General features: G+C 35.2%; 1 long non-coding RNA gene across 1 annotated transcript; it reads left to right on the top strand.

The window, feature by feature from the left end:
• The first annotated feature begins 26,133 nt into the window (after nt 1-26,133).
• LOC107973981 (uncharacterized) lies at nt 26,134-63,742 on the top strand. Its single transcript, XR_001716530.2, has 5 exons — nt 26,134-26,258; nt 26,579-26,695; nt 28,732-28,958; nt 62,725-62,812; nt 63,612-63,742. It is a non-coding gene; the product is annotated as an uncharacterized LOC107973981 (long non-coding RNA).
• The last annotated feature ends 8,347 nt before the right edge of the window (nt 63,743-72,089 follow it).

The raw sequence follows: 72,089 nt of genomic DNA, 5'->3' as shown, positions 1-72,089 counted from the left end.
AAGAAAACAATACAAAAGATTTTTAAAAATGTGTTTCGAAAAGAAAATAATATTTACAAACCTATAGCCAGACTAATTAAGAAAAAATGGGAGAAGATCCATATAAATAAAATCTCCTAGCAAAGAAAAGCCTCAGACACATGGCTTCATTGCTGAATTCTACCAAACATTTAAAGAAGAATTAAAACCAGTCCTACTCACACTGTTCAAAAAAAAATGGAGGAGGAGGGTATACTTCCAAACTCATTTTACAAGGCCAGCATTACCCTGATACCAAAAACACACAGACACATCAAAAAAAAAAAAAGAAAAAGAAGAAAAAAGAAAAAGAAAGAAAAAGAAAACCACAGGCCGATATCTCTGATCAGTGTTGATGTAAAAATACTAGCAAACCGGCCGGCACGATGGCTCACGCCTGTAATCCCAGCAGTTTGGGAGGCCAAGGCGGGTGGATCACGAGGTCAGGAGATCGAGACCATCCTGGCTAACATAGTGAAACCCCATCTCTACTAAAAATACAAAAAATTAGCCGGGCATGGTGGTGGGCAACTGTAGTCCCAGCTACTTCGGAGGCTGAGGCAGGAGAATGGCATGAACCCGGGAGGCGGAGCTTGCAGTGAGCCAAGATCGCACCACTGCACTCCAGCCTGGGCAACACAGCGAGACCCCATCTTAAAAAAAAAAACTAACAAACCAAATTCAGCAACACATTTAAAAGATCAGTTGTCAGGAACAAGTTTAATTTAACCCAGGGATTCAAGGAATGTACAACATATACAAATAAAGTAATGTGATACATTATAACAACCGAATGGATAAAAAACATATCATTTCAATTGATGTTGAAAAAGCATTTAATAAAATTCTACATTCCTTTATGATAGAACCCTCAATAAACTGGCTATAGAAGGAATGTACCTCAACATAATAAAAGCCATGTATGCCATACTCATAGCTAGTATCATACTGACTGAGAAAAAACTGAAAGACTTTCCTCAAGATCAGGATCACAAGAATGCCCACTTTCTCCACTGTTATTCAGAATAGTACTGGAAATTCTAGTTAGAGTATTCAGACAAGAGAAAGAAGTAAAGAGCATCCAAATTGGAAAGAAAGAAGTCAAAGTATCCTTGTTTGCAAAAGGGATAATTTTATATTTGGAAAAACCTTAAGACCCCACAAACAAAACTATTAGAATTGATAAATTCAGTAAAGTTGCAGGATTCAAAATCAACATACAAAAATCAGTAGCATTTCTACATGCCAATAGCGAACAAATCTGAAAAAGAAATCCAGAAAGTAATCTCCTTTACAATAGCTACAATAAAATAAAATACCTGGGAATTTACCTAACCAAAGAAGAGTGAATGATCTCTACAATGAAAACTGTATAACATTGATGCAAGAAATTGAAGAAAACATAACAAAATGAAAAGATATTCCATGTTCATGAATTGGAAGAATCAATATTGTTAAAATGTTCATACTATCCTAAACAATCTACAAGTTGAAAGAAATGCCTATTAAATACCAACAACATTCTTCACAGAAATAGAAAAAAAATAGTCCTAACGTGAATATAGAACCACAAAAGACCCAGAATATCCAAAACTACCCTAAGCAAAAAGAAGGATCACATTACCTACCTTCAAATTATACTACAGAGCTATAGTAACCAAAACACCATGGTACTGGCATAGAGACAAATAAACCAATGGAATAGAATAGAGAATCCAAAAACAAATTCACACACCTACAGTAAACTCATTTTTGACAAAGGTATCAAGAATACACATTGGGGAAAGAATGGTATCTTCAATAAATGGTGCTGGGATAACTGGCTATCCACATGCTGATGAATGAAACAAGACCCCTGTCTGTCACCATATGCAGTAGTCAAATAAAAATGGATTGAAGACTTAAATCTAGGGCTGAAAACTATGAAACTGCTACAAGAAAACTTGGGGTAAGTCTCCAGGACATTGGACTGGGCAAAGATTTCTTTAATAATACCACACAAGCACAAGCAACTAAAGCAAAACCGGACAAATAGAATAACATCAAGTTAAAAAGCTTCTGCAAAGCAAAGGACACAATCAAGAAAGTGAAGAAACAACCCACAGAATGGGAGAAAATATTTGAAAATTACCCATCTGACAAGGGACAAAAAACCAGAATATATAAGGAGCTCAAACAACTCTATGGGAAAAATATCTAATAATCTGATTTAAAACTGGACAGAACATCTTAACCGGTATTTCTCAGAAGAAGAGATACAAATGGCAAACAGGCATATGAAAAGGTGCTTAACATAATTGACCAGCAGCGAAATGCAAATCAAAACTGCAATAATATATCATCACATTCCAGTTAAAATGGCATTTATACAAAATTCAAGCAATAACAAATGTTGGAGAGGATGTAGAGAAAAGGAAATTCTTGTATACTGTTGGTGGGAATGTAAATTAGTACAACCACTATGAAGAATAGTTTAGAGGTTCCTCACAAGACTAAAAATAGACCTACCACATGATCCAGTAATTCCACTACTAGGCATATAACCCCCCAAAAAGGAAATCGGTATATCAAAGAGATGTCTGCACTCCCAATGCTTGTTGCAGCAGTGTTCAAATAGCCAGGATTTGGAAGCGACCTAACTGTCCATCAACAGATAAATAGATAAAGAAACTATAGTGCTTATACACAATGGAGTACTATTCAGTGATAAAAAATTATGAAATCCTGTCTTTTTCAATGACATGGACAAAATTAGAGGTTTTATTTTAAGTGAAATAAGCCAGGCAGAGCAGGACAAACATCACATGATCACATGTTCTCACTCATTTGTGGGATCAGAAAATCAAAACAGTTGAACTCACAGAGACAGAGAATAGGGTGGTTATCAAAGACTGAGAATGGTGGTGCAGGCAGCAGCAGGGAAGTGGAGACTGCTAATGTGTACGAAAACATACTTAGAAAGAATGAAGAAGATCTATTATTTTATAGCACAACATGGTGACTATAGTCAAAACCAATTTGATTATTCATTTTAAAATCACTAAAATATTTTAATTGGGTTGTTTGTAGCATGAAGGATAAACGTTTGATGTGATAGATATCCCATTGGCCCTGATGCAATTATTATGCATTTTATGCCTGTATCAAAATATACTGGGGGGGCACGGTGGCTCATGCCTGTAATCACAGCACTTTGGGAGGCTGAAGTGGGCAGATCACCTGAAGTTGGGAGTCTAGACCAGCCTGACCAACATGGAGAAACCCATCTCTACTAAAAATCAGGAAACAACAGGTGCTGGAGAGGATGTGGAGAAATAGGAACACTTTTACACTGTTGGTAGGACTACAAACTAGTTCAACCATTGTGGAAGACAGTGTGGTGATTCCCCAAGGATCTAGAACTAGAAACACCATTTGACCCATTATTGGCTATATACCCAAAGGATTATAAATCATGCTGCTGTAAAGACACATGCACACGTATGTTTATAGCGGCACTATTCACAATAGCAAAGACTTGGAACCAACCCAAATGTCCATCAATGATAGACTGGATTAAGACAATGTGGAACATATGCACCACGGAATACTATGCAGTCATAAAAAAGATGAGTTCATGTCCTTTGTAGGGACATGGATGAAGCTGGAAACCATCATTCTCAGCAAACTATCACAAGGACAAAAAACCGAACACCGCATGTTCTCACTCATAAGTGGGAATTGAATAATGAGAACACTTGGACACAGGAAGGGAACATCACACACTGGGGCCTGTCATGGGGTGGGGAGGAGTGGGGAGGGATAGCATTAGGAGAAATACCAAATGTAAATGACAAGTTAATCAGTGCAGCACACCAACATGACACATGTATACATATGTAACAAACCTGCACGTTGTGCACATGTACCCTAGAACTTAAAGTATAATAATAAAAAAAATACAAAATTAGCTGGGCGTGGTGGCACATGTCTGTAATCCCAGCCACTCAGGAGGCTGAGGCAAGAGAATCGCTTGAACCCAGGAGGCGAAGGTTGTAGAGAGCTGAGATCACGCCATTGCACTCCAGATATATAGATAGATAGATAGATAGATGATATCTATATATATATGGATATATAGATAGATAGATATAGATGCATATCTATATATATCTATAGATATATATAGATACATATCTATATATAGATACGTACAGATACGAGGGGAGCTATATTCTACAAAGCCACAGGTGCAGAGCTGCCCAAGGCTGTAGGAGCCCACCTCTTGCATTGGCATGACTTGGATGTGAGACATGGAGTCAAAAGAGATCATTTTGGAACTTCCAGATTTAATGACTGCCCTGTTGAATTTTGGAATTTCATGGGGCCTGTAGCCCCTTTCTTTTGGCCAATTTCTCCCATTTGGAATGCGTATATTTACCCAATGGCTGTACCCCCTTTGTATCTGGGAAGTAATTAACTTGCTTTTGATTTTACAAGCTCAGAGGCAGAAGAGATTTGCCTTGCCTCAGACGAGACTTTAGACTTGGACTTTTGAGTTAATGCTGAAATGAGTTAAGACTTATGGGACTGTTGTTGGGAAGGCATGATTAATTTTGAAATGTGAGGACATGAGATTTAGGAGGGGCCAGGGATGGAATGATGTGGTTTGTCTGCATCCCTACCCAAATTTCAACTTGAATTGTGATAGCCCCACATGTCAAGGGTGGGGCCAGGTGGAGATAATTGAATCACAAAGCAGTTTCCCCCATACTGTTCTCGTGGTAGTGAATAAGTCTCAGGAGACCTGATGGTTTTATAAATGGGAGTCCCCCTGCATGAGCTCTCTTTTGCCTACTGCCATGTAAAATGTAACTTGCTCCTTATTCCCTTAGACCATGATTGTGAGGCCTCCTTAGCCGTGTAGAACTGAGTCAATTAAACCTCTTTACTTTTTAATTACCCAGTCTTGAGTACGTCTTTATTAGCAGCATGAGAATAGACTAATACAGTCTTTCTTGAAGTCTACTTTGTTAGTGTTAATAAAACAAAAAGTCTTGGTATATTGTTTTTACCCTGTTGTTTCTTACAGTCTGTATCTTTATACTTACTGTGGGTTTCCTGTGAATAAAACATAGTTGGGTCTTGTGTTTTTGTGTTTTTACGTGGATTGAAAAATTCTGCCTTTTTTAAATGTGTTTATTTTATTGATACTTGATGTAATTATTGATATAGTTGAGCTTAAGTCTACCATCATGGTAATTGTTTCCAAATTATTCAATTATTTTCTTGTTGTTTTTTATTTTTCATTGCTTGTAACCTTTGGATTTAAATCATTGTTTTTACTATTCCTTCCTTTCTCTTCCCTTGACTTTTTAGCAATAACTTGTTTTGTTATTTTTGGTGGTTATTTTAGAAATTACAGTATGAAACTTTAAATTACCATAGTTTCTCTTAAAATAATATTACACTAGTTTTTATACAATGTAGTAAAATAACAGCAGTCCAATCTAATGGATAACTTCCCACCTGTTTTATTTATTTATTTTTAGTTCTCTGGTTATAATTTTTCTTTTGTTTAACTTCTATGTATATTATAAGCTCCACAACATTTGTTATTAATTTTCTTTTAAAGAATGTCTTTTTAAAAATTATATACCCATACACACAAATACACACATTGAATTTTATGTTTATCCAAATTTATACCTATTCTGGTGTTCTTCATTCCTTCCTACAGGTACATAATTCCATCAGATTTCATATATATAATTTTCTCTCATTTTCAGAACATCCGATATTATTTTTTACAGTACATATATTCTGAGTTTACATTCTTTCAGTCTCTCTGTAACTTGAATTTGCCTTAAGTCATAAGAATATTTTTGCTAATATAGAATTCTGATTTGACACTTTTTTCTTCTTTTAACTCTTTAAAGATATTGCTTCACTATCTTATCTCTTTATTTTCTTTTCTTGTTATTCTTATCATTATTCCAATATTTACAGTGTATCTATTATCTCTGACTGATAATAAGATACGTGTCTGTAATTTAGTTTTCAGTAGTTCATGTGATGTGTATACATGTGGTTTTATTTATGTGTCAATTAATTGAATTGTTCTGAATAACCATGGAGAATTAAATTTATAATTTATTATTATTCCTTTAAAATACAAGAAGCCAAAGCAAGTATCTATCGAATCCTACAAATCAGTCTAGGAAGACTTCCAAAGATGTTAAATATCTGTATTCATCTTTGTCATGCTGCTAATAAGGTCATACCAAAGACTGGGTAATTTATAAAGAAAAACAGGCTTTATGGACTCACAGTTCCACATGGCTGGGGAAGCCTCACAATCATGGTGGAAGGTGAAAGGGGAAAAAGGCATGTCTTACACAGTGGTGGGCAAGAAAGAGAGCATGTGCATAAAAACTCCCCTTTATAAAACCATCAAATCTCATGAGGCTTATTCACTATCATGAAACTAGCCACAAGAAAGACCCATCCCCCTGATTCAGTTACCTCCCACCGGGTCCCTCACATGACATGTGGGAATTATGGGAGCTACAATTCGAGATTTGGGTGGGAACACAACCAAATCATATTAGTGTCCATTTCTGTGCTGCCTTAACCACAGGATATACGTGCTCCTTTGCCTTCAGAAAAAGCAAATATATGTGAATGCTGAGGTGGGATTTTGGTAGCACACTGAGGGCCTTGCCACATGATCTTCAGCTAAAATCTAACCTAGCCCCCCCCCACAAAAAAAACATAGAGTGAGAAAAATAATTGTCTTTGCTGCATATTTAAACACCTGATCTATATCTGTATTTTTTCTTTTATCTTATACAATGAAGATAAATACCTTGCTGTCTTAGATAGTTTATTTCATCTGCAAAATTAGAGTAAAAAATTTGTTACATCTGTGAAAAATCTGTCCAGTGAATTGATAGAATAATGGCATATGTTAAAAGTTATCATTAGTAACTTTTAAATAGGAATTCTATGGTTCCCATGACATCCAGACTTCAGATATAGAATTTATTACTTCATTTTATAGCCAATGCCATATTCTGCTTCTGAATACATTTTAATATACAAATTCAAAATCAATGTAATTTCAATACATTTTAACGTGAATTTTAATATATTATATTCAAAATCACAATGTGTGTGTTATTAAACATGATTGCATGACTTTACTAAAAAATTTACTCTCTCTTACTCAAAATCTACACGACTTCATTGATAGCATTGACCTTTCTTCTTCCCAAATTTCAACATTAAAAAGTGTTTTGGAAAAAAATCAATTGGTACTCAAGTTTCAAGGGTGCAGTGGAAATAATTTCATATATCTTCAGAAGCACTTTGTATTTTCATTTTTTCTTCCCTTAAGTAAGGCAGTTGTAAGAGTACCAAATAGTTAATTTTGTGATTTTTAAATTTCTTTTGGGTCCCTATGTTCAATTGAATTAGTATTTTATAATACAGAGAACTCAATAAGTAAATTAAGATAAAAGAATACAAATGCACACTAAGGAAATTAAAATTCCAGAGCAGAACCAATTTTATATAGGTATGTGATGGTTAATACTGTGTGTCAACTTGACTGGATTGAAGAATGCAAATTATTGTTCCTAGGTGTGTCTGTGAGGGTGTTGCCAAAGGAGATTCACATTAGAGTCAGTGGGCTGGGAGAGGCAGACTTAATCTTAACCTGGGTGGGCATAATCTAATTAGCTGCCAGTGTGGCCAGAATATAAAGCAGGTAGAAAAATATGAAAAGGCTAGACTGGCTTAGCCTCCCAGGCTACATCTTTCTCCTGTGCTGGATGCTTCCTGTCTTAGAATATTGGACTCCAAATTCTTAAGCTTTGAGACTCGGACTTGCTTCCTTACTCCTCAGCTTGCAGACAGCCTATCATGGGACCTTGTGATCCTGTGAGTTAATACTACTTAATAAACTTCTCTCTCTCTCTCTCTATATATATATATGTAATATAGATATATCTATATATGTGTGTGTATAAATATAATATGTATATAATATATATAATATATTGTTCTATGTATATTACATATTATATATTATATATAATACATATAATATGCATTACATATAATATATATAATATATACACACATATAATATATTATATATTATATATTATATATTATATATAATAATATATATATTTAATATATAATATATAATATATATATTATATAACATATATTATATTAAATATATATTATATATTAAACATATAATATATATATAATATATATTATATATTAAATATATATAATATTATATACAATATATATTATATTATATATAATATAATTTGTATAATATATATTATATTATATATAATATAATTTGTATAATATATATTATATTATATATAATATAATTTATATAATATATTATATTACATATAATATAATTTATATAATATATATTATATATTAAATATATGTAATATAATATATATTATATATTAAATATATGTAATATAATATATATATAATATAATATATATAAAATATATTATATATTAAATATATATAATATAATATATATTATATATTAAATAAATATAATATATATTATATATTATATATATATAATATTATATATAAAATATATCATATATTAAATATATATATTATATATTATATATATAATATAATATATAATATATATTATATTAAAAATATATAATATATATATTATATTAAAAATATATAATTTATATTATATATTATATTTCTCTCTCTCCTATTAATTCTGTCCCTCTAAAGAACTCTGACTAATACGAGGTATTTGGTAAATTTTAGAAAAATAATTTCTATTTAGAAATTTTAGAAAAATAATTTCAAGTTAGGAATAAAGAATTCATTATTTAATAAACGTTATTGAAACACATAGTTAACCACTGAGAAAATAATAATTAAGTTAGAGCATTATAACAAACTGTATACCAAAATTAATTCCAGTTGGATTAAAAATTTGACTATAAATAAAAAACATAAAACCATAACCTACTAAATAAAATAACAGCTAACTACTTCGAATTGAGGAAAACTTTTCAAAGAAAAATATCAAAGGCAGTTTCCACAGAGAAAATATTTAATAAACTTGAAAACAAAAAAAAGGTGTGTCATAAAGAAACACCATAAAGTTAAAAGACAAACATAATGTAATTCTTACGTATTTGTACTATATGTGATATAAAAAATTCCCTACTATATAAAAAATAAAGAAATATTTAGTAGTATACATACAATGAGATTTAGCTTTGTCTTTTTTTGTACGATTTAAGATAGAAAATAGAGAAATAAATGCAAAGAGTGCAATAAGTAATAAGTATAATAAGATACCATAAGTGGAATTAACACAACAAGCCAACAACTCTCCATATATGTTATTGTTTCAATTAAAAAATTATTAAGCACTGTTTTTGTCAAAAATAAAATCTTCGACTCTCATGGAACTTGTAATGGGTTAGAAAGACAATATTCCGGTAACTCATTGTCATATGGCCAAGTGCTCCAAAAGGTAGTGGTGTAAAACAACAACCATTTTATTGTCCTTACAGATTCTGTAGGTGAGAATTTGGATTAGGCAGAGAGGATGGCTTATCTCAGGTGCCCAATGTCTGGGGACTTATCTGAGAAAACTCTAGAGCTGTAGTCTGGAATCATCTGGACTAAAGGATTCTTCGGGTCAGCTGGAACGACCCAAAGGCTGAGCTCAGCTGGGACTGGCCAGCAGAGCCCATGTGTTTGGCCTCGCCATGTGGCCTGGGCTTCTCACAGCACTGAAGCTGGATTATGAGATAAAGTGTTCCTACAGTGAACCTTCAAAGAGAACCAACAAAACTTGCCAGTCTTTTTATAACCTAGCCTCAGAAGCCACACAGCATTGCTTGCACCTTACTGTGTTAGTTGAAGCAGTCATGAGCTGCCTAGATTCAAAAGGAGGAAACTAGACTGTGCTTCTTGATGGAGAGTGGCCTGTATAGAAGAGCGTGTGAAACAGAAAATATTGTTAGGACCATCTTTGGAAAATATAACCAGCCACTGAAAATAAGAAAATTAAAACTAATAGGATGTAATTTTAGACAGTAATAAAGAGTGAGTCTGCTGAGGTGCCTTTTAGAGAACAGGTTTAGAGAAGTTTTCTCAGAAGAAGCCATGTCTAGGCAGAGACGTGGATGATTAAAAAGAACGAATCAGAGGTAGCAACAAGCCAAGATCATGCCACTGCACTCCAGCCTGGCAACAGAGTGAGACTCTCTCTCAAAAAAAATAAAATAAAATCATGCAAAGATCTGAGAATACTACGTCCCAGCAGAGGCAATGCTTAATGCAATGGCCCTGAAATGAGGGGGGGAAAATTAGCATGTTTGAAAAAAATAAAAAGATCAGTGTGTCTAAAATAAAATGAGACTAAAACAGAGAAAGAAAGGAGATAATGAAAGAAGTAGCAGGGCCCAAACACAAATCAAAACAAAAAGTAAGTAATGCTAATACATATGGAATTTAATCTAATTGTAATTGGAAGGCATTGGTGAGTTTTAAGTAGAGTGAGTAAGGCAATTTATTCTTTCACAAAGGTCACTCTTGGGGTCTTATAGAGGAGTAATAGTGAAAGCAGGGGGTCTACTGAAATCTAATACAATAAGCCCAGGGGCGGAGGTTAATGACATGGCCTATGGGGATAATGAAGGAGATGGTGAGGAGAGGATGGATTGGAAGTGGCATTGGAAAGAAAAAGGGGAATCAAGGATCATAGCATATGGGACAGAATTTCTGAGTAAATTGTGGTGCTATGAATTGTGATGGGGAAGCCTGAGGTAGAGGAAACTTTTAGTGGAGAGGAAGTAAAAGTTTTATTTTGAACATATTAACTTTGGGATAACCCATTAAATGTCTAACATGTTTTATAGGCCAGTAGATGTACTGGAAACAGTGTCAGGAGAAAATAGAAATATGGCATTCTTCTACATCTAGTATATGTGACTCAAAAATACATTAAAATCATGTAATGATTCACATAAAAACAATTATAAAATTCAAGAAATAATAACTTAGAAACATGTTCCTATTTAAATGTTTGTAATGCTACACATTATACGTTCACAAGGTTCATTTTTACTACTAAATCCTGTTCTCTCCCGAACAAATAAGAAAATACAGGAGAAAAAGAATGTAGGCCAAAAAGTGCCTGTATTATTAAGCAACAAACTCAGTCCCTTACAACATTTAAATTATTAACGTTATCAAAGTCAATGTCCAGAGACTACATTCTGCCTGCAACCTCGTTTCATTATTCGGCTAAACTCTAAAGAAATACTTCCATAACAAAATGAACAACCTAGATTATCTTTCTACCAGGCCCCAAATCCTACCCTCCTATGATTTCCAGAGTGTTTAAGAGGAGTTTGTTTGAGGTTGAGAGATCTGTGTGCTTGCTAGAGTGTATCTTCCTAGTGAGCTAAATGGCATTTAGAACCTGTTTCTTTCCTTCCTGAGGCTTGTGAGCTGAAAGATTTTCTCAGATACACTCCTCTAATAAAAGAATGAAGATGTTACATGGTATGTTTTATTCTAGAAAATATTTTTTTTTGCAAAAAAAAATTCAGAGAACATTCTACTCTATGATAAAAGTAGTGAAAAACACCAGGAAACATAATAACAACTTCTGGTTAAAAAGAAAAATAATTAATAAAAGATTAATAAAGTAAGATTCAATCATTCTTAAAAATACAGTATTCGGAACTTTTAATTACACAGATGCATACTTTGATATCATTATGGATGATTGCTACAAAAATACTTTATGATTAAAATTGCAACTTAGCATAGTGGTTAGGAGCAGAGCAGTTTCTGTAGTCAGACATCATGAGTTTGAATCCTAGCTGTGCTTACTGCCAGCAATTATCTGTGCCTCTGTTTCCATATATGTAAAATTATTGTCACATTAATAATTAATAGAAATAGATATTAATAGAACCTTCCTCTGAGGGTTGTTTGGGGGTACTGAATATTTACATATTTTAATAGGAGTAAAGCACTTAGAACAGGAAATGGCACATAGTATGCACTATGCCAGCTAAGCCTATATATTAGCTATTATTATTTCTTCTCATTCTTACCCCTTAATCTGCATGCTATTTAAGAGAATATTACATGTTATATGATCACATTGACCACATAGATCCTCTAGCTTTCAAAAACCACATAGATACTTCAGTTTAGGAATTCTAAATGAAAAGCATAGAATACTGAGTTAAAATACCCATCCTACATTTAGTGGTGACAATGACATTATGCAGAATATTACAGGGGATGGGTGGAAAACGATGTTAATTTTTTCTTAGAAATATAAGAATTGCTACTTTGCTACCTATTTGTCTGTTACAAATGTGTCAAGTAAATAATATCTGAGGACCGCTTTGAGTGCCTAATAAAGTGTATATATCTACTCTACACCAAGCACTAGGCTGAGAGTTATATTGGTAATACATCCTTCAATTCTCATAACAACTCTAAATGAGATGTATTATTTGACCCATTTTACAAATAAAGAAACTGTTCAAGAAGATAAATGTATGCCCTAAGTCCCACAGATGGCAAAAAATGACACTGACATTTGACTCCAAGATCCGTGCCTACATATGGCAATAATTATTCCAAAATATAAAGAAAAGAAAGTCATAGTATATCTTACTCTATTAAAGTGTCTAGAATTATATAAGAGCAGTTTCTCATTTGGTTTGCAAATAGCGGTTATTCTACACGAGATGGTGAATTTTGGCCTCATTCGTTAAAAGAGAATATTTTAATTGAGTAAAAGATAGGAAAGTATATTTCAGTACAAATAGCCTTGAACTGGAGGACAAGTGACTTTAATATCTATGGGAGTTTGGACGGGCACAGTGGCTCATGCCTGTAATCCCAGCACTTTGGGAGGCCGAGGCAGGTGGATCACTTGAGGTCAGGAGTTCAAGACCAGCCTGGCCAACATGGTAAAACCCCATTTCTACTAAAAATACAAAAATTAGCTGGGCGTGGTGGCGTGTGTCTGTAATCCTAGCTGCTCAGGAGGTTGAGGCAGAAGAATTGCTTGGACCCAGGAGGAGAAAGTTGCAGTGAGCCGAGACTGCGCCACTGCACTCCAATCTGGACAACAGAGCAAGACTCTGTCTCAAAATATATATATATATATATATGGGAGTTTGAGGTGTTAAAATAAAAACTTTAGACAATTTAAATTTAGCATAATTCACCTGAGCAAAGAATGATTTATGAATTGAGCAACACTCAGAACCAGGAGAGGTTCAGCGAGCTCCACTCAGCAATGCGGGCAGGCAGTATTTGTAGACAGAAAAAGGAAGTGACACAGAGAAACAGTGTGATTGGTTACAGCTCAGCATTTCCCTTATTTGGACATGGTGTGATGAAGTTTTTGCCTTACATTGACAGGTCTGATCAGTTGGCAGCCTGTGATTGGTTAAAACTTGGCTGCTATAATTGGCTGAGACTTATCTATTTGTTACAAGTATATACTCTTAGTTAGGTTGCAATTTGTTTATACTACGTTTGGTTGCAGTTCACTAGGTAAAGAGGGAGCTTTAGGCCAAGTTTAATTTAATTTAACAGAGGATAATTACTTAAATATTAATAGATCTCAGTTTCCTCAGTTATAAAGGAGGATGTATATACACTATTATATAGACAATGACACTCAGAAAAGATGGGTGAATGGATTTGTTTTGTACAATAGTCTCGGAATTCTGTAAAGTGTGTCTTTAGAAAAGGGTGTACATTTTTTAACATTGCATTAGATAATTTCTACAGGGTTAATTATCTGTAAGGATTAGGAAACTTCTCTGTCAGGTAAAATGTTTAACTTTTTCTGTTAATCTTCTCACATAATATTTCCTGAAACCATGCTGTGTATTTATTATTATTCCAGTATTATTGAAAGGAAACTCAAGTCCAAAAAGATACACAAAATATCCAAGATACAGAGCCAATAAACAATAGAGCTAGGTTTCAGACCCAGATCTGTTGGAATCCACATTATTTTCACCACACTTATTGTGCACTTCTATATGGCTACTAAAAAGCATCAAGGTTGAGTTAGTTGAGTTAATTCTCTTGATAAAAGAGGCACCTTTTTAGAGGATGAACTCGCCCCAAATAAGTGATTATTGTCTTATGAATGTATACATTGTTAGCTACTTGAAAAATGTATTATACTGACTGTTCATAGCTCTTGCGTTTGAAATGTTACTGTCCTAGTCATTTCCAAAGCATTTACTAAACATAATCCTATTTTCTGATTGTTTATCTGGCACTTCCCAGGGATACTCACTGAAATGCAAGCTGCTTCATCTGGAAGATAATACTTCATGGTCTATCAAATGAATGCAAGTGGTAACAGACTCGAACTCAGCCTCTGCTATGGCAATACTACACTTAAGCTAACATAAATAATGCAATCCTTCATGTAGCCACTCACTTTGATGATAGCTAAATCCTATCTTCTCAAAGAGATGGCTATGTGATTAAATGATTACACAGATCTTCTAGTTTGCACAGTTTTATCCTCTTCATGTATGAGTTTTTATATCTTCAGTAGTGATTATTGTATTCTTTTTACCTGAAAATTTCACTGTTCTCTCACACAGAGACAATGAAAATGCAGAATATCTTGAGAAGTGTAAGAGCAAAAACAGAAACAAAAAATAGTTCTATTTATAAATTCGAAACAAAAGTTCTTGCTACCTACAGAATTTTCTGCATTTGACTTAATGTCATTAATACAAATTCTTAAGGCCTTACATCAGCTGTTGAACTTACTAAGTCCTAGACTTTTCTAAAAAGCTTGTTACTTGCCACATTTGGGAATTGTGTCTGTATCTAATCTTATCTGACTATCAAAATGTGAAACCACATTTAGCCTTTGAATAGCAAGTTCACTAATGTTGATAGCTAAAATCACAGTGAGGAAAACCTAAAATCTGCCCTCTGACTTGATACAAGAGCATCACACCCTTTAACCTAATAAGGGATAAGGTACATGAATACTCTTGAGAGTTCCATGACGTTATCCCTCCAAAATGACCAAAGGTGACCTTTAGGTTCATCTGGATTGTAAGGGCATTAGTCTTCTCTTCACAATATATTCTGTATAGAGTGACTTCTCTTCAAAGTCTTCTTCTTACAAGAAAAGACTTTCCAAATCTCCTCTCCCCTAGGAATATATTTCTCTCTTCTTCCCCAAATCAAGACATGAAAAATACTTTTAAAGTGTTCCCCAAGTTCTAAAAATAAAAAAGAATGTTTTTATTTGCTTTCAAATAGAGAAACTGTAAAATGTTTAGAAATTGTATTACATGTGCTTATTTTCAATTTCTTTTTTTTTAATTCTAGAATTCTTTTCTATTTTTTTGAATGAAAAGTACTCTCAAAGGAAAAAAGTAAATAAGATGTTATATAACATAGGGCACATGGCAGGAAAAATCACTGTTACTAAGATGCCTTCTTTAGAGGAGTATTAGGGTTTTTTGCTGTTGGCTGCTGCTGCTCTTGTTTTAATTCTAGCAGCAACTAATTTGTACAGATTTAAACTACAAACTCCCTTCCACTGCGTGTACAGTTGCTGATATCTTTACTCAAGTCTCACAGTTTCAGCTGCTGATTTATTTTATTTTATTTAGCCTGGTTCCTTGGCATTTCCCATAGGCTTGCATAAAATAGGGTCGGCCAAGGATTTGAAGAGAGTATATACAATGATCCCTCAATATCCATGTGGTTTGGTTCCAGGACCCCTGAGGATATAAAAATCCACATACGGGTAGCGTGTGATGGCTCACACCTGTAATCCCAGCACTTTGGGAGGTCGAGGTGGGTGGATCACCTGAGGTCGGGAGTTCGAGGCCAGCCTGAGCAACATGGAGAAACGCCGTCTCTACTAAAAAATAGAAAATTAACTGGGTGTGGTGGCACATGCCTGTAATCCCAGGTACTCAGGAGGCTGAGGCAGAAGAATTGCTTGAACCCAGGAGGCAGAGGGTGCAGTGAGCTGAGATCGTGCCATTGCACTACAGCCTGGGCAACAAGAGGGAAACCCTGTCTAAAAATTAAAAAAAAAAAATCCATATATATTCAAGTCCCTTACATACAATTATGTAGTATTTGCATTTAACCTATGCACATCCTTTACATACTTTAAATGATCACCAGATCATCTCTTTCACTATAGCATATACAACGTTAATGCTGCGTTAACAGTTGTTAATATTATTTTTGATTGTTGCACAGTTAATTTTTTCAAATAATATTGAAATGTGACATCTGTGGATTTGAAACCCATGAAAATAAAGAGCTGATTTTACTCATATTTAGTGTCTCACCATCTCTGAGGCTTTCTTGATTACTGGAAATCCACTCTCAATTTATTGTTTCTTTGTCAACTTTTTGTGTTGTCTTCCTGTATCTTAAACCTGTAAGATTTCAACTTCCTGCTGACCAAGTTGTAGATGAGTTGGAGAATGTGGTCAATTAAAAACGAAAAAAAAACCTAGTCTCTACTAAAAATACAAAAAATTAGCCGGGAGTGGTGGCGGGCGACTGTAGTCCCAGCTACTTAGGAGGCTGAGGCAGGAGAATGGCGTGAACCTGGGAGGCGGAGCTTGCAGTGAGCGGAGATCGCGCCATTGCACTCTAGCCTGGGCTACAGAGAGAGACTCCGTCTCAAAAAAAAAAAAAAAAAAAAAAAAAAAGAAGAAGAAGATACGCAGTGGATCAAATTCACACATTTCAACTTACATCTTTTCTGGGTTCTCCTTGTTTTCGTTTGTTTTTGTTTTTCTAGTTGAAATATTTCAAGAATAACTCTGCTTTGGTTTCTGTCTTCTTTCTAATATTTTTCCAGGTCTTTTCACAGTTGTTTTGTAATAATATGTATTTTTCAAGATTTCGTCTCTTACCTGTAGGAGAACTGACTCACCTCTTCATTCTACCATTTTTCCATTACAGAAGATTTTTAAATTTGGCTTTCTTATATGAGAGAAATCATCTGCTCTTTTGTTAGAACACACAGTTAATTTTGAGTTTCTGTCACTCACAGATGGAAGGATTAAATGAATTGATACCTTTACCTTGCTTAGGACAGTGTTTGGCTTATAATAAGTTATCAGTATATGTTACCTATCTTCTTCATTATTTGTTTTAGAGTTTTCCAAAGACATAGAATTGTTGGTATAAGATATATAGAGATCTATAAGAGGAGATTTATTATGAGAATTGGCTCAAATGATTATGGTGGCCAAAAAGTCCTATAATGTGCCCTGTCTGCAAGCTGGAAAATCAGGAAAGCCAGAGGTGTAATTCAGTTTGAGTTTGAAGGCCTGCGAAGCAGAGGAGCTGATGATGTAAATTCCAGTCTGAGGCCACAGTCTGCCAAAGGTGGGGACCTGGCTGGTGTAAGTCCCTGACACCTAACCAGTAGCTCCTGTATTTGAGGGAAGGGGAAGATAGATGCCTCAACTAAATAAGTGAAAGAGAATTCACCCTTCATCTCACTCTCTTCCTATTCAGCCCCAGAAGGACAGGTTGAATGATGCATGCCCACACTGGTGACAGTGAGTCAGTGAGTCATCTTTATTCAGTCTGTGAATTCGAATGCTAGTTTATTCTGGTAAAACCCTCTCAGACACACTTCGAAATAATGTTGTAGCAGGTATCTGGGCATCCCTTAGCCCAGCCAAGCTGATTTATAAAATTTACCATTGCATTATTATTATTGCAGTTTTATCCAAGCCCGTGAACCACTCCTGCTCTACAGTTAAGAATGCTCTTGTTACTTATCCACAAGTTCAAGGAACTTCCTACATGCTAGGAATGGAACTGTAAAGATAAGAAGATACTGAGTTTGACTGTGTCTCTGCTCACCATACAAACTCTTTATATTTCATATTCCAGATCAAATGCTAACTTCTAGGGGAAACCTTTCCATAATTTCTTAGCCAACTTTTTTTCCCTTTTAACATACTTCTGTTTTACCAGTTATCTTACTATATTATAATTTTTTGTTTATATTTTATTATTACTATTTTGAGATGGAGTCTCACTCTGTTGCCCAGGCTGGAGTGCAGTGGCGCAAATCTCAGCTCACTGCAACCTCCACTTCCCAGGTTCCAAGCAATTCTCCCGCCTCTGTCTCCCGAGTAGCTGGGATTACAGGCACGAGCCAGGAAGCCCAGCTAATCTTTTTGTATTTTTAGTAGAGACGGGATTTCACCATATTGGCCATGCTAGTCTCGAACTCCTGAGCTTGTGATCTGCCCGCCTCAGTCTCCCAAAGTGCTGGGATTACAGGCATGAGCCACTGCACCCAGTTTTTTTTTTAAATACAGGTTATAATGTAATTTCAGGCAAGCAGTTTCTCTGTCTTCTGTGTACGTACACCTGAGTATTCAAGGTTTCCTTTTTATACTCTATGTAAATTTTCCCTGCTATGGGGATCATAATTAGTTTTATTATTTTTTATTCATTTATAATATTTTTTCAAATGCCTAAAATACTTTCTTAGTTCTTCAGAAATTTCAAATCTACTCAATTTTTATGGGTTAGTGAATTGAACAGCTGGCTCATATCACTCATTACGCTCTGAGAAGGTGACATCGTTTCTATGTTCTGGGAATATTTTATATTTTTAAAATCTATGATAACATTATTTATCCTTCAACTTGATAAATACTGCTTTTTACTCTCTTACAGCCAAACATCCACATAAAGATAATATTTTTTTCAATCAAAAGCACTCAAATTTCCACGATGATCACTGGAGGCTCTTTTTTAAACATGACTATAACTTGTGATTTTGGCTCTATCATAAGAATTTTATGCTTCTTGCTCCAAGCAATGCTTTTTGGGGGTGAAATTAGATTTTTTTCAATTCTTCTCTTTCATATGCCACACTATATTTCAGACAATCTCTGACTCACACTCAGCAAATACTCTCCAGTTATAAATCCCAGGACTGTGTTTCTCAAGTTATCATTGATTACATATTATTATTACTTTTTAATCTGCAATCCAATGCATTCCAATACTTTTGTAAAATGCTCTAAAATTAATTGCTATAAAAATATCATGCACTTGCATGGTGCAACAATGTCAAACTGCTATGAAAGTTTTTAAAAGCGTACTCTAAATGTCAGCACATAATTGGTCTGAGAAACACACACTGGGTAGCAATGGTCCTGCCTATGCCTACAGAAACTAGTCAAAAGGAATGGGAATAAAATCTTTATTTCAGTGAGGGCCTCATAACCTTTGTTTCTGACATTGTTTTCATCTGGCATCCTACAATATGGTCCCACTGTAACCAAAATTATCATCATTGAATTTGTTGCTATCCATTTGACAGAGTTGATGTTAAATCAATTCTAATTCATCTGATAATTAGACCGACCTTTGAGGCTCATGTTGATCATAGGAGTGTTTAAAGAGTATGTGGAATATATTCATAGTTTTTGAAAATCAATATGTGGAGTATTCTGGTTTGAATCTCATATTTATCAAGTATGGAGTGGTATTGTGCAGAAATATTTTCTCATCAAAATATGAGAAACATTTCATTAAGCTGTATTTGCATTAATTTAGTAGTTAATGGCATCTCATATCACAAGAGCTGGATGAGCTGAGACTCCAGAGGTCTTTTTTACCCCCGTTAGCAATGACATCTTCATTTCCTTGCTATAAAAATTCACTACAGGAAAGCATGTTCTCATTAAAATAACTATATCTTCCCATTGGTTTCCAAGTTGGGATTCTAAGGCCTACACAAATAATCATTTTGGAATATTTTCCATAGTCCCTGATACTGTATATTGTTAAATGAAATGAAATGATCTTCTCTGTAATGTGCAACCTCAAAACAAGATAGATAGGTATTTCTTACCATGGCTGTCTCAAATAAACCAGTGACAAACACCTTTATTGTTAAAATTCAGAGTCCAGCCAAGAAATAGACATGAATTTTCAGTTCTGACCACTTTACCTGGGCGAAACCCAGAGTAATTTTTTTCCTTCCAAGTACTATTTAGCTAGAGATTGCTTTTGTCATATTTGAATGAATTATAACCACTAATTTGATCTTTTAAAGGTTTATCAAAGTAAAATTCACTACTGCTTCTCTAAGCCCCAAATTATAAAATATTTTTTCAGATCTTTCAGATGCAAACCAAAAAGGAATATTGTTTGTTCTTTGAGATTTTACTTTTTAACTTGTGATGTGAAAATCTTGAATATTATCAGAATTTGTAAGTGGGTGTTTAAATTGAAGATCAGGGATGAGGGAGTTGTCTTTGTCTGCCTAGTATTCTTTTTTTTTTTTTTTTTTTTTTTTTTTTTTTTTTTTTTTTTTTTTGAGATGGAGTCTCTCTCTTTCCCCCAGGCCGGACTGCAGTGGCGCTATCTTGGCTCATTGCAAGCTCCGCCTCCCAGGTAGATTCACGCCTTTCTCCTGCCTCAGCCTCCCGAGTAGCTGGGACTACAGGCGCCTGCCACCACCCACGCCCGACTAATTTTTTGTATTTTTAGTGGAGATGGGGTTTCACCGTGTTAGCCAGGATGGTCTTGATCTCCTGACCTCGTGATCCACCCGCCTCCGCCTCCCAAAGTGCTGAGATTACAGGCGTGAGCCACCGCCCCCAGCCTGTTTGCCTAGTATTCTTGATTTGGCTTTAGCACAGTTTATCTGCATATGATCAGATGCTTTCATATATTCCTTCAACTATGAACAATTTTAATAAAATTTTCTTGAGTGCTTCATTCTTTAAACAAATATCTACTGAGCACCTAATATATAATAGAAACTGGAACAGTAAAACAAGACAAAATGTAACAACACCAGCACCACCACCACCAACAACGAAAAGACAGGTAATACTCCCAATTTCCATCCCTGGCTTGTAGGGATTGCATTCCAGGAGTGGTAAACAGACAACCAACAAATCAGTGTATTTAAGGAGAAAAATAATACAAGAAAAGAGATTGGGCATTCTGGGTGTGAGGGAGTATGTGAGCCATAAAGATTTGCAACTTTTAAGATGCCTTTGACCTTTCCCTTTGATGAATGTCCTACCTCTAGATCGTCCCTTCATCTCTGTCTTGGATCAAGCTTCACATTTCGGAGTGTGAAATCTGGCTTCCTGAGCAACTACAAATGGGGGTGGAGGGCACAATCACAAAATGCTGGGAGAGTGAGCAACTCTTAAGGTCTACCTTGACCAATGGGAGATGGAAGAGAGCTGCAAATATAAATCCCTCTTCATTTTCATTCTTGTGCACAAATCTGATAAACAGTTTCTCTTCAGAGGCTTCCAGATAAGCCTTCCATGCCAAGTGAACATGTATTCTCAGCAACCTGCTTTGTCTCTTCAATGCTTATTGTGAAGACTAACATACTATAAAGCCAATAAAACCTCTCTGCTTCTCCTATGCATTATCTACCTCATTGTTTCTCTTCTTAACTTTCAAACAAATCTTCCCAAAATCTATACTCATATATGCTGAATTCACTTTTTCTTCTCTTCTCTCTTGAACCTACTCTAATCATAGCTTTATTCCCACAATTCCTTGGAGACCACCGTTGTCAAAATTACCAGCACAGAAGGAATATTGATGATGCAGAAGAGAGGAGAAGAGATTGTTGGAATTCATAGAGTCTCCTTTTCTGAGGGTTTCTGAAAATAAGATAAATTCTCAACATCATATATTAGCTTGGGAGTGAGTCTCTGTGAAGACAAATGGTGGTCATATGTGAACTCTCCTATTCTTTGTATAAAATATACCATGACACAAATGAAGAAGAATTATTTTAGTAATCATTTAGTTCACACACCATTTGTAGACTCAACTTCAAGGGTCATTCAAGTCTCAGATTCCATTAGTCATACATGTAAAAGGAAGGAATTTCTGATGCATTAAATCAAAAGGGCAAGAAAATGTCATTTTCTGGATTCTAAGTCTAATAAAATGTGTAAAAGAAAAAGCATCAGAGTAAACCAGTAATAATAGTAATAGTAGTAATAATAGCTTGCACATAAGTGTGTATATACATATGTATATAAGTTATCCTCATAATGAAACCTTTTGAGAATTATCATGAATTTGCACATGACAGTGAAGCATACAGATATTACATAGCCAGTAAGAGACATTATTTATAAATTAATTGAGATGCTTTATCTCTAAAGTTTTCATTTAGATTTAGCAGTTTTAAAGTCCACAAAAATATTTTATAATATTATGCACTAACAACTACTAAGTGGAATGGAGCACTGCCATTTCTTCCTAATTGAGAACGGTGCAATAGAATAAATTTAATCAATCTCCAAAGAAATGTGCATGATAAAATCTAGTTCTTCCGCTCACATTTAAATTTTCTAATATTTTTATTACAACTTTTATAACTCAGTCTAACTATAGACTAATTGTTTTAATTACTGTAACTTCAAGTTATATGAATTACTTGGCTATAATTAAGCAATATGACATGACAAGCAGTGCCTTTCAGGATGATTGTAGGATATTATGGTTTCATAATAAACTCCAATGATGTTCTATCTTAATTATACACATTAATAGATTCTGTACACATTTAATTATCTGCTACATTTATATTCCCATAACTTTAAGCGGTTCTGCTTTAGTATAACCAGTGTTCAAACAAATTCACTAATGGGGCATGATAGCCAAGTTATCACTGTACTTTAGGAAGAAAACCACCCATTGATATATGCAATATTTTATAGTTATACGGGTACAAAATTAAGTGATTAAATCTTATAGCTACATCAAAACATATATTTGTGTAAATTTAAAAGATAATTTCTGTTCTACTTCAGAAATATGGCAGATACTGATGTAGAATTATGAATAAAATAATCATATATAAATAATGAAATGTGCTTTTTTGGAGAATTACCTATTTATATGAATAGTAAAACCTGGATTTAAAGCATGTATTAAATAGTAGAGATTTACCCTAAAATTTTTCACTATAGTAAATTTTCTAAATTTTTTGACTCTCTTTTTCATTGGCATAAATTCTCCCTAGAGATAAATTTCCTCCAAAACATCTCTAGAAACTTATATCAAGCTATCAGATCTCTCTGTTTGGAGAAGTGTTAAAAGATATCCTTGGTCTCACTAAATTTTTACAAGGTTTTTTTTTCCCTCTCCTTTTCTAAATATTTATCAGTACCATCAAATTTACTTGGTAATAATTTGAAAATATTCAACCTTGTTTTCTTTCCAATTTTTACTGCAATGTCATTAATTCAAAAAAGAATTTAAATGTTTGCAATAGTGTTCTTAATAGTGGTCCCTTTCTCATAACTTTAACATTTATGTTACCCTAAAAACTTTGTTATAACTCAAGTTTGTGCTCTCTTCTTTCTCATTCCCCTTTCCTTTCTTCCACAAATACTAACAATATATATGTATATGTTTATTCATATAAACTATATATATACACGTGTGTGTGTGTGTGTGTGTGTGTAGGTTAGTTAGAATTCTATTACAGGAAAAGCTTTCCTACTCCTATTTATCTATTTATATAAGTGTGGATTTTCAGTTTTTTTCCACAGAGCTCATACTAATTTTTAGGGCCACCAGAAGTATATGTGTTTGTGGTTCCCCACGAACTTGTCAACAAAAAGTGTTGTCATTCCATTAATTATTCATCAATTTTTATATGTGATATGTGATAGATCAGTGTTATAATTTGCATTTCTCTAATTATGAGGAAGGTTTAATTTTTAATTCTTAAAAACCTTTTTGTATGTTTTATAAAATGTGTTTTATGTCTATTTCTAGTCTTTCTATTATTTTCTAAAGTATGTCTACTCAGACAGTAGTATACAATATTTTACTCATAAAATTTATAGTATATTTTGTCTGAAAGGATTATATCCCTTCATGAGTTTTTTTCCCATTGTTTTCTTTTCTCACATGTTTGCTTTTATTTATATAAACTTATATCCACAGAAAATACATTGTTGCTATAGTTATTTGGATAGTGCAACATTTATAAATTAAGCAGAACTAAAATCTTTATGATGCTTTTGATTCTATCTAAAAACAAGAAAAAATTATTTACATTTGTACAATTTTAATTTTGTATCTTTCAAAAGTTTAAATTTTGTCTATGTTCATAGAGTTTTTGAAGATTTGTTAATTATATTTCCAAATATTTTATCTTTGTTATTGTTATTGTAAATTGGGTTCTCTGCCATTATATCCTTTGACTGGTTATTAATTTTGTATATGAAAGATATGGATTTCTGTATGTTAATTTTATACTCTATTTTACTATATTCTTACATTTCTTGAGATAGTTTTATCATTTATTGGTTTTTCAGGTTTACTGTTATATTGTATGAAAACAGAGATAGTTTTACTTCTTTTCCAGTTATTATTCTTCTAGTAGATTTGTTTAATTGCACTGTTTAATATTTTCATTACAATATTGATTAGTAGTGGGGATTGTTCCTAATCTTAGTGGAAATGTCTCTATTGTTTCTGTATTACATAAGATGCAGGATTATATTTTCTTTCTTTTTCACTCTGTAGTCAACTAATGCTTTATATAATACTAATTAAAAATAGAATTTTGATTTATTCAGTTAATAAATATATTTTCTTCTACTTCATTAATTTCTGCTTTCAGCTTTACTATTTCTTCTCATATTTTCTTTTGGTATGTTTTGTTGTTTCTGCACTTTTGGTTTCAGAAATCATTTCAAATATTTTTATTCTTTAATTTTAAAAATACAAGTATATGGGGCTAGCATTTTTATGTAATCACTGCTTTAAATGTATCTCATAGATGATGATATATGTATTTTTATTAGTGTTGTTTTTAGGAATTTAATTTTTTAATTTAAAATTTAAATTTTTACATTTTTATATTTCTCCTTTCAAACAAGTTTTGTTTAACAGACTGTTAGTCCTTTTTATAAGGTTAATAATTTCTAGCCTATAGCATTGTGCGAAAAAATGTTGAAAATATTTCCACATTTTGGAATTCATTCATGTTTTCACTATTGTCTAATAAACTATCAATTTTGTAACTGTTCCATATACACTTGAGAAGAAGTTGTATTTTTCTATTGTCTAATAAACTATCAATTTTGTAACTGTTTCATATACACTTAAGAAGGTGTATTTTTCATAACAGTGTGTAATGTTCAATATATGTCCATATGCTTTGTGTTATTAATGATGTTTATCTCTTCTATGTTTTCTTTTTGTCCATTTGAAATGATGTGTATTGAAAGTTGCATGTTAAAGACTCTTATTATCATGCTTCTATGTCTTCTCAAATCTATTTAGACATTTTGCTTATAAAGTAGATATTTTGTTGTTTAGTACAAACATATTTATGTGTTATTTTTTATTTTAGATTGTGTTTACTTGCATTAAAAGTGTATCTCCTTCTTGTGCTGATGGGTATAAATATGGTAGGCAAAATTCTTAGATGGCTGCCAAGAGTCTAATTCCCTGTTGTATTTGCCCTACACAAATACTTTCCCCTTGAGTATGGGCAGGACCTTTGAATATTATGGGCTATCAGTCATAAAATTAGATTATGCTTTATGGAGAAACAGATATTGAAGATATAATTAAGGTCTCTAATCTAATTGAGTGTGAGCTAATCAAAAGGAAGATTATCCCAGTTAGAACTGATCTAATCAGGTAAGCCTTTAAAAAAGACAGGAAGCAGAAGCAACCTGCCCTGTTTTGGAGAGAATCTGGTGACAGGAAACAGTGAGTAAGAATGGCTCCCAGTTGATAATCAACAAAATAGGGACCTCAGTTTTATGATTACAAGAAACTGAATTATGTTTAACAACAACAACAAAAAAAACTTGCAGAAGGTTCTTAAGGAGATTGCAGCCTCAGCCAACACCATTATTTAAGCTGTGTGAGAAATGAAACAGAGAATTCCAACCTACGCAACTGTGAGGTAATAAAGTTATCTTGTTTTTTAACTGTGATAAAATATCTACATCAAGCTTACCGTTTTAACCCTTTTGAAGTGTACAGCTCAGTAGAATTAAATACATTCACACTGCTGCAAATCACCACTACCATCTCCGGAACTGAAACTGTGTGTCCATTAAACAAGAATTCCTCCACATGTCTCCACTCAACAGCTGGTAACTACTCTTCTACTTTTTTGTCTATAATTTTAACTCTTATATGTATCTCATATAAGTGGAACCATGTAAAATTTGTATCTTTATGTCTGGCTTATTTCACTTACCATAATGTCTTCAAGATTCATCCACGTTGTAACATATATCTTTTTAAGGATGATTAATATCCCATGGTCTATGTATCACATTTTATTTGTCTATTTATTGATCTTTAAATAAATATTTGAATTGGTTCCTCCTTTTGGCTACTATGAATAATACTCCAATGAACATTGGTGTACAAGTGCCTGTTTGTGTCCCTACATTTGACTCTTTTGTAGGTACATACCTCAAACAGGAATCACTGGACCATAGAATATTTTGATGTTTAATTTTTTGAAAAATCACCATATGGTTTCCACAGTAGCTGCACCATTTTACATTCCCACCAGCAATGTGTGAGTATTCCAATTTCCCAAGAGTGGTTATTTTCGGTTGGTTGTTTTTAATTTTGTTTTTTGTTTTGGGATAATAGCCATATTAATAAGTATAAAGTGGTATCTCATTGTGAATTTTAGTTGCATTTCCTCATGAAGACTGATGTTGAGCATCTTTTCTGTGTTTATTGACCATTTGTTATATTCTTTCAAGACATGTCTATTCAATGCCTTTGCCAAATTTTTAAAATTGGTTTGTTTCTTATTGTCGAGTTGGGGTCTTTATATGTTCTCTAACCAGATATAACCAGATATATAATCTCTCTATATAATCTCTAACCAGATATAAAATTTGCAAATATGTTTCTCTATTCCACAGGTTGACTTTTTATTCTCTTAATTATCTCTTTTGCTGCACAAAAGTTTTAAATTTTGATATAATCCCATGTATCTATTTTTTCTTTTGTTACTTATGCCTTTAGTGTCATATTTAAGAAATAATTGCCAAATCCAGTGTGAAGAAGCTATTCTTCTGTGCTTTATTTCTAAGAGTCTTATGTAAAAACATAAGGTCATAATTTAGGTCATAATTCCATTTTTAGTTAATTTTAATATGATGTAAAGTAAGGACCCAACTTCCCAACACCATTTGTTGAAAAGATTTTTGTTTCCTACTTAATGGTCTTGGCATCACTGTCAAAAATTATTTGGCTATATACATGATGTTATATTACTGGGCTCTCTATACTATTCCATTGATCTATATATTCCTGTCTTTATGCCAGCACCACATTGTTTTGATTACTCTAGATTTGTACTACCTTTTGAAATCAGGAAGTATGAGACTTCCAACTTTGTTCTTTTTCAAATTATTTTGACATCTGGGGTGGTCCCTTTAGGTTTTCTATGAATTTTATAATCAGTTTTTACTATTTCTACAGAAAAAGAAAAGTCATTGGGATTTGGGTGGGATTTGCATTGACTCTTTAGATCACTTTAGGTAGTATAAACATCTTAACAACATTTAGTCTTCCAGCCCATAAACATGGGATGTGTTTTCATTTATTTAAATCTTTATTTCAATAATATATTGTAGTTTTTACTGTGCAAGGCTTTCACCTCCTTGATTAAGTTAATTCCTAACTATGTATTCTTTTTGATGTTATTGTAAATGGAATTGTTTTCATAATACACTGTTCAGATTGTTAGTGTATAGAAATGCACCGGATATTTGTGTGTTGACTTTGTATACTACTTTGCTGAATTTGTGTATTATATCTAACAGGTTTTCTTTTGGAGACGTTTAAGATTTTACTCATATAAGACCTTACCATTTATGAACAGAGATTATTTTACATCTCCTTTTTCAATTTGGACTCTTCCTTCCTTCCTTCACTCCCTCCTTCCTTTTTTTTTTTTTTTTTTTTCCAAGGTTTCACTCTGTCACCCAGACTGGAATGTAGTGGCGTGATCATGGCTCACTGTAACTTCAATCTCCCAGGCTCAAATGATCCTCCTGCTTCAGCCTTCCAAGTAGCTGGGACTACAGGCATGCACCACCCACACCTGGCTAATATTTTTTTATGATTTTTAAAATTTTTGTAGAGACAGGGCCTGACAATGTTGCCCAGGCTGATCTCGACCTCCTGGATTCAAGCGATCCTCCTGCCTAGGCCTCCCAAAGTGATGAGATTACAAGTGTGAGCCATCAAGCCCAGCCCATTTTTATTCTTTATTCTTGCCTAATTGCTCTGACTAGGACTTCCAGTATTATGTTGAATAGAAGTGGTAAAAGTAGGCATCCTTACCTTTATCTTGACCTTAGAGGAAAATATTTCAGTCTTTCACTGTTGAATATAATGTTCATTGATTTTTCCTATAGGGCCAATATCTATTGTTTTCATCTACCAAATTTATCATAAGTTGTAGCAATATTGTTTATGGTAATACATAGCAATAAAAAACTAACATAATAATGAAGAAATTTCTAATTCTATTTAAATAAAGTAAAACACAATTATATGTTTTCTCTATCTGTCTCTCTATCTCCTTTTAAGGAAAAGAAACAAAAGAAAATTTGAAAGGGGTGATGTTCCAACATATAAAATTCATGAAGGGACATAATTATGCTGTTATGTGAAAGAATCAACTCTGTGAGCTCAGCAGACCATCCAGACACATCCTAAGCATTGTGTCTCCGAAGTAGATCAGTTTAGCTGTGACATCCTATAGCAGTATCTCTATTATCTGGCCTGTTCTATTCATCAGCATCTCAACCGAAAAGGTAGGAAAAGTTAGAAGCTCACTCCTGGAAAAAGTCTGGGTTTGTCTATCAAGACAGCTATTTATAATGCTTTCCTACCTTTGCTATCTTCCAAAGAGTTTAGTCTGAGGATAAGACAGAGTAACAGCATAAAGTGTATGGGCACAAACATGCCCACACATATGCACATACACACAAATACACAAACATATACATCAATCTTACTGTGAAAATATAAAATGTGTTACAAATGCATAGTCATATTTTAGAATGGAGCTTATTCTCACCTCTCCCTCTCACTCACACTCAATTAATATTTCAACTGCTTCCTATTCATTTATCAGAAGATTTACATCATATTATTGATCTGTTTCAGACCCTCTCTTTCACAGAATTTTGTGAGGATTGGGGATTATTTTTTCTTGTCTGCAATAAATCTAATATGTTCTTTAAAAAGGACAATCATTTGACTGAATGTATGTGGAATGGAGAAAAGATGTGTGAAAACTTCAGGAAAAATATAAATAAATTTTAAGATGTATTAACTAAATCCTGCACTTTGTTTCTTGTGTAATTTATTACAACTATCTTATACATTTATAGACTCTAATGTCTGAAGTCAAACCTCTTGTCTCTAACCATATCACCCTAAGAACAATGACTCTGTAGCCAGACTACTTGGGCTCAGATCCTGAATACAGTATGTGCTTGTTTCATAACTTTGGGTGAGTTTCTTAACCTGTCTGCTAATAGTATCTAGGTCTTAGCATATTGTGAGAAATAAATCAATATATGTAGTGGTACTTAGAACAAGCTCTAATACCTACCAAGTAGTTGACATCTAGCAAGCATATCACATGTGTATTTCAACTGTGCATTTTGAACTAGGGAAATAATCATAAAGTAGGTTTTAGGAACCACAGGTTCCACTGAAATAAGAATCTGAGCAAAAATTACATTGATAATCTTACTCCCCAAGCCTTTATTTTGACTACCAGTAAAACAAAATGGCGTATTATGTCTCCAGGAATTCATATTATTTCAGAACCAGGGCCCCAGTGATCCCTGAAAAAGCATGCTTATTTGTCTACCTTCAATGCACAGACACACCCTGGTAAATGTTACAGTTCCTTTTGGAGAATGCAGGGAGAAAGACAGAAGATATACATGTTTGACTGTGTGGGCAAGGTCCTTCCTCAAACAGACAAGCTTCCCCTTCATTCAAAGGGCTGTGGATCTGTGACTGCCTGGAGGGTGAGAATTTTGATTCAAGTCAAACTTCTTTTTACTATGTTTAGAACTTTTCTACTTACACAAATCAAAGAGGATTTTAATAGACTACCACCGCATTTCAATTCTAGAGAACCATGGCCATTGAGCTAATGCAAGAGATCTCTGCAGATCAAAGCATTTGGGACACTCCAGCTCTGCAACCTATTGCAGTAACCACGATGGCAGCTGGCCCTGACACTCTGGGATCCCATCAGCCTGATTGCCTTCAAGGTGCCCACTTAAAAGGCAGCATTTCTAACTGTCATTGCAGTGAATATCTACACTGAATTCTTCACAGATTCTGGGCATCTCCTCCCCAAATTTATTTTCTTACAGCTTTGGAGATGGGAATTTTCTGGGGTCCTTTTGGGGACACATAATTAGAGGTAAACTGTCTGTCATATGTGATAAATCCACCCTACTCTTCCAATCTTCCTAAGCCATTTGATGCATTTCTCCGTACCAAGAAAATTCAAGCATCCTAACTTCATTTAGTGAGAGTAATCCTTTAATGAAACAAGCAAGCAAGCAAGCAATCAGAGTCACTCTTAGATACTTAACATTTCAAATTCAATTTAGAATCTGTGGTCTAGAATATTCATACCAACAAATTTAAGAAAAATCTTAACATTATATTCCTTCCAATCTGATCCAACATTCATGAGGATCTATTTCTCACATATTCTTCAGGTTTCTGACAATACTAATTGGCAAAATTTTAAGAATTTTGGTATGGTTTTCACCTTCACATAGGCCACATTTTTATAACCTCACCCTCTGGGATTAGAGTCTGATTGTAGGTCTAGAACAAATGAGAGGTTAAGGGTTATGTTTTAAAGATCAGCCGTCCCCTGTAATTCAAATACTTCAGAAGAGGCTGTTACACATTTCTTAGGCAGAAGAAAACTAACTTTTTCAAACAAGGGAGAAAGGATGTTTCTAATGATAAAAGAAGCACAGAAAAATTTAGGATTAAATTCCCCAGCTTCATTAGAATTTGTTTCATATAATCCCATCCATATTTTCATTGTATAACTCCTTATGAATATCCTAACTTTAATATGAAAGATCCTGTGAAGTTGTAAATTTAATTGCTTTTTAATTTAGCTACTAACAGAGTTAGAGTTTTGGTTAGGTTTTCAGAAATCTCAGTCCTTTGGCTACAGAATACAAAAGTTTATTTTAAGGAAGACTTAGAAGTGTTCTCATTTCTTGTATTTGACTGGAAAATTAAAACTTTGAACTCATTATTTACTTTTCCAAAGTCCTCAAGCACAATCAGAAGTAATTAACCAAACCCCATTACCCTCCTTATTTTTATAAAGTAATCTGTGGCAGAAAGTATTTTGTCACCAAAAACCTTTCCTTTTATAAACATTTGATTACAGGTGTCTACAGGTTATTATAAGTAACAATTTTGCCATGGATTAACGGTGTCCATATTACCATTCTCCATGGGATCATTAATGTCTTGAAATATAATTAGATCAAATATCAATTCCAGATAGCCCAGAGCCATTACAGAGAACACTTCCAAAAAGTTTTTTTTTCCCCTGGAACTTTTTCTAACATGAATTTCTCTATAATTTGCAGTTCAGTCAGAGAAGTAGAACCACTGAGTTATATAATAAAGGGCTAATTATAGGGAATCCACCATATGCAATTGTGAGTACTATAGAAAGTTGTTGACTGTGATAAGAGAATGAAGTTACTGTAGATCAGGAAGGCCACTAGTCAAGATAAAACGCCAGCCATAAGGCATGGAGGAGCGCAGAGCATTGTAAACCCCACCTCTGTCTCTCACCACATGCCAGCTTGGTGATAGAGTGATGTGGAAAAGAAGCTGATACTTTTCATCTGGACCATGGTTTGGGAAACTTAAGAAAGAGATCCAGTGGGATCTGTAATCTCTGCAACCCTGGCTGCTGCCCTACACCATCTCTGTTTGATAGAAGATCAGTGACAATTTGTGTGAGATATAGTAATGCTTTCCCCTACACTGACTTTCAGAGAGTGGTGGCTGCTGCTACACTTTTGCCTTGCAAATCTCACACAAATCTCTCCTGAGGCCAAAACTAACCTGTAAAAGTAATAATAGGAATTGTAGTTCCAATAGTTAATTTTGTACAAAGCTATCAGATAGATAAATGTCATGATTTTAAGCTACAAAATTCAATAACTCTGGGAACATTTTGGAAATCAGTCTTATTCTAGCCTCATTATTCCATTTTGACTCATTATTTCAGCCCTCAGACCTTCAATTTGTAGAGAGTTACACTGCATCACATTTTGACCTGTTGCTTAACACTATTAAAAATTTATACTTTATAGGCCAGGTGCGGTGGCTCACGCCTGTAATCCCAGCACTTTGGGAGGCTGAGGCGGGTGGATTATGAGGTCAGGAGATGGAGACCATCCTGGCTAACACGGTGAAACCCCGTCTCTATTAAAAATACAAAAAAAAAAGTTAGCTGGGTGTGGTGGCGGGCGCCTGTGATCCCAGGTACTTGGGAGGCTGAGGCAGGAGAATGACGTGAACCTGGGAGGCGGAGCTTGCAGAGAGCCAAGATCGTGCCACTGCACTCCAGCCTGGGTGACAGAGCAAGACTCCATCTCAAAAAAAAAAAAAAAAAAAAAAAATTATACTTTATAAGTGGGTTTAGTTTCCATTAAGTGTGATATTATTTATCTAAGTCAGGTTCCATGGTTTCTATGTTCAATATCATGTTTGTTTGCACATAATATAGCCCAAATGCATGGAAATTATAAAAAAAAGACTAAAACTCCAAATATTAACCATATAATTTACTGACAATTTCATTTAAACCAATTAAGTTCCAAGATTAGGGCTTCTTATCCCTGGTTCTTTGTGACTCAGATTCACAATAACTAATGACCCATAGCACAAGGCATTTGACTAAATATATATGTGTGTGTGTGTATATATATATATTTGTTTGTTTGTTTGTTTGTTTGTTTTTGAGATGGAATCTTGCTCTGTCACTCAGGCTGGAGTGCAATGGTGTGATCTTGGCTCACTGTAACATCCGCCCTATAGGTTCAAGCAATTCTCTACCTCAGCCCCCCTAGGAGCTGAGATTACAAGCCTGTGCTACCACACCCAGATAATTTTTGTACTTTTAGTAGAAATGGGTTTTCACCATGTTGGCCAGGCTGGTCTTGAACTCCTGACCTCAAGTGATCCACCCGCCTTGGCTTCCCAAAGTGCTGGGATTACAGGCATGAGTCAACGTGCCTGGCCTTGACTAAATATTTTTAATAATCTTGCAAAGTCCAAAAAACTTATTGGGAAAAGTTCTTGAATTATAAAACACTCATTACCTAGTGCCAGAGTGTATTAAACATAAAAATACATATTTAAATAGTTGCTCTGGTGATTTAATTTGTATATAAATTTCTTGCTTTTTAATGTAGCAGGAGACATTCTCTGCCTTTCATGCCATCCAACATGGAAGCTGTCTATTAAAGGATGTCATACTATTATTCCAGTTGTTAGCAATTGTTTCTGCCACTACTACATATGCAGTATTCTGAATTAGTTTATTGCATGCAAAAACCATGTATTAATCAGGGTTCTCCAGAGGGACAGAAATCACAGGACAGATATATATATGAAGGGGAGTTTATTAGGAGAATTGTCTCACACGATCACAAGATGAAGACCCACAATAGGGAGGCTGCAGGCAGAGGAGCCAGGAAACCAGTCCAAGTCCCCAAACCTCAAAAGTAGGAAAGCCGATAGCGCAGCCTTCAATCTGTGGCCAAAGGCCTGACAGCCCCTGGCAAATCACTGGTGTAAGTCCAAGAGTCCACAAGCTGAAAAACATGGAGTCTGATGTTTGAGGGTAGAAAGCATCCAGCATGGGGGAAAGACGGAGGCCAGAAGACTTAGCCAGTCTAGTCCTTCCATGCTCTTCTGCCTGCTTTTATCCTAGCTGCACTGGCAGCTAATTAGATTGTGCCCACCCACACTGAGGGTGGGTCTACCTCTCCCAGCCCAGTGACTCAAATGTTAATCTCTTTTGGCAACATCTTCACAGACACACCCAAGAATGATACTTTGCATCCTTCAATCCAATCAAGTTGACACTCAATATTAACCATCAAAAATCATAATGTTTCTGACTCTAAAATCTTAATTAATTTTTTATAGAACATATCCTACCAGCCATTTAACAAACCTGCTATACTAGTTTAATGGATTTACACATGTGTGTATTTAACTTGCATACCACGTGATTCAATCCATGTGATGATTGAATAGGTATTACTGCAGAATTAACAAATAGACTACAGTAAAACATCTACTGAGAAAAGTTATTGATCCCAGAGTATTATTCCAGAAATGTGTTTGGAAAAATAAACCAGAATCTTTACATAAATTTCAATAAGGATCTATTCCATAATTGATTGATCATCAATATCTTTCCAGAAGAAAATCTAAAAGATATTTTATCATTCATTTTCAGTTATTTTTAATAACATTTTAAAGTTTTTCTCAGTAAGCCTTTTTCTCATCTTATTTCTGTGAAAATCTATTTTTTAATGGTCTTTTTCCTTTGGTTGTGTTCACTTTCACTCACTCTTCTTTTTGCTTAATTCGTTTGTATTTTCAATTATAGATACCCATTAAGCATAATTCTTCCTCTGTATTATTATTTAACTCTTGGTGGAGATAAACATTTCCTTCTTTGTTCTTGACTGTAATGCATACATTCCTGTAATAGGCTCTACAGTAATTTATTCCTCTTATTTCTTTATATGTCTGTCACCTTCTACAACCCTGGTAGCACTTCAGGAGTAGAGACTAGTTTTACTTTAAATCCTCAATGTCAAGCACAGTATCAGTATAAGCAGGCAGTTAGTGTGCATTTGACTGAAGGATAAATGAGTAGATGACTGTAATAAAATAAAAGTGCCCTAGGAATTAGAAATTGCTTTTATCTTTGAAGATATATTTAGGAATCCATGAAGCACAAATAGAGTAATATTTGTACAACTATTAGGAATAAGCTGCAAGAATGAGGGTTCTGTAGGATTATAGTCATTAGTGGCATGTCATTGTTGTATTTATTCATACACTTTGCAAATGTGAGACAGAGGAATAGCAGTCAGTGTGGTTAAGCAGCACATGTTTGCAGGGTTAATTTAATACCTATCTCTTGCAGCTCTTCTCTCTGCTCACTGAAAATGAGAAATCTTCATTATGAATTAAGGAAAAAATATATAAAAAGTTAAGAATCACTGCTCTGTGGTTTAATAGAAACCATAAGTTAAAATATAAATAAAATATATATGAGACCAATTTAAAAACACATTGTCCATGGTTCATTGTCTGGCTGCTGCTCCGGACACTGATGAATCTTTACATCAAAGTATGGAATAATTGATGTTTGCACACATATTACTATCTAGTTTCATCAGGCTTCAGGTATTTAATGTGATAAAATGTATGAATTATGATTTCTCCCAGTGACTTTCTACAACAGCCATAATTACAAAGGCTCAGGCCATTTTTTTCTCTTTTAATGTATGACTACCTGGAGAAATAATTTAAAAAAGGACTTAATTTCTTTCTTCATTTAACAGTATTGCAAGTACACTTTGGGCCGCAAAGCTGGCTATTGTAGCAAACAATTTTTTAGCTTAATTCTTTATTTAATTTCTATTGTCTTTCTATTGGATTCTTACATATCATTTGAAAGACTGAGGGGCTCTTATTTTGCTTGTATACCTTAGAGGTGAATCAAGTCAACCTAAAATGTATCCATTCTTTTGTTAACTTAGAAGCATATCTAAACCTAAAACTACTTGGGAAAGGAAAGAATGCCTTTAAGAATACTCTTTGCTGTCATCATGCAAAGGAAGTATTAAATTCAGGTATTCTGGTTTTAAATAGGAGATATATATATATGTGTGTGTGTGTATGTGTGTGTAATATTTATATAAACACATACAGACACACATATAAGTGTGTGTGCATATATATATGTGTGTATATATATATATATATATGCACACACACATATATCTGACTTATGTGATTTAAAATTTAAGTCTCTTCCAAGGACAGGAGGTATTATTTCAAATATTTTGAGTGAGGCAGACATTAGAAAAACTTTAAAAAAAAAAAAAGTAGAAAATGAAGTATGTATTTTCTGGCTCAGTCGTTCTGAATACTTTCAGACTTGATGTATCTTATTGTGTGCTACTTGATTTTTGAGCCATTTCAGTCCTAAAGAACATGTGATTTAATAATGGCTCCCATATCAATGCTTCAAATTGGTTCCATATAAATACCTCTAATATGAAGTCTTCTTGGTACAAAGCCCATCTAGACAGAGGTTAAGGTAAATTTGTTTTAAGGAAAATCTGGTATACAGAGAATGTGTTACATTGAAGTTATTATACATTTTTAATTAAAAATAATTTCCAAATTTTATGATATCCCTAGGGTGCTATAAAACTGGGATTTGTAATCACCAAGAAAGACCATTTACCATATGGTTTCACATAGTATTATGGCTTTTGTAAGTAACAGTTTTGCCTTTAGGTATATGTTTGTCAAATATGCTGAACGGACATTATATGCTTTTTCAAGTTTAAATAAAGGAAAAATATGTTAATTCAACATTTTTATATATCTATATCTTTCTTGTAATCTCAGGTCCTCATTAATGGAATGCCCTCGGGGGCACTTAAGTGCAACTAAGCATCAGTTGTAAATGCATTATGACTTTATTTTCTTCCCAGAAATAGAGTCTCGATCTATTTCCATTCTTATAAATTATAAACCTCCACTGCCTGTTGCTGAGGCTTTAACTGCACAGAAGCAGAGTTCTCGGCTTGTCAGGCATTAATAATGGCTCTGCCTGTCTGCCCTTCAGCTGAGACATTAAACTGAGGTCTTATCCACTTACCTCTAGTGGCTGCTCAAGTGGAGTTAAAGATCGCACCATGCTTTTCAGAAAGAGGATGGGGCAACCTCAGAGCCTTGACCTTCATTTTCAAAACATGTAATATACAAGGATGGGAGTAAGTTATTACTTTATATCTGATGGTGCTAACTTGATTTTAATGGTCTATGGAATCCTCAGAATCAAAACAATGATTTTAGAATTTCACTTTAGGATATTTTGAAATTATGAAACATACTGTAATTTTATTTTGTAAAGTTGTAAAAAGAATAGTCATATCTGTAATATGATGAGAAATAACTTTTCTATTATAGCTAAATTTAAATTGTCCACATAACATGTCTTTCAAGAATCCATTACCTAAGTAACATAGATTTGGGGAGGTAGCATAGTAGCTCGCATTGATTTGAGACCAGGTCTACATTTCATGTATCAGGTTGCACCAGGAGCTTTAGAAGCAGGTAGAATGGTCTGAGATAGGTGGGAACGTTCTCTTGTTGCATCAAGTAATTTTTATTAGTTGCATAATACCTGAAGCAAATATTCTAATTTAACCTTTGCTCCAGTACATAATATTGTCCAGTATAAAAGCAATTGGAATAGATAAATTGCATTTAAGAGTTAAAGTGATCATGTGGTATTTGAGATCTCACTTATTGAGAGTGATCTCACTTATTGAGAGTGATCTCACTTATATGTGGAATCTAAGAATCAAGTTTATAAAAACAGAGGAGAAATATGGTTGACAGGGTGGAGGGCAGAGCAGGGGATAAGTGGTGAAATGGGATACTGTTTGTCAAAGAATACAAAATTTCAGTAAGACAGAAGAAATATATTCACAAAATCTCTTGTACAATAAGATGACTATAGTGGATAGTAATTTATTGTACAGCTGAAAATTGCTAAGAATACATTTTAAGTGTTCTCACCACAAAAATTGATTAAGTATCTGAGGTTAATGGACATATTAATTAGCTTATTTTAGCCATTCCACGACGTGGACATATATCCAAACATTATGTTGTACACCATAAATATATACAATATTTATTTGTCAATCTAAAAATAAATGTTTTTAATTGAAAAAGGAATTACAAAAATAACTCAAAGTACATGCATTGGGATTAACAAAAATCTAACTTCCAAGAGCACAATTTTGTTTAATTTTCTTAACTTGGCTACTGGAAGTGAGAAACTAAATGCTGTCACGTGGTTGTATGACATGAAACAGAAAAGTGAAAGCAAGTTTAGTCTAGTTTGTGTATAGTTTGCAAGTTGATAGTCATATAAAATATCTTGAAAGTAGGTTCTTTCCATTTCATTCTATTCTCCCAGGTACTTAACAAAGTACCTGTCACGTATTTGGGTATGAAAAGAATGATAAAGGTACTCAGGAATGAATGAAAGAAAAACATTATCCTTTTAAAAAGAACAAGTTTATATTTTTAAAGAGGTCTCTTCCAAATAAAACTCCAGAGATTAGATTTATCCAAATACTCGTAATCTCAGTAAAGACATACCATTAGACTCTTTGAGGTATCTCAGGAGAAAGCCCTGAGGCTACCTCAACAATTGTAGACCACCTCCTTTGGGCATCTATAATAGGAGCAAGACAGCTTTTAACTCATCTGTATCAAAAAAATATATTACAATTTGCCTTACCACCTAGTAGAGCAAAAAATATAAAACGTTGTTTTCCACTTTATAGAACAAAACATTTCAGAAACCACTGAAGGAAAGTTTATGTTTCAATTTCTTCCTTGTTAACACCGTTCCTCTACCAGGGCTTTATAAAGAAGCCAACCAGTTTAAATGTTTGACTCATATAGACTTCTTGACCACATCTCATTAACCTCTATTATACTACTACCATGCGAGTAATAGATCTCACTGGAAATTTATTTATTTATTTATGGAGATGGAGTCTTGCTCTGTCTGTCGCTCAGGCTGGAGTGCAATGGCATGATCTTGGCTCACTGCTACCTCCGCCTCTTGGGTTCAAGCAATTCTGCCTCAGCCTCCCAAGTAGCTGGGATTACAGGCATCTGCTACCACGCCTGGCTAATTTTTGTATTTTTAATAGGGATGGGGTTTCACCATATTGGCCAGGCTGGTCTCGAACTCCTGACCTCGTGATCCGCCCACCTCAGCCTCCCAAAGTGCTGGGATTACAGGCATGAGCCACCTTGCCCAGCCTTCACTGGAACTTTGAACTGACTAGTTTGTTGAGATCATATAAAAACAACAGACACAGGAAGAAAGCAGAGAGATAAAAAAGCTATCATCTGGCTGGGCGCAATGGCTCACACCTGTAATCCCAGCACTTTGGGAGGCCGAGGCTGGCAGATTAGAGGTCAGGAGTTCGAGACCAGCCTGATCAACATGGTGAAACCCCATCTCTACTAAAAATACAAAAATTAGCTGGGCATGGTGGTGCATGCCTGTAATCCCAGCTACTCAGGAGGCTGAGGCAGGATAATCGCTTGAACCCGGGAGGCAGAGGTTGCAGTGAGCCGAGATCGCACCACTGTACCCCAGCCTGGGAGCAAGACTCCGTCTCAAAAAAAAAAAAAAAAAAAAAAAAGCTATCATCTCTAGTTTTCTTTAGGTATGTGTAATATTTGATTTGGAATCTGTGAATTGGATTAAATTATTTCAGTTCCTATATTGACGATATATAATCAATCACATGTCCAAAAGCACGTTTCATGTTTTCATAAGACTAAACCAGAGTGACTCTGAACTGAAAGCAAAAATTATCAAATATTTGTAGAATGATTTCATCAAGGGAAGGAGTAATAAAAGAATAATGAGAGGACCACCTTTGCACAGTTGAAGCTTAGCCTCTGCAATTGAAGTGACAACCTTGATAGCCAGGTAGCTATGTCCAGCACATCACAGCTCTTCATAAAACTCCCTGTGTAGTCATCACAATGAGAGGCTCAATAAGAACTCTAAGAGAAATAAACCTGAAAGAAGAGAAAAAACTTTTCTGTACAAATATATTTTAAGTACATTTATTATGGCAAAGTAATTTTTACTGCAAATACGTCATGCTGAATTAGATTTTTCCAATATATAATCTACTATATTGAAATAAATTAGAAATTTTGAAAGCTGCATGAATATTTTCAAACCACTGTCAGAAATACGTATTAATGATATCTTAAGAAGCTGAAAGACAATTTCTAAAAATGCCTAATTCAGGCCGGATGCAGTGGCTCACACCTGTAATCCCAGCACTTTGGGAGACCTAGGCGGGTGGATCATGAGGTCAGGAGTTCAAGACCAGCCAGACCTGCCTGGCCAGGATGGTGAAACCCTGTCTCTACTAAAAATACAAAAATTAGCCGGGTGTCGTGGCACCCACCTGTAATCCCAGCTAGTCAGGAGGCTGAGGCAGAGAATTGCTTCAACCCTGGAGGCAGAGGTTGCAGTGAGCCGAGATCGCACCCCTGCACTCTAGCCTGGGAGACAGAGCGAGACTCCATCTCAACAACAACAACAAAAAACAAAAACAACAAAAATGCCAAATTCAAGATAGGCATATAAAATGCCAACATTAATTCAATTCAATTATCTAGCAAAGGGCAAAAAAGTCTTAATTACATGTATTTAAAATTTTAAATGTAAGATAAATCACTTGGTATTATATGTCTAAAGGTATTTGCAAATGTAGGAAATTTCCTGTTTTCAAAGACTGGGTATAGCATGGAAATAGTATGGAAGGCTTTACCTATGCCTTACACAAATACAAAAGTATAAATATATATATATATATATATATCTAAACTAATGGTCAAAATTACTGAAAATTTGTATAGAAATATAAAAGCTGTGGTGATAATTAATAAATAAATAAGGATCAAGTTACCATTCTCAAAACACCATTATTATAAGAGATGACTTAAGATGCTAGGCACTTTTGTATTCTCCTTGAATATATAATAGTAAAAAAAATAGACACCATGTCTTGATTAATTACAAGTGCACTACCTTAGTTAATCTTTAAAACAAACCAAAGCACACAGATATCAATTGTCTTGCTGGAAGTCAACAATTCAGTAACTATAAGAATAGTTATGAACCTAGTTCATCTGAAGTCAAAGCCTGTGCTTTGAGCTTTTATTCTGTCCTCATGAGTAACTCTAAAAATATGAAGCTAGAAGTATAAATAACTTGAAATAAATTTAGTTCAAGTTCTTAATTAAAGTGATGGAGCTAATTGTTCAAATATTGCAATTTTCATATTTTCCAAAGCCTTGCCTGGAAAATTTATAAATTTAAATATGCAGCTTAGGTAAGCAGAATTTAAATTTTTAGTGGTTGAAGATATTTAGAATGGGGTCTTAGCCTCAGACAGTTCAGAAGCCCATTTCTATTCAAATTATAAAATAAAGATAGGAACATTTCAATTTCTTTAAAACTGTGTTTAATGACAGTAGTGTCTTTCTGGTGCTTGTCTCAAAGTCAACCTGTAGCCATGGCACCATAGATTTAAGTAAAGCTATATCATTAAGGGAGAATGTGAGAAATAATATTGAAAGGGAACAAATAATCCTGCTCCCCCAGGATACAGAAATAATGTCATATGATAGGAAACTTTATATTAAATTCAATCCAGATCAGCTTTATTTCTATTCTTCTTTATTTGATTACCTTATCATCTTCCAAGACCTGCAGCCTAATGGGAGTTCACAAAAAAAAAAACAAGATTTCATGTCTATATCCTGAAGTGTAATAAAGGGGGAAAAGAATTGTATGCCAAAGTCAAAAACCTAAGTTTTTCTCTTGATTTCACCACTATCTACTTTTGATACCTTGGAAAATCATTTAATTTCTCTGAGACTCTTTTCTTCATTTGTAAAATGACAGTAATTATACGTGCTCTGAGTTTTTGTGAGAATCAAACGAGATAATGTGTGTGAAAATGCTTTGTGGATTGTGCAAATATAAGTAGCTCTTTTGCAGTGAAGAAGATAATTTAATAACCAATCTCTTCTCAAGATGAGTATAAATCAAAAAGCCATAAAAGCCTTGAAAAAATAATGTATTTTTGACATCTTTGGTCTTACTACCAATCTAAGAAACTTGTGAACTAAAGTAATAGTCAAAGGACAGGGACAAGGATTTGGTTCCATCACGGGGAGAGCCAAGCCTGAACCCAAAGATAGGGGAGAATGAGGCACAATGACCCATGAACACTGAGTCAGCAGTGCAGGTCTGTAGGGTGGCATCTTTCAAAAAGATAAAAATGACATTTCTTCATTTTTGTAAGTATTTTGAATTTCTGACATATCATACATACACATTAAATTATGCATTTATTTATTTTTTTTTTTGAGACAGAGTCTCGCTCTGTCGCCCATGCTGGAGTGCAGTGGCGCAATCTCAGCTCACTGCAACCTCTGCCTCCAGGGTTCATGCCATTCTCCTGCCTCAGCCTCCCAAATATCTGGGACTGCAGGTGCTCGCCACCATGCCCGGCCAATTTTTTTTGTATTTTTAGTAGAGACGGGGTTTCACCATGTTAGCCAGGATGGTCTTGATCTCCTGACCTCGTGATCTGCCTGTCTCAGCCTCCCAAAATGCTGGGATTACAGGTGTGAGCCACCTCGCCTGGCCTTAATTATGCATTTTAAAGATAAATTTGAATGATTTGAATAGATTAGCCATGATCTTACTCTGTTGGCATCTATTGAGATAAGTAAATATGAGTGTGCTAAAAAAAATTCAAAATTTATTTTTCATGATGACTTATCAGATTTCTTAATGCATTTATTTGTTTAAAAAAGCTGCTTGTCACCTAACATATATATATATAAACATAAAAAAAAGTAAGATCAGCTCATTCACAGTTTTACCTAGCAATCATATCAAGCATTCCTCTAAGAATTGTAAATATGAAAAAATCAGAAAAAGCTCTAGCTTTAAAAAAGACTTAGTTGTGAATATTAATTTTACTCGTCAATGTGTAGTGATTTGACTACTGTTTTATTAGAAAGGGAAGGGATAACGCTTATGACATCGATCTAGGAAAGGGCAAAATGAGGAAAATCTGTTAGTTAAACAAAACACGGGAAAATCACAGTTGTGATTTCACATTTTATTTTCATAAAAAGAAGATAGAATATCCTTTCAAGTTGCTTTCCCCTATGGCCTCCAAAATAGAACACTGTATTGAAATCAGCAGGTCATGTACGAGAAGATGGTTTAACTGCTAATTAACACTAGATGATATGCTGAGAATTACATGCTAATTAATTCTCTGTAAGGCTAAATGCCCTTTCTTCTATGTCATTTTCAATGAACACATTAATATTAAGACTAAGGTAGCATGTTTGTCATATGAATTCGTAATCAAAAATTAGTGTATGTCAAAAGTTGGACATATCAGAATTTTTCTCTTAAATAGAGGTGATTGAAGTACGGAAAGTACTTACTGGAGAAAACACAGACACGTCGAAATGCCATTGTGGATATTTTGAAAATATAAAAACATTACAAGACAAAAGAAAGAAAGTAAGAGGAGTTCCAAATCAAAAGGATTCCTTCTGGTAAACCCTTAATTTCAATGGTGTTGGACAAGTCTACGGTACAAAGTCATTGTGTGAATAAGACCTAACTCCACATTGGTGAGAAGTCTAGAGCAGTCTTTTTAAAAGCATTTTCCAGGTTGTAGACAATGATGAGGCAGAATTTGCCTGCTTGGCCAAAGAACATTATTTTCCCTGGGGTAAGGCATGCCTACAGATAAATTGGGATTTGGAAGGTAGCCAAAAGTTGGTAGCTTCACTATGTATTCCTTCCAGAAAGCTCAGTATTTTTCATTGTGGTTAACATGTCTCACTGGTTTGATAATAATATCTTAATCACTGCTTCCTCTGTATTCTTCCAAGGGCAGGGAGGTTCAGCTGTGTAAGAATCTGTCTACCACAAATAAAAACTATCAAACGGATTTTAAAACCTCTGTGGTCAACCCTTTTGTAAAAGCTTCACTATCAGTCTGCTTTAGATGTGATTTGTCTGCTTATTTATTTATTGCTTTCATGCATTATTCTATTTGGTCTACAACATTTAAAAAATACCTAAATATTTTACAATCATTAAAGCTGGCTGGAGAGCTTTAGAAAAACATTGTTGCAAAAGAGCTCCAAGCGAAAGGCTCTCTTTTGGTGATGTAAGGTTGAAATGTGACTGAATATAACAATTATAATTTTTCATTTGCAAAATAATTCATCTCTTGAGTAAACATTAGTTGTGCATTCATTTTTTAATAAGAAGAAATAGGCATAGCAACTCAGAAATGATAATGTGCACCCAATAATGCATATTACACGAGGATGTTGTTTTGCTTCGTATTGACAAGTTTTTTTTATAAAATAGCAATTTTATTTAGAAAGGCCAAATTAAAGTTCCACAAATGAGAATATATTGCGTTTTAACTAACGGAATTGGTACATAGTCAAAGTCAAAAGTGAATTTTCATTGATAATACTTACAAAAAAGTCAAAGTATATAGTGTAAGAAGACTTAGAAGGTTGAAAAAACTAGAGTTTGATGGCTAACACTGCAATTTAATTGCTTTGTGATTTTGCATAAGTTTCTCAACTTTAGTCCTTTAGTTTCCACATATGTAAAATAAATATATTAATACTTGCAGCATCATGGTCTTGTAATAATTAAATGAGAAAACAAAAGTGAATTATCTAACATATGATCCAGCATATAGGAGGCAATAAATGCTAGAAAATAGTGATTATAATAAAATTGAACATTTCTTTTTATTTAATCAGTGGTCCCATATATTTAACTCCAAATTAGGTTTGATGTGAGGTAACAATTATTGAAAAGTAATAAATAAATAACACTAACATGAATGACTAGTGCCATGGAAAGAATCACAGATCCTGGTCAATACTCATGAATATCAATAAGTGTTTAATGCATAATTGCTGCTGAGAAATCTGAGTTTTGTCCTGGCATGTCATTAACTAGCATAGTCTCTACAACTAGCCCTCACAAAGTCCTATATCCTAGGGAACAGGCAGTGCAGGTCACCTGGAAGGCTGCCTGTAGGAGCAAATGAGCCAAAGCATACACTCCCCAGAAAGGCAGAGCCTGAAAGCCACCAGCCTGCCTGGGGCCACTCTCACTGACTGCAAACTTATTCCCCATACCACAGGCACTGTGCACTAGCTCATGTCCAAAGGACAGTCTCTTTCTGCACACTGCTATCGCTGCCACTACAACTGAGGGTTGAAGCACACACTCCCCAGAGCCTGAAAGCCACCTCATACATGGGGCCACATCCACTGACAAGTCCTCAACCCCACTGTCAGAAACAGGGTTGCTGCACATCTGTATGCACCCTGAGGACAGGCTCTCCCCGGTCACCACCATGGATCACCACCTTCTGTTAATAACAGCTTGTGCCCATGAATACCACTGGGGAACCTGAGGATACGCCTGGCAAGCCTGTCATTCTCCTCCCTCAATGCTTGAGCACATTGCCTGGGGACTGGGGATCACCCTGCCCAGTCCACCACCACTGTCATCTGTTCACTCGTTCTTGGAACCTTTGTATATGCCCACCCGGTCTACTGCTAACACCACCTCCAGCACCCACCTGTATGAATCAGCTGGAAACCTGGGGTCTAACTCACCCGGCATGTCACAGTCACACCTATTAATAACTTTAGCAAGCACTGCCTGAGGGTCCATTACTACTATCATTGCCCATGCCATGCATGCTGCACAGGGGCCCGAGGTCCACCTCACCCACCAGGTTCACTGATGTCACTGCTCTCACTTGAACAAGATGCACAGAGGCCCAAGAATTGACCCAGCAGGACCCACTAACACTGATACTCATGCCAGCTTTAATGATTGTAAAATCATGCTACCCAAGGGCCAAATGATAGTAAAATATGCTACCCAAGGGCCAAAAGATAGACATGCTTGGCCTGCTGCTGCCACCACTGGAGCCCCAAAACTGGACCACTTGGAACCCACATCCCCAAGAAAGCCTCACCACAACCTCCACTACCAAGCATAGCCAAGCCATTGAGGAAACCACAGACACCACTGGCATTATTCACAGCTAAAAAATCATAAAAATACTATACTACTGCATTCATCCAGAATCATAGCTAAAGTACCCAATACAACAATCACCATAAACACATCTTCAGGAAGATATCTTTTCCCACAAAAGCCAATACAAAAATTTGGAAGAAGCAACTCTTATGCCAGATGCACAAATATCAGCCTAAGGACACAAGGAACATGAAAAAGCAAGAAAGTATGACACCTCCAAAGGAATACAATAATTCCCCACCAGCAGATTTCAATGAAAAAGACATTTATAATATTCCCAAAAAGAAATTTAAAATAATGTTGTTAAAGAAGCTCAGTGAGATATAAAAGAACACAGATAAACATACAAAGAAATCAGAAAATTATTCAGGATATGAATGAGAAATTCACCAGAGAGATAGATATCATTTTAAAAAAGTAAACCAGAAGTACTGAAACTGAATAATTCATAAATAAAATAAAAAATACAATCAAGGGTGTCAACAATAGACTAAATCAAGCAGAATAATTTCAGAACTTGAAGACAAGTCTTTTGAAATAATTACACACACACAAAAGAAAAAAAAGAATAAATAAGAACAAATAAAGCCTAAGGAACATATGGGGCACCAAAAAGCAAACAAATATTTTGAATTTCGGTTGTTCCAGAAAATAAAGAGAAGGTCAAAAGAGCAATCAGAGGAGGTTGCTACCTAATGATAAAGAATTCATTTCAGCAAAAGAATATAACAATTCTAAATATATATGTACCTAACATCAGATACATAAGCAAATAATAATATATCTAAAGAGATAAGATACAATATAAAAATAGTTGCAAATGTCATCATTCCACTCTCAGCATTGGACAGCTCATCTAGACAGTAAATTAACAAGAAAAGATTGGATTCAAACTTTACACCTAATGGATCTAATAAACATTTACAGAATATTTTGTGCAAAGCTATAAAGTACACCTTCTTCTCATTGGCACATAAAACATTTTCCAGGGTAGACCATATGTTAGGACACAAAACAAACCTCAACAAATTTTTTAAAAATAAAATCACATCAAGTATTTTCTCAGACCACAGTGGAATAAAACTAGATGTCAATAACAAGAGGAACTTTAGAAGCTATGTACAAATATATGGAAATTAAAGAACATGCTCCTGAACAACCACTGGGTCAATGAAGAAATTAAGAAAATTTTAAAATTTCTTCTTAAAACAAATAAAAGTGGAAACACATTATATCAAAACCTACAGAACACAGCAAAATCAATGCTAAGAGGGAACAGTGTAGCAATAAATGCCCAAATGAGAAAAGTAGAATGATTTCAAATTAACCACCTAATATTCTTGCTTCTTGAGAATTTAGAAAAGCTAGAAAAACAGGAACAAACTGAATATTAGTAAAAGAAAGGAAAGAACAAAGATCAGAAGAGAACTAAACAAAATAAATACTACGAAAACAATACAAGGAATCAACAAATGTAAATTTGGTTTTTTGAAAAGATAAACAAAATTGTTAAACCACTACTAAATTAACCAAGAGAGAAATGATCCAAATAAACAAAATCAAAAATGAAAAAGGAGACATTATTATTGATGCCACAGAAACACAAAAGATTATCAGAGACTATTATGAACAACTATACACTAAGAAACTGCAAAACCTAAAGAAAATAAAAATTCCTAGAAACATACCATTTGTAAAATAGAACCACGAAAAAAAATTAAACCTTAGTGAACCAATAAAAATGAGATTGAATTAGTAATAAAATGTTTATCAACAAAGCAAAGCCCAGGACCCAAAGGCTTTACTGCTGTGAAAAACATAAACATATTTAAAAACCTAACACAACTTCTCCTTAAATTATTCCAAAAAATTGAAGAGGAGGAATTATTCTTAACTCATTCTATCAGGCCAGCATTACCCTGATACCAAAACCAGATAAAGACACAACAATAGCAACAATCCCTGATGAACATAGACATAAAAATTCTCATTGAAATACTAGGAAAACAAATCCAACAGCATATCAACACCATGATCAAGTGAGATTAATCTCTGGAATGCAAGGTTGGCTCAATATACCCAAATCAATTAATATGATAACATCAATAGAAAAAAGGACAAAATCATATAATCATCTCAAAACATGTCAAAAAAAGTATTAGACAAAATTCAACATCCTTTCATGGTTAAAACTCTCTATAAATGTGGAACAGAATAAACATTATTTTACATAATAAAGGCCATATATGACAAACCCACAGCTAACATTCTACTGAATGGAGAAAAGCTGAAAATCTTTAAGAATTTGAAAAAAAAGATCAAGCCCACTTTTACCACTGCTATGCAACATAGTACTGGAAGTCTTAGCCAGGCAGTTGAGCATGAGAAAGAAAAAAAAAAGGCATCCGAATTAAAAGAGAGGAAATCAAAATGTCCCTCTTTTCAGATGACATGATGTTATAGTTAATTCATGACATTTCAGGATAAAAAATCAACAGACAAAGATTAGTAGTATTGCTTTACACAAATAATGAACTATCTAGAAAATAATTCTAGAAGGCAATCTTTTTTACAATAGTTGCAAAAATAAGGAAAGAAAATACATAGGAATATATTCAACTGAGATGTTGAATTATCAAAGCAATCTACAAATTCAGCACAATCTTAATCTAAATATCAATGTCATTTTTCACAGAAACTGTTTAAAAATTCTAAACTTTGTATGGAGCCAAAAAAGAGCCCCAATGGCCAAAGACAAAGAAATCCTGAGGGGGGGAAAAAAAAGGCTGGAGATATCACACCACCTGACTTTAAAATATATTACAAAGTTATAGTGAGCAAAACAGCATGGTATTAGTATAAAAATACACACTTAATAGAGAACCCAGACATATAATTACATATTGACAACCAGCTGATTTTTAACAAAGACCCCAAGAACATATGTTGGGGAAATGACACCCTCTTCAATAAGTGGTGCTGGGAAAACTGATTATTCATATATAGAAGAATAAAACTTGAGCCCTTTCATACACTATATAAATAATCAACTCAAAGTGAACTAAAAACTTAAATGTAAGATCTGAAACTAAAAGTACTAGAAGAAAACCTAGAAGAAACACTTCAGTATAATGGTCTAGACAATGATTCTATATCTATGACCTTAAAAGCCCAGGCGACAAAAACAAAAGTAGACACATGATTTCATATAAAACTAAAACACTCTGTACAACAAAGGAAACAATCAACAGAGTGAAGAGACAACTTATTGAATGAAAGCAGATACAAACTATTCATCCAACAGGAGACCAATATTGAGAATATACAAAGGACTTAAATGACTCAACAACAACAAAATAATTTTATTAAAAAGCGGTTGAAGACCTTAGTAGATATCTCTCAGAAGAAGATAGAAGATATACAAACGGCCCACAGTTACATGAAAAAAATGCTCAGCATCATTAATCATCAGGGAAATTCAAATCCAAACCACAACAACATATCATCTTACCCAAGCTAGAATGGCTATTATCAAAAAGACAAGAAATAACAGATATTGGAGAGAATGCAGAGAAAAGGGAACTCATATATTGTTGGTATGAATGTAAATTAGTGCAACAATTGTGGAAAACAGTATAGCAGCTTCTAAAAAAACTGAAAATAGAACTACCATATGATACAGCAATCCCACTGCTTGGTATCTATCCAAAGAAAAGAAAATCAGAATTTTAAAGAATAACTGCATCCCCATGTTTATTGTAGCACTATTCATAACAGCAAAGATATGTAATCAACCTAAGTATCCATCTACAGATAAGTGAATAAAGAAAATGTGGCCAGGCACGGTGGCTTATGTATGTAATCCCAGCACTTTGGGGGGCCAAGGTGGGTGGATCATGATGCAGGAGATCAAGACAATCCTGGCCAACATGCTGAAACCCCGTCTCTACTAAAATTCAAAAAATTAGCCAGGCGTGGTGATGTGCGCCTGTAGTCCCAGCTAGTCAGGAGACTGAGGCAGGGGAATCACTTGAACCCAGGAGGTGGAGGTTGCAGTGAGCTGAGATCATGCCACTGAACTCCAACCTAGTGACAGAGTGAGTACTCCGTCTCAAAAAAAAAAAAGAGGGGGTTTTATTTTTTCCCAAGATGGTGGCTGGAGGCAATGTTAGCATGCCTTACTCACTTGGAAGGACAGAATGGTGTGTAGAGATTCACAATGTACACATTTTTTCAAGAAGCAATGCAGAAACGTAACAGGAAAACTGAAAGAATGCAAAGACCCTATGAAAGAAGTGTTGGGATGCAGCCTATTCCGTAAGACAGATGAAAAGCTGTTAGTTCCCAGAGTGTGAGAAGGGGAGATAATGCCTCCAGAATACACATGCCCACCAGGGAATCTAAAAATACAGGCCACTGGAGAAGGAATTGACCCTACCCAGCGATGGAACTGATTTAGGGAGCAGCAAGAAATATAAAGGTAGAAGCAGCAGCAGAAAGTGACTTGCAGGCATTCACAGTCTCCAGCATGAACTGAGGGAAGCCACACCGGAATCCATCTCACAGGGGACCCTGTGGAAGGCAGCCAACTAGGTCAGGTAGGGGATGCAGGGTGAAAGAAGTTCCCAACTGAATTTTGTGATTTTGTGATTTTGTGGTTTAATCTCAAGTGGGGACAAACTCCCAACTCCCTCAATAAGAAGCTGATTACAGTGGGCAAGGTGGCAAGTGGGGAAGGCATTTCAGACATAAGTGCAGGAGCTGGGCACCAGGCCTTGCTGGCAGATGGGGAGGGGCATGGCCTAAAATTCATGGTTCCTATTTCTACAGGGAGTTTATGGCCTGGGACGGGTCTGACTCCCAGACTGCCTGGGTCTTAACCCAGTGCTGTTAGTGGAGCAATGCAGAAGTGAGATGAGCCTTGCTATCTGCCTGGGAGCTGGGTGAGAGTTACTGTGGCCTGTTACTCTCCACTCCTTTGCATTCTCTTTTATGTGGCAGAGGTAGTTATATTGAGCTCTGGATCATTACTCCAGCAGCCTAAGAACCATCTGCAACCCTCACAGGAGCCACGGATGGCCCCACTAAGGGAGTGTCAGAGTGCAGACCCACTTAAACTTCCCCACATCTGATTGTGCCCCTCCACCCACCTTGGTAGTGTAGGATATAAACTTTTGGGAATTTTGTAGCCCCTCCAACACCAGAGAAACAAAATTACCTCTCTTTGGCAACTTAGGTAGGGCAAGCTCATATCCCATTGCTACTAGCACAGCTGGTATTATTTTACAACCATCACCTCCTGGTTGGAGGCCAACCAACACAGTCCATTAAAGCACCTCTAGGTAGAATAATATTGTGCCCAGGAAGCAGAAAATAAATGCATGACTTCAGCTATCACCACTGCCTGCAACACCATGGCTAACCAGAGGTTCTGAGTCTGTCCACATGAAAAGTTCAATAAAATTATAACCAGCTTTAAAGGAAGCCAACACACTAAACCTATCTACAATTAAGAAATCTCACAGAGTCTATGTCACTTTCCTGACACCTCCAGCAGAGCTGGTGCTGGTACCCACTGCTGGGAGATTTGAAAACAGGTCACATCACTGGATCCCTTGAAGACATTGCCCAGTGCCAGCAGAGAGAGTGGCAGCCCCACTGGATGGCTAGACAAGGAGAGCAAGAGCAGTCACTGTAGTGTGGTTGTCAGAAACTCCTACACCTAGAAGAAGAGGGAGAGCACATCAAGAGAAAACCCTGTGGGATAAAGGAATCTGGATGGCAGTCCTTGAGTTCCATATCTTTCCACTGCTAGGAAGTTTCTTATAGCAGAGTCACAATTGAAGTGCTAGGCACAGCCAGGAAAGTCTCCATCTCTACCCCAACAGTCAGGCAACCTTCATGTTCATGAAAGGTCTTGGAGAAGAGATTCTTGTAGTTCCCTTGTCCACCACTGTAGACATAGTTGGGGCTTTTCCCATAGGAACTCAGCATGGATACACCTATAGACAGCATTCCTGGAATAATTCAGGGTGATTGCATCCCCCCAGGAGGAGCACTGTCCAGGTTCAGGCTTGCATGAGAGTCAGAGTCACAGTTCCTTTCTACTTGGAACATCAACATTCCTATAGACAAAAAGAGGTACCTGTCTGGTCTGAATAGCCAGGACACTGGGACAGGAGGGAGGCTGGGAGGTGTATAGCTTTCCTGCTGGCTTGGCAGGGGAGCTGAGGTAGCTTCCACTCTTCTCCCTGGTAAAATCTCAGTGCATCTAACTGAGAGCTCCCTCAGCCACCTTCATCAAGGCTGGAAACTCTGTCCACCATTGGCTATTGCATCTACCCACCTGCTTTAGCTACATCCAGTTTCTACCCAGGGATACTTACCTAGATCTCTTGCTGGCCTAAATCCTAATCCATCAACTCATTACATAAAAATACTGGGGAAAAAATTAAGTGAATAAAAAAGTATACAACACAGGGGAATGAGATAAGCTTTAAGATATTCAGGCTATTTCAACCCCATAGGAGACAGTGAACTTGCCCACACACCAAGTACATAAGTACTACAACCAGCATTTGAGAAAGTCAGCTCACAAAGACTCTCTATAACCAAGGTACTCATACAGAGTCAAACCAGGCACCAAGAAGCAAACTAGGGTATAATAAACTATACAAATTAAAATCACATCTTTAAGAGAGAAAAAAAATTAAAAACACAGTCAAATCAAAAATAAATTCAAGAATAATTGGAAAAATACTCTACTCAAATGAGATGAAACTAGAAAAGTAATTCTGTTAATATAACATAATAGGGTTCTATGATATTCTCAAACGGTCACGCTAGCTCCCCAGCAATGAATCCAAACCAAGATGAAAACTTTGAAATACCAGATAAAGAATTCAGAAGATTGATTATTAAGCTGCTCAAGGAGATACCAGAGAAAGGTGAAAACCAAAATAAAGAGATTTAAAAAACAATTCAGGATATCAATAAAAAATTTCCAGAGAGGCAGATATCATAAAGAAAAACCAAATAGAACTTCTGGAAATGAAAGACATACTTAGGCAACTACAAAACACTGGAAATTTTTAATAATAAACTAGAACAAGTAGAAAAAATAATTTCAAATATCAAAGACAAGGCTTTTGAATTAACCTAATTAGACAAAGATAAAGAAAAAAGGATCAAAAGAAATGAACAAATTTTCCAAGAAATATGGGATTATGTAAAACAGTCAAACCTAAGAATTGTTGATCTTCCTGAAGGAAAAGAGAAATCTAAAAGGTTGGAAAATTTATTTGAAGAAATAAATGAAGAAAACTTTCCTGGCCTTGCTAGAGATTTAGATATTCAAACATAAGAAGCTCAAAGAACTCCTGGGAAATTTATTGCAAATATCACCTTGGCATATATCACACACCTTATCACCAAGGCACATAGTTATCAGGCTATCTTAAAGTTGACACAAAGAAAGAATTCCAAGAGACCTGAGACAAAAGCATCAGGTAATCTATAAAGGAAAACCTATCAGTCTAACAGCAGACTTCTCAGCAGAAACCTTACAAGCTAGAAGGGATTGGGATCCTATCATGAGCCTCCTTAAACAGAGTAATTGTCAGTCAAGAATTCTGTGTCCAGCAAAACTAAGCTTCATAAATGAAGGAGAGAAGTCTTTTTTAGAAAAATGCTGATGGAATTTGCCACTACAAAAACAGCACTACAAAAAATACTAAAAGGAGTTATAAATCTAAAAACAAAAGCTTGTTAGGCACCAAAGTAGAACCTCCTGAAAGCATGAAACTCACAGAGCCTATAAAACTATAACACAATGAAAAAAGCATGCTATCTAGGTAACAACTAATATGATGAATACAACAGTAACTCACATCTGAATATTAACATCGAATGTAAATAGCCTAAATGTTCCACTTAAAACATATAGAATGGCAGAATGGATTAAAAAAATCTTCCAACCAAAAATCTGCTGTCTTCAAGAGGCTAGCCTAACACATAATAATTCATACGAACTCATGGTAAAGGGATGAAAAAAGATATTCCGTGGCTGGGCACGATGGCTCATGCCTGTAATCCTAGCACTTTGGGAGGCGAGGTGGGTGGATCACCTGAGGTCAGGAGTTCAAGGTGGGTGGGTCACCTGAGGTCAGGAGTTCGAGATCAGCCTGGCCAACATTGAAAAACCCCTTCCCTACTAAAAATACAACAATTAGCTAGGCATGGTGGTGCATATCTATAATCCCAGATACTAGGGAGGCTGAAGCAGGAGAATTACTTGAACCCAGGAGGCAGAGGTTGCAGTGAGCCAAGATTGTGCCACTGTACCTCAGCCTGGGAGACAGAGCAAGGCTCTGTATCTATCTATCTATCTATCTATCTATCTATCTATCTATCTATATTTTATATATATATATATATTCAATGCAAATGGTAGCCAAAAGTGATCAGGAGCATCAAGTCTTATATCAGAAAAAACCAGGACTTAAAACAACAATAAGAAAATAAAAAGACAATATCATTTATCATTTGATACATAATAAAAGGATCAGTCCAATTAGAAGATATTGCAATCATACATTTACATGCACCTAAATCTGGAGCTCCCAGATTTATAAAATTATTACTACTAGACCTAAGAAATGAGATACATAGCAACACAATAACAGTGGGACACTTCTATCCATTTACAGCACTAGACAGCCCATCAAGACAGAAAGTCAGCAAAGAAACAATGGAATTAAACTATACCCTAGACCAAATTGGCTTGATAGATATTTACAGAACATTCTTCCCAACAACTGGAAAATATACACTCTTCTCATCAGCACATGGAACATTCTCCAAGGTAGACCATGTGCTAGGTCACAAAGCAAGTCTCAATAAATGTAAGACAATTAAACTTATATAAAGTATCTTCTCAGACTAAGTGGAATAAAACTGGAAATCAACTCCAAAAGGAACCCTCAAAACTATACAAATAAATGGAAATTAAATAATCTGCTTTTGAATTATTTCGGGGTTAACAATGAAATCAAGATGAAAATTTATAAATTATTTAGAACCAATAATAGTGACAAAATTAATCAAAACTTCAGGAATACAGAAAAAGAAGTTCTAAGAGGAAAGTACATAGCATTAAATGCCTATATCAAAAAGTCAGAAAGAGCATAATTTGAAAACCTGATGTTGAATCTCAAGGAACTAGAGAAACAACAACAAACTAAACCCAAAGCAAGCAGAATGAAACAAAAAAAGATCAGAGCAAAACTGAATGAAACTGAAACAAAAAATATAAAAGATAGATGAAATAAAAAGCTGGTTCTTACAAAAGATAAACAAACTTAATAGGCCTTTAGTGAGATTAACCAAGAAAAGAAGATCCAAATAAGCTCAATTAGAAATGAAACTGGAGATGTTACAGTCAATACCACAGAAATACAAAATATCATTCAAGGCTACTGTGAATACTTTTATGCATACAAACTAGAAAATCTAGAGGAAATGGATAAATTCCTGGAAACACACAACCCTCCTAGATTAAATCAGTAAGAAATAGAAACCATGAACAGACCAATAACAAGCAGCAAGATTAAATCAGCAATTTAAAAATTGCCAGCAAAAAATTTCAAGACCAGAAGGATTCATTGCTGAGTTCTACCAGATATTCAAAGAAGAATTGGTACCAATCCTACTAAAACTATTTTAAAAATAGAGAATGAATGAATCCTCCCTTAAATCATTCCATGAAGCCAGTATCACCCTAATCCCTAATAACAAAACTAGGAAAAGACATAACAAAAAAGAAAACTACAAACAAATATTCCTGATGAACATAGATACAAAAATCATTGACAAAATACTAGCAAACCAAATTAAACAGAGTATCAGAAAGATAATACATCACGATCAGGTAGGTTTCATTCCAAGGATGCAGGGATGGTTTAACATACACAAGTCAAAAACTGTGATAAATTATGCAAACAGAATTAAAAGCAAAAATCCTATGATAATCTCAATAGATGCAGAAAAAGCATTTGATAAAATCCAGCATCTTATTATGATAAAAAGCCTCAACACATATGGCATAAAAAGGACATACCTCAAAATAGTAAAAGCCATTGATATGGTTTGGCTCTGGGTTCCCACCGAAATCTCATCTTGTAGCTCCGATAATTCCGAGGTGTTGTGGGAGGGAACACGAGAAAGATGATTGAGTCGTGGGGGCGGGTCTTTCCTGTGCTATTCTTACAACAGTGAATCAGTCTCAAGAAATCTAATCATTTTAAAAATGGACGTTTTCCTGCAGAAGTTCTCTCTTTGCCTGTCCCCACCCATGTAAGACATGACTTGCTCCTCCTTGCCTTCTACCATGATTGTGAGGCCTCCCCAGCCATGTGGTACTGTATAAGTCCATTAAACCTCTTTTTCTTCTCAGTCTTGGATATGTCTTTATCAGAAGCATGAAAATGAACTGATACAGTAAATTGGTACCAGGAGTGGAGTGCTGATGGAAAGATACCTGAAAATGTGAAAGCAACTTTGGAACTGGGTAACATGCAGTAGTTTAAGCAGTTTGAAGGGCTCAGAAGACAGAAAAATGTGGGAAAGTTTCGAACTCCCTAGAGACTTCTTGAATCTCTTTGACCAAAATGCTGATAATGATATGGGCAATGAAATCCAGGCTGAGGTGGTCTCAGATGGAGATAAGAAACTTGTTAGGAACTGGAGCAAAGGTGACTCTTGTTACGTTTTAGCAAAGAGGCTGGTGGCATTTTGCCCCTTCCTTAGAGATTTGTGGAACTTTGAACTTGAGAGAGATGATTTAGGGTACCTGGCAGAAGAAATTTCTAATAAGCAAAGCATTCAAGAGGTGACTTGGGTGCTGTTAAAGGCATTCAGTTTTAAGAGAGAAACAGAGCATAAAGTTTTAGAAAATTTGCAGCCTGACAATGCAATAAAAAAGAAAATCCCATTTTCTGAAGAGAAATCCAAGCCAGCTGCAGAAATTTTCACAAGTAACGAGGAGGTGAATGTTAATCCCGAAGATAATAGGGAAATTTTCTCCAGGGCATGTCAGAGGTCTTCATGGCAGCGCCTCCCATCACAGACCTGGAGGCCTAGGAGGAAAAAGTGGTTTTGTGGGCTATGACCCTGGTCCCTGTTCTGTGTGCAACCTAGGGACTTGGCACCCTCTGTCCCAGCCACTCTGGCCATGACCAAAAGGGGCCAAAATAGAGCTTGGGCCATGGCTTCAGAGGGTGCAAGCCTCAAGCCTTGGCAGCTTCCATGTGATGTTGAGCCTTGCAGTGCACAGAAGACAAGAATTAGGGTTTGGGAACCTCCAGCTAGATTTCAGAGAATGTATGAAAATGCCTGGATGTCCAGGCAGAAGTTTTCTGCAGAGGTGGGGCTCTCATGGAGAACTTCTGTTAGGGCAGTGAAGAAGGGAAATATGGGGTCAGAGCCCCCACACAGAGTCCCGACTGGGGCACTGTCTAGTGGAATTGTGAGAAGATGGCCACTGTCCTCCAGATCCCAGAATGACAGATTCACTGACAGCTTGCACCATGCATCTGGAAAAGCTGCAGACATTCAATGCCAGCCCATGAAAGGAGCCAAAAGGGAGGCTGTACCCTGCAAAGCCACAGGGGCAGAGCTTCCCAAGACCTTGGGAACCCACCTCTGGCATCAGTGCGACCTGGCTGTGAGACATGGAGTTGAAGGAGATCATTTTGGAACTTTAAGATTTGGCTGTCCTGCTAGATTTTGGACTTGCATGGGACCTGTAGTAGGCCAGTTTCTCCCATTCGGAACAGCTGTATTTACCCAATGCCTTTATCCCCATTCTAGCTAGGAAGCAACTAACTTGCTTTTGATTTTACAGGCTCATAGGCAGAAGGGACCTGCCTTGTCTTGTATAAGATTTTGGAATGTGGACTTATGAGTTAATGCTGAAATGAATTGAGACTTTAGGGGACTGTTGGGAAAGCATGATTGGTTTTTAAATGTGAGGACATGAGATTTAGGAGGGGCCAGGGTAGGAATGACATGGTTTGGCTCTGTGTCCCCACCCAAATCTCATCTTGTAACTCCCATAATTCCCACATGTTGTGGGAGGTACCCAGTGGGAGATGATTGAATCACAAAGTAGGTCTTTTCTGTGCTGTTCTCATGATAGTGAATGAGTCCCACAAGATCTGCTGGTTTTAAAAAAGAGTCTCCCTGCATAAGCTTTTTCTGCCTGCCACCATCTATGTAAGACACGACTTGCTCCTCCTTGCCTTCCACCATGATTGTGAGGCCTCCCCAGCCATGTGGAACTGTAAGTCCATTAAACCTCTTTTATTTCCCAGTCTTGGGTATGTCTTTATTAGCAGGAAAAAAAAGCAGACTAATACAGCCATCTATGACAAACAAATGGGTAATATCATACTGAATGAGGAAAAGTTGAAAGCATTCTCCCTAAGAACTGAAACAAGACGAGGATGCCCACTTTCATCTATTCTATTCAACATAATACTGGAAGTCCTCACCTAGGCAATCAGGCAAGTGAAAGAAACAAAGGGCAATCAACTGGAAAAGAGTAAGTCAAACTGTCAGTGTTTACCAGTGACATGATTGTATACCTAGAAAACCCTAAATACTCATCCAAAAGGCTCCTAGATCTGATAAATGAGCCTAGTAAAATCTCAGGTTACAAAATCAATGTACGCAAGTCAGTAGCACTGCTGTACTCCAATAATGACCAAACTGAGAAAAAAATCAAGAAGTCAATTGCTTTTACAACACCTGCACAAAAAGAAAAAAACAATCTAGGAATACATTTAAACAAGGAAGTGACAGATCCCTACAAGGAAAACTACAAAACACACTGAAAGACATTACAGATGACACTAACAAATAAAAACATTTCCCATGCTCATTAATGAGAAGAATCGATATTATGAAAATAATGATATTGCCCAAAGCAATCTACAGATTCAATGCAATTCCTATGAAAATATCATCATTATTTTTCACAGAAATAGAAAAAAAATCTTAAAATTCATATGGAACCAAAGAAAGCCCAAATAGCTAAAGCAACACTAACCAAAAAGAAAAAATCTGGAGGCATAATATTACCAGACTTCAAATTATACTACAAGGCTATATTTACCAAAACAGCATGGTACTGGTATAAAAACAGGCACATAGATCAATGGGAAAGAATAGAGAACACAGAAATAAAGCCAAGTACTTACCGCCAATGGATCTTTGACAAAGCATACAAAAATATAAATTGGAGAAAGATCCCTATTTGATAAATCATGCTAGGAAATATGGCAAGCTAATGTAGAAGAATAAAAATGTATCCCCAACTCTTGCCTTATACAAAAATCAACTCATGATGGATCAAAGACTTAAATCTAAGACCTGAAACCATAAACATTCTAGAAGATAACATTGGAAAATCTCTCCTGGACATTGGCTTAGGCAAATAATTCATTACTAGGACCCTAAAAGATAATGCAACCAAAGCAAAAATAAATAAATGGGACCTAATTAAACTAAAAAGCTTCTGCACAGGAAAAGAAAGAATCAGCAGAGTAAACAGACAACCTACAGAGTGGGTGAAAATATTAGCGAACTATGCACTCAATAAAGGACTAGTATCCAGAATCTACAAGGAACTCAAATCAGCAAGATAAAATAATATCTCATCAAAAAGTAGGCAACGAACCCAAAAAGACATTTCACAAAAGAAGATATACCAACAGCCAGCAAACATCAAAAAAGTGCTCAATATCACCAATCATCAGGGACATTCAAATTAAAACCACTATGAGATACCACCTCATGCCTCCAAGAATGGCCATTAATTAAAAAGTCAAAAAACAGTAGATGTGGATGTGGTGAAAAGGGAACAGTTTTACACTGTTTGCAGGAATGTAAACTAGTACAACAACTATGGAAAATAATATGGAGATTCCTTAAAGAATTTAAACTAGATCTACCATTTGATCCAGTAATCCTACTGTTAGGTATCTACCCAAAGGAAAAGAAGTGTTCATATGAAAAAGACCCAGGCACACAAACGCTTACAGCAGCACAATTCACAATTGCAAAGACATGGAACAAACCTAAGTGCCCATTAACCAATGAGTGGAAAACCAAAACGTGGTATATATACACCACGGAATACTACTCGGCCATTGAAATGAATGAAATAATGTCTTTTGCAGCAACTTGGATGGAGCTGGAGGTCATTATTCCAAGTAACTCAGGAATGGAAAACCAAATACCATACATTCTCATTTATAGGTGGAACCTAAGCTATGAGGATGCAAAGACATACAGAGTGATGTAATGAACTTTGTGGACTCAGGGTATGTTGGGAGGGGGTTAGGGATAAAGTACTACATATTGGGTATAGTATACTGCTCGAGTGACAGGTGCACTAAAAATCTCAGGAATTACCACTGAAGAATTTATTCAAATAACCAAACCCCCAGAATAATTGAAATAAAATAATAATATTAATTAATAAAAAGAAAATGTGTCATATGTACATAATAGAATACTGTTTAGTAATTGAAAAGATAAAGATAAAATCATGTCATTTGCAGCAGCATGAATGGAACTGGAAATAATTATTTTTTTCTTTCTTTCTTTTTTAATTTTCCATAGACAGAGTCTCACTCTGTCAACCCAACCGTAGTGTAGTGACACAATCATTGCACTTCGGTGAGCTAATTTTTTTAATTTTTGTAGAGATGAGGGTTTCACTATGTTGCCCACACTGGATAAACTATTATCTAAAGTGAAATAATCCAGGCACAAAAATATAAACAATATATGTTCACATTCATATGTGGGAGCTAAAATAATTGATCTCATGGAGGTAGAGAGTAGAGTGCTGTTTACCAAAAGTTGCAAAGGGTGAGTGTGGGTGAGGTAGGGTGAGAGAGGCTGGTTAATGGCTACAAACATACAGTTAGACAAAAGGAATAAGATCTACAAGTCTGATAGTAGAGTAGGGTGACTATAGTTAACAATAATGTATTTCATATTTCAAAGGAGCTAGAAGAGAAGTCTTGAAATGTTCCCAACACACAGAAATGATAAGTACATGAGGCGATGGATATTCTAAATTTCTTGACTTGATCATTACACATCCTATGCATATAAAAAATATTTCATGTACCCCATAAACATGTAAAACTATTACGTATCAATAAAGAAATGCAAGGTACTATGTATTTAACAGGAAAAGCCAAAAAACAGAAAATGTCCCCTGAAAATTAAAAACAAGGATCAGTGAAATTATATACTATTACTCGTAATAATAATGGCAATGGAAAGTTTGGAAGGTTTATGGAATTTCTTGAAAAGAAGTATAGAACTGTTTTTACAATGTTAAAAGCAGGCTGGGTGTGGTGGCTGACGCCTGTAATCCCAGCACTTTGGGAGGCCAAGATCGACAGATCACTTGAGGTCAGGAATTCGAGACCAGACTGGCCAACATGGTGAAAAAACCCTATCTCTACTAAAAGTACAAAAATATTAGCTCAGTGTGGTGGCACATGCTTGTAATCCCAGCTATTCAGGAGGCTGAGGCAGGAGAATTGTTTGAACCTGGGAGGCAGAGGTTGCAGTGAGCCGAGATCATGCTTCTACTGCATTCCAGCCTGAGTGACACAGCGAGACTCTGTCTCAAAAAACAAATAAATAAATAAAAGCAAAATAATGAGTTTTTAAATTAGAAGTTTCATCAAGAGTTTCCCCATCCCACTAATAGAATAAAGAAAAATAATCACACAACAGAATTTCACAACACTGAGACATGTATCCGAATTGAAAGTCCAACAATTACTGATTTCAGAACTCCTGTGAAAGACAGGCAGAGGGTATAGTGACTATGCATACGTAATCTAATGCCAGATTGCCTGGATTCAGTGCTCATCTTTACCACTTGTCAGTTGCAGGAATTTGGACCATTTCACTGGACATGTTGGTATTCTATCTCCTATCTGTAAAATGGGTGTGATATTGATACTATCTCTATTCTAAGGCTATTCTGAAGATTAAATTATTTAAATGCACACAAAGCTCTTGCAGTAGTATCTTAGGGAAAGAAATCAAGAATTTATCACTATTATGATTATCATAAAAGCTTTGGAGGTAGTGCGGGGAAAGGTTATACATAAAATTTTGGGAATTAGAATGATGTCAGGTATTATCTACATCACAAGACGTTAGAGAAAAAAAATAAACAAATGTCTGCATAAGTGTAAGAGGAAAATGTTTTTAACTTTATCCAGAAGCCTTTATTCAGCCAAGCTAACCCTTATGCGTGAGGGACAACAAGAATATTTTTAAGACTTCAGAATTGTCACGTTGTTGTTGTTGTTGTTGTTGTTGTTGTTGTTGTTTTGCTGTTTTTTTTTGTTTTTTTAACCACCCATGCATTCTTTTTCAAGAAACTCCTGGAGGACATGCTCCTTGAAAATAAGAAAGTAAATGAAAAAAGAAGATATTGGGAGAGCAGAATCAAGAGCTCCAACAAAAGTGAGTAGTAAAAGATAACCCAGGAGAATAGCTATGCCAGCAGCCTACAGAAAACAGTGTAAATTGATGAGTGGGTCAGAGGTTTACAGGAAAGAAACTGTTAGAAAAAGAAATAGAACCAATAAATTATTGCATATATTGGAAAATATCATTGAGAAGAGTTTAATCCATGATTCTGAGCATTATGAAAAATTTACTGTAAGTAAAAACTAAGTGAACTTTTAAAAAATGCATAATTACTGCAAGAAAACAATAATATATATAAGGAAAAAATCATATTGTATTATATGGCTCAGCAGTGAACCACATTTAAAAAATCATGATAAGTATGTATTTAATAAAATCTATGTTATAACTCTTCCTAGGAGGGAAAAAGGTGGTGAAAGAAATTCTTATCTCCTGTAATAGTTTATTGTTGGCTAACGTCAGGCGCTTAGGAACTAAGAAAGCAGTACGAGTTTAGTATTTAGAAATAGGGTGGTAAATAACAGAAGAAAACATTAAACAATTTGAAATGGCTCACTGAGGAGCGTGACGGGGTCAGGGAGAATGAAAATGTGTTCTCAGGATTTTGTAGTAGGACTTGAAATTTTAAATGGTGCGCCTAAATGGATACAATTGTACATTCATTTTTAAATAGCATTTCTTTAAAAACTTCCCACACTCTAATGTAAGGCACCTTCAACCCTAGAACTACTGCACCTCAGCTAAAATTCCATATGTTAGTTTTACCAACTCTTTCCCTAACCAGTTTTTAGGCTTCATATTCTCTTATAAATTTATTTTTATCTCGTTTCAGGACCTGCCAAAGACCTTCTAGGTTATAATAGCAAGTCTTTCTCATTAAAGCTACTGGCAGAGATGCCCAAAATATTCCTGATTGATTGAAGCCTCATTTGCTAGTTCCTCACTTTCAGGAACACTAAATTCCTTTGCAAATTAAAAACAAACACAGCTGAACTATTTTATGTTTAATTTAGCCTAGTCCAGATTTACGGAAATTCAGGCAGCTTGGAAACCTTGGGAACTTTTCTGGGATAATGGTAAAAGCTATACATATTGGCACCAAAGCTTCTTCTTTAAAGTCTTTCCAATGCAACATTTTAAATTCCAAAACTCCAGGTTTTTAGAGTATGTTTCTATGTTTCATGTTTGTAGGGGGCATTGAGAGAGTAGACATAAAGAGTGATAATAAAATGGTTATTTTGAAAAAGAAACCGCCTCTAAAAAATACATCAGATTTATCAAACTTGCTTTACAAGTTTTTTTCCACAAATTAACTTTGTCACAAAATATATGTAATTGTTAACATAAGGGTCAGGAGAAAGTATTTGAAGCAGCTGAAATGACATTACCTGCTTATTTCCCCCTTACTATATTAAACACACATAAAGGCTTTCCTTTGATTTTAAAACTACAGCTGGGATGTGCGGCTTATTTCTTGGAACTGGCAATGTTTAAGACTTTGGCTGTCTAATGTAATCTACCCCATGCCTTTGCACAAGAAGGAAAACAAAGAAAAACAGAAACAAAAACCCTAACCCTACTTTGTCATGCTTATACAACATGGTCTGGGGAGCTATTACAGTCTCAAACAGTGCATGCCCGTGTCACAGAATGCCTTTATAATATTTTTTTGTCCTGACTTTTGGAGGTTTTTTTTAATATATATATTAACTCTCTTTGCTACAGCTATTAGGCTCTCCTACTACAATTTATTCCCAGAACACTGCCCAGTGGAAGAATAGCCAAAGTATCTTCTAAATTATAGGATTCTAGTTTCTCCATTATTCCAGGATGTTTGTATATCGCCATTTGCCCAAGAGAGTTCCTATTCATATGTTTTCCAGCAAAATTTAAAATAGCAATTAATTTCATTAAGAAAATTGCCTGATTCAGATTCTAGAAGATGTTGCATATCTAAGGAGGTGGTGGATCCAAGTCAGGTCCTTAGTTTTTAAGGGGTGAAACATGTAAAGAACTTAGGGCCCAGCAAAAGAAACAGTCTAAAGTTTGGAAAGATAAGAAACAATCACCTGAAGTTAAGTCAATGCAGATTAAAAATATGAGTTTAGAGAATTTTTTTAAACAAGTGTACCAATAAGAAACACACTAATTAATTGGTTACTGACATCTGACTTAGACAAAGCTGTTTGCACCCTGGTTTGAGATTCATAGCTTCCAGTTGGGGACATCTTCCAATTGAGGACAACAGATATACTGTAACTCCTATGTTTTGACTAAACAGAGGCAGGAATTTAACTTCACAAGTTATCTTGTTAAGAATCACATTAAGAGCTGACAAACTATAACCATACAGAACTTGAGTTGAGCAGCAATTTGATGTCATATTGGCATCTTATTCTACATTCAGCAGCTATGAAATCTGACATAGGAGTACAGAGGAGAGTGAGTCACTCGTGCTAGATTAGAGTCTGGTGGTAAAGGAGAGCTTTCTGAAGAAAGATTTTTTCTCAATTGAATGAGGTGAAATACATATAATAAAAAATTTACCATATTAACTCTTCTGACCCTCACTGAGGGTTTAGGTCAATGGTGTAAATTATATTCATAATACCATACAACCATCACTATTATCCATCCTTAGAAATCTTTCACTCTTGCAAAACTGAAACTCTGTATGCATTAAGCCATAATTCCCTATTATTCCCTCCCACAAGCCCTAGGAACTACTATTCTACTGTCTGCTCCTATAGTTTTGATTACTCTAAGTATGTGGCTTATTTCACTTAGCATAGTCGTCAAGTTTCATTCAACTTATGGTATATGCCGGAATGTCCTTTCCTTTAAAGGCTGAGAAATGGTCCATTGTGTGTATATACCACATTTTGCTTAGCCATTCTTCTGGTCACTGAACTCTTGAGCTGCTTCTAGGTTTCAGCTATTGTGCTATGAATATGGGTGTACAAATATCTTTTGAGATCCTGCTCTCAAATCTTTTGTGTACATACCCAGAAGTGAAATTGCTGGATCACATGGTAATTCTATTTTTAATTTTTGAAAAACCTTCATAAGGTTTTCTACAGTAGCTGTACCACTTTACATTCCCATCAACAGTGCAAAAAAAAAAATTACACATCCTCACAAACATTTATTTTCTGATTTTTTAAGAGTAGATATCCTAGTGTGTGTGAGGTGATATCTATAGTCTTGATTTGCATTTCCCTAATAAGTTAGTGATGTTGAATATCTTTCTATGTGCTTATCGTCCAATTATATATCTTCCTTAAAGAAATGCTTATTCAAGTCTTTTGACCATTTTTGAATCACATTTTTTGTTATTGAATGTTAGTAGTCCTCTAAATATTATAGCTATTAATCCCTTTTCAGATATATAATTTTCAAATATTTTTTTCCAATCCCACAATTGTCTTTTTATTGATGTTTATTGTCTTTTGATGCATAATTTAAAAATTTTTTCTTGAAGTGCAAATTTGTCTGTTTTTTTTTGCTTCCTGCGTCTTCTGTGTCATAATCAAGAAATTATTGCCAAATCAAATGTCATGAAGATTTGCCCTACATTTTCCTCTATGAGTTCGATAGTTTTAGGTTTTACAGTTAGGTATTTGATCCACTGTGAGTTAATTTTTATGTATCTGTTAAGTAAGGATTCAAATGTACTATTTTGCATGCAGATATCCAGTTTTCACAGTAATATTTGTTGAAAAAATTATCCTATTGGGATGACTATAATTTTATTAAAGATCTCTTATATGTAAGAAGTTTTTCTCTTGCTGTTTTCAACATTCTCTCTTTGTCTTTTAAAAGTTTGATTATATCGTGTCTCAGTGTGGATCTATTTGAGTTCTTCTAACTTGGATTTCGTTGAGCATCTTGGATATTTGTATTCTTGCCTTTCTTCAAATGTGGGAAGTTTTCAGCAATTATCTCTTCAAATATTCTCTGTTCTCCTTTCTCTCTCCATTTATCTTCTGAGACTCCCACAGTACATACATTGGTCTGCTTGATGGTGTCTCACAGTTCTATGAGTCTCTATTTGATTTTTTCAATCATTTTTTTTCATTTGGAAGACTCAATAATTTCCATTGTCCTATCTTTAAGTCTGCTGATTTTTTTCTTTTGCCTGCTCAAATCTGCCTTTGAACTCATCTAGTGATTTGATTTTTTTTAATTTTAAGTCATCGTATATTTCAGCTCCAGAAATTCTTTTTGGTTTCTTTTTAGTTATTTCCCTTATTGATATTGCCATTTTGTTCATCCATCATTTTCTTGATTTTCACCACATATTTCTTTCATTTTTTAAGCCTCTTTAAGACAGTTGTTTTAAAGTCTTCGTCTAGTAGATCAGCCATCACATCTCTTTCAGGAACAATTTCTGTTGATTTTTTCCTTCAAACGGGCCATTGTCTCCTGTTTCTTTTTATACATTGTGATTTTTTTTTTGAAACCTGGACGTTTCAATCAAATGTGGTAACTGGAAAGCAGATCCTCCTCCTTCCCAAGGATTTGTTGAGTTTTGCAATTTTCTCAATGTTGTATGTTGTCTTTATGCTGATGTTCAGCCTGCAGTACGAACATAAGTTCTCAGGTTTTTGAGCCTCTCCCTGGGCATGTGTGGTCATGTTCTAATTTTCTCTGTGTATGGAGTTGTTTTTAAATGTTCTAGTCATTGTAAGTCTGGCTCTGAAAGGTGGGAGAAATGAAGTGGGGAGGACAATGCTGGCCCTAAATCCTCTGGAGATCCTTTCAACTGCAGGGGATAAGGGGTGGCTCACAAAAATGACAGGAAGTACAACATCAATGGCAGTCTGCCTCTTTGTGCATTTCGGTGATTAGAAGTAGCAATCAGTAATCAGAATACTGATCTCCAATAATTGGAGGACAAGATCCTTTTTGGTCATCCTGATTCCCAAGGGCTGTGTATAAGCTGATTTAGGAAGAAATTCACAGCTTCCCACCACAGGGCTGGGGTGGAAGACAGGTAATATCTACTGGACTAAGATCTTAAGTTGGCTTAAATTTACCACAATTTACTTTCCAAGCCTTTTCCTCAAAGTTGCAACCCTTCAATAGGTTCCAGAATTCTCAAATAATTACATCAGACAGATTCTGCCAGTGCATTTTTGTCTAGGTAGAAAGACAGTTTCCTGGTGTTTTTTATTCTGCCATCTGCCCAGACTTCTCTCCCAGAAGTCACAGCCTATTTAGATATTTAAAGATGAATAGGCAATTGTCGTGTCTGGGAGGGCAAGAAGTCAAGGCCATTTGAAACCTATCTTAGTTGAGGACTAGGAAGTACGGTATATGCACAATAAATATTATGATCTTAATTACACATACAAGATTTTTTTTATTCTAAACACTATTGCCCTGCACTTCCGTGGCAAAAGTTTCAGGTTATCTTTAACATCTATATTCCTCTTGTTACTTAAGTAAAACATAATTATCTAGTCACATGACTTTCTAACTTTATTCTCCAGCTGTCTTTATTATTTGTTGTGACCATACAACTGGATAACATAAGTGGAAAGATTAAGTTGTTAAGTGGTTGTTCTATGAAACACTTACTTTATAAGGTAAGAAAAAGGCACATTCTTTTCTCCTCCACTTCTGTTTCTTCATCCAACCTGGAATGTAGTTGAGAGATTGGAGTTCAACAGGCCATTTGAACCCAAGAATAGAGGTCACATACAGAGACTGTGGAATAATGAGCTGAAAGTTTCCTGGATTCATGAATCTTTTGTGGAATTATTCCACCAGTTCTGGATTCCCTATCTTTGGGATTATTGAAAATTAAGGGAAGTCACTGTCACGTTAGCTAAATCTAATCTTAATGGATACATCTTAGGAATTACCCGCAATTTAGAGAGATCATTGGTGTAAATAATTTGGGTTTATGTGAGTTTCAGTTGATCTATCAAAATTAGACCTAAAAACTGAGTCATATTGAACAAAAAATATTTTATCTATGGTCTCGGTTTAACAGTTTTCTTTTAAAGCACATTTCTCCTCATTTTTAGGTAAGCTGAATATTCAGCTTTATTTATGAGCACATTTTTGGAGAAAAAAATCACTTAAAAGCCTTTGTGTTTAATGAGACAAAGAAATAGCAATCACTTTTAAAAGATGTTATGGAAGGCTAGATTTTAAATCAGAACAACAATGCCATTTTGAGTAGAGATGGACAAGCCTCAGAAGGATTAGGATTTGGGTTCTAATTTGCAAACAGCGTTTATGTTTGGATTAGGATTTGACTCCAATTTTTCTTTATGGATTTAGGTAAAGCTTTTATTAATCACTCATCCTAAAGAGTGGCTTGAATCTGTGTGTTGGAACAATAGATATATTTTTTATTTAATAAACTCAAACAAATGAAAAATCTATGAGTGATTCTGGCTGCTTTACCTGAGCTTTCCGCCTTTTAGATTCTGATGGCTTTTAAAGAAAATATGCACTCTAGAAGTCCATTCAATTTTTATAATCATTTAGAGATATTACATTACAAATAACGATGTCCATGTTGAAATTATTTGGAAGAATTTTTTAAAAATCAAACTTCTTAAATATGTTTATTTGTATGTTGTAAATGTGGAATAATCGATCATTCAAAGAATTCAAGAAAAGCATTCTTTACAACACACCTGTGATACTGCAAATTTTCATATAACTGTTAGTTTAGATATTAGGCCTTAGCTAATTTGTACCTAAATGCATCTCAACCCACTCTCTCAAATGGGGAAATGCTAAACTCCTTATCTTTTGTAAATGAAGAGGGAAAGATGAGGCAGATGGGGAAAGGTTAGGTAACTATGTCTTGGGAAGTTGGATTGGCAGCTTTACTCAAATTCATTCAGTTCAAATCTTCCTGGATAGAGTGAATTGTGAGTTCTCACTATCTTGGTGAGTTCTGAATATCTGCTATTGTCCAGGAACTCCCACCCAGCCCAGGATATAGATCCTCCTCCCAATTATGGCAGGGAACACGAAAGACACTAGAATAGCCAGGATTAGAATGAATCTTAGATGGAACTCAAAAATTTCAGCAGGCCAGCTATACAGGCCAGTCTCTGACAGTCATTTCATTAGTCTTTTAATAAGTGGTTGAATGTTTGGACCACATTTACCGTATTATGATGAAGTTTTACTATATTCAGGGGAAAGGGAAAACTGCTTTGAGTTAGAGATCATACATAGCACACAATTCAACCCTTAGGTGATAGTTGAGAATCTCCCGTGAGTTGCTTATAAATACATATCCCTGCTTAAGTCCACCTCAGGAAATTCTGATTATTGTATCTTAACACAGACCAAGCATTTGTATTTTCAAGAAGCTACTCTCAGTAATTTTGATACTTATTCATATTTAGAACCATTAAGGTAAATTATTACCTTGTGAGTAAATTTTGTCTCTCAACCCGATGAGGAATCTCTTAAGGTTTCAGGACCGGCCTATTTATGATTATTCTCCAGTGACCAAGACCATGCGGAACATATAGTGCCACTTTAATAAATATAATTCAGCAGCTTTAGTCTGGGCAAGGTGGCACATGCCTGTAATGCCAGCACTTTGAGAGGCCGAGACGGGTGGATTACTTGAGGTCAGGAGTTTGAGACCAGCCTGGCCAACAGGGTGAAACCCTGTCTCTACTAAAAAAAAAAAAAAAAAAAAAAATTAGCCAGGTATGGTAGCACCTGCCTGTAATCCCAGCTACTCAGGAGGCTGAGGAAGGAGGACTGGTTGAACCTGGGAGGTGGAGGGTACAGTGAGCTGAGATCACACCACTGCACTCCTGCCTTGGTGACAGGGCAAGACTCTGTCTCAAAAAATAATAATAAATAATAATAATAATAGTTCAGTAGCTTCACATCTATTTAAACCCAGCCTTGAAACCCTGAGTATCTCTCTGCTCTAGAATAGAGAAGACTATGGTAGAAATTAAACATAAATATATTAATTAATAATATGTATATTATATTATGCATGTGACAATAATAACCATATATATAGAAATACACACACACATCTCTTACAAGCAGCTCAGTTATGGGAACCCTATCTAAGAGAGGTGGACACAATGAAGAGTTTTCTATCGTCACTGCAGAGAAAGCAATGTCACACAACCCAAGTGGTGTTGAAACTTGTCACTGCAGACAAAGCAATGCCATATAACCCAAGTGATGTTGAAAGTCAAAGGTGGCAAGGAATTTATGGACTAAATGGATATTAGCAGTACAGATAGCTAAGCAAATGGCAGGAAGAATGACCTGAAATGAGCAGAAAGACATCAGTCTATAAAGAGGCAGCTAGAGTAGGAGAGAGGAAATGGCCAGGCAAAGACTCTGACCATGGCTGAGGCGCCATCTCTCCCTGGGGATTCCCAGAGAGGTGGAGGCTATTATTAATCCTGCAGTCTTAGGGGAAAACGTAATAGTGTAGAGTGACATTGCTCTGGTCCACAAAACTGGTGAGGTCTGAGGAATGCCAGAGTATGTACATGAACATAACTGGGGACTCGTACAAGTATTGGTGAAGAATATCTCTTAAGATAATGACTATTTTCTATTGGCCCATTGGGGTTTTGGCAGGTATTGGGAGATACTGTGACTATGAATGTACTCCGCAGTTAAAAATTATGGGCTCATTGCTGATATATGCTTTGTGGAACTGGTCTTATTTTTATCTGAAAAGCAATATGAAATAAAAATTATTTGTTTCCTTTTTACCCTGCTTTGTATTAAACGGGAACCACAGGATTAAAAATCATGTTATACATACACAAAGCAACTTCGTTATGTGCAAAAATATTTGTTCACTTGGATTTTGTGCTTTGAAATATCTTAGTCTGTACTGATAAGAAACTAAATTTATAACATAATAAGTCACACAGCACACGTTAGTGAACTGGTTCTTTAAATTGAACAAAGGGCCTAATAAGATTACTTAAATATGTTTTCTTCTCTATCCTATGGGGCAGATTTTCTCTGTTGTGTTTCCCTTCCACTCAATATAAAAAGCTAAGGACTCTCCCACTATTGTAGTTTTGTTTTTGTTAAACTACAGAGCCTATCTTTAAGCATTCAACCCTAATTTTTTGTTATATGCAAATAACAATTGGAATTATAACAACATGTTTTGTAAGAAATAACATTGGTCTCTGTATGCCCACTATTCTTTGTCTTAATTGCAAATAATATTACCAATGGATTTTCTTTTTCTCTTTTCTTTAGTTTTTATTTTTTCTTAATTTCCACCCCATATGCAATTTGTAAAAACCCTCTAAAGTGATAGTGAGGG

The sequence above is a fragment of the Pan troglodytes genome, chromosome 1 (genome assembly GCF_028858775.2).
Source record: "Pan troglodytes isolate AG18354 chromosome 1, NHGRI_mPanTro3-v2.0_pri, whole genome shotgun sequence".
NCBI classification, from domain to species: Eukaryota; Metazoa; Chordata; class Mammalia; order Primates; family Hominidae; genus Pan; species Pan troglodytes.
This window is presented reverse-complemented; position numbering and strand designations above follow the sequence as displayed.